At 36.8% G+C, this 60,948-nt stretch overlaps 5 protein-coding genes and 1 long non-coding RNA gene across 8 annotated transcripts in view; 2 read left to right on the top strand and 4 right to left on the bottom strand.

Annotated features, from left to right (window-relative positions):
- Window positions 1–1,857: 1,857 nt before the first annotated feature.
- Window positions 1,858–3,895, top strand: LOC121246914 (actin-depolymerizing factor-like). Its single transcript, XM_041145236.1, has 3 exons — window positions 1,858–2,132; window positions 2,830–3,095; window positions 3,206–3,895. Exons 1-3 carry the CDS (start codon window positions 2,130–2,132, stop codon window positions 3,354–3,356), a joined length of 420 nt encoding a protein of 139 aa, XP_041001170.1. The 5' UTR covers window positions 1,858–2,129; the 3' UTR covers window positions 3,357–3,895.
- A 457-nt stretch (window positions 3,896–4,352) lies between these two features.
- LOC121246912 (tRNA-specific adenosine deaminase TAD1) lies at window positions 4,353–9,014 on the bottom strand. 3 transcript variants are annotated; one of them, XM_041145232.1, is made up of 11 exons: window positions 8,815–9,014; window positions 8,595–8,715; window positions 8,108–8,298; window positions 7,867–8,001; window positions 7,267–7,380; window positions 6,565–6,725; window positions 6,401–6,477; window positions 6,196–6,315; window positions 6,033–6,120; window positions 4,967–5,081; window positions 4,353–4,872 (listed from the first exon to the last, which is right to left on the bottom strand). In XM_041145232.1, the coding sequence occupies exons 1-10, from the start codon at window positions 8,948–8,950 to the stop codon at window positions 4,971–4,973; spliced, it is 1,254 nt and encodes a 417-aa protein (XP_041001166.1). In that variant the 5' UTR covers window positions 8,951–9,014; the 3' UTR covers window positions 4,353–4,872; window positions 4,967–4,970. The 3 variants fall into 3 exon arrangements, with proteins under 3 accessions (XP_041001166.1, XP_041001165.1, XP_041001167.1); XM_041145231.1 differs by having other exon boundaries at window positions 6,556–6,725; window positions 8,815–9,009; XM_041145233.1 differs by having other exon boundaries at window positions 6,556–6,725; window positions 8,219–8,298; window positions 8,815–9,008.
- A 2,023-nt stretch (window positions 9,015–11,037) lies between these two features.
- On the bottom strand, window positions 11,038–14,368 carry LOC121246913 (transcription factor MYB17-like). Its single transcript, XM_041145235.1, is given in 4 exon segments — window positions 11,038–11,956; window positions 11,959–12,062; window positions 12,511–12,640; window positions 13,662–14,368. Coding segments are annotated over 4 exon segments (1,029 nt in total). The 5' UTR covers window positions 13,798–14,368; the 3' UTR covers window positions 11,038–11,297.
- Window positions 14,369–26,422: 12,054 nt separating this feature from the next.
- LOC121246190 (DEAD-box ATP-dependent RNA helicase 8-like) lies at window positions 26,423–38,529 on the bottom strand. Its single transcript, XM_041144241.1, has 10 exons — window positions 37,947–38,529; window positions 31,237–31,297; window positions 30,122–30,356; window positions 29,628–29,866; window positions 28,880–29,131; window positions 28,587–28,767; window positions 28,337–28,425; window positions 28,187–28,260; window positions 27,973–28,084; window positions 26,423–26,957 (listed from the first exon to the last, which is right to left on the bottom strand). The coding sequence occupies exons 1-9, from the start codon at window positions 38,258–38,260 to the stop codon at window positions 28,006–28,008; spliced, it is 1,524 nt and encodes a 507-aa protein (XP_041000175.1). The 5' UTR covers window positions 38,261–38,529; the 3' UTR covers window positions 26,423–26,957; window positions 27,973–28,005.
- Window positions 34,075–46,048, top strand: LOC121246191. The gene is made up of 3 exons (XR_005937075.1): window positions 34,075–34,237; window positions 43,552–43,556; window positions 46,038–46,048. It is a non-coding gene; the product is annotated as an uncharacterized LOC121246191 (long non-coding RNA).
- An 8,497-nt stretch (window positions 46,049–54,545) lies between these two features.
- The window catches only part of LOC121246648 (acetyl-coenzyme A carboxylase carboxyl transferase subunit alpha, chloroplastic-like), a 7,769-nt gene continuing 1,366 nt past the window's right edge, over window positions 54,546–60,948 (bottom strand). Inside the window, 11 exon segments of the mRNA XM_041144868.1 lie at window positions 54,546–55,736; window positions 56,220–56,297; window positions 56,955–57,023; window positions 57,127–57,178; window positions 57,977–58,131; window positions 58,222–58,336; window positions 58,620–58,780; window positions 58,868–58,975; window positions 60,147–60,221; window positions 60,531–60,691; window positions 60,694–60,948. The exon segment at window positions 60,694–60,948 is cut by the window's right edge and continues 100 nt beyond it. Of these exon segments, the coding sequence (XP_041000802.1) occupies window positions 54,729–55,736; window positions 56,220–56,297; window positions 56,955–57,023; window positions 57,127–57,178; window positions 57,977–58,131; window positions 58,222–58,336; window positions 58,620–58,780; window positions 58,868–58,975; window positions 60,147–60,221; window positions 60,531–60,691; window positions 60,694–60,913 (2,202 nt within the window). The 5' untranslated portion in view covers window positions 60,914–60,948 and the 3' untranslated portion in view covers window positions 54,546–54,728.

Raw genomic sequence — 60,948 nt, 5'->3', positions numbered from 1 at the left:
GAAAGAGAATGGTGGAAGAGACGATTCTGGAAAGAAAAGTAAAAAGTTGTATAAAGGCAGTAGAAAGAATGCACCAAGGTCCTCAAATACAGGGCAAGCAAAACAACCAAAAAAAGTCTCAAAGGTACATCTCCCGTTACACAACAAATGATATTTTAAGCAAAACCCTCAAGTTTTTTCACATCTGGCATAGATGATCACGCAATTTCAAATCCGCAGTCATAGGATACCTTCATGCAAAGCAAAATAGACACACATAATAGGGATACCAACATTTCCTTAAAAAAAAAAAAAAACTTAACCTAACTAACTAAGGTTTTTCACCAAAAGGAGCGGCACCTGATCCATACGCACAGGTCAAAGTGCGCACGTGGCCTCCATGCACCACCACACAGAGAGCTCTGCTGCCGCCATGCGTGGCATTTTCTGGGGTCACTCCTAGCATGGCGCGTGTCCTTCAAGCACCTTTACAACATCCTTACTCAGCGTTTTTTCAGCTTTTAGTGTTTTTCAAGTTTTTGTTTTGTTGTATTTCTATTTTTTTGATATTTTTTATGTTTTTCTGTTCTGTTATTTGTGTTAGGTAATAATAAAAAGAAATAGGCTATTGGACTTGTTTGTCCATAGCAGGAGAACCCTCTCCTCCTTTGGAGGAAGGAGGATGGTTTTCCCTCTCCTCCTTTGGAGGATGGGGAGTGGTTTTTCCTTCTCCTCTTTTGGAGAAGGTTTTGTCGTTAGAGAGCTTATAGAAGTTTAGACAATATCTGTCATAAATAAATTTTTGTGCGGGGGAGCCCCAAACAGATGAGTAATTTGACTTGTAATTTAGGTTTTTCCCTATATTTATCAGTCATAATTGTAACTTCGGTTTCATTGAATGAAATGAAGTCAATTTTTTAAAAAAATAAAAGAATAAAACCTAACCCATCATAAAGCTCAAGGGTAAAAATGTAATGTAGTATTAAACACAAATCACTATTCATAGACAGACATACACTTTTATAATAGAGGTAGATATAAAATATGCAACTAAATGGCCATATTTTCATATCCCTAAGTTATCTAATATTAATATAACTCAGGATGGCAGATTAGGATGGAAGCCACCACATCACTACTTTATATTAGGACTGTCATCAAAACCCCCAGAATTCCTTTGCATCTCATGATTGTATCTGAAATCACATGCAAGCAAGTGTTTAATTAGAAATATCTATCATATATATAGAGAGAGTTCACATTCTTTTGAAAACTTAATAAAAATTATGGTCAAATTGTTGTTTCTTTTTTTTTTTTTCCTTTTTTTTTGGCGAAATTTAGTCTTAAAATAGATTTTATAAAAGGAAAATACTTTAGTTACAGAGAGATTAAACAAAAATAAATTTACAAACTGACATGACTTATTGTGATACGTCAGATTGTAAAGTTACTTTTATTGTAAAGTAAATCTAACGGATCTAATGAAACCATATCAGTTTGTGAGTTTACTTTTGTATAATCTCTTTGTGTTTGTAGCAGTTCTCTTTATAAAGTAATTTGATATAAAATATTAGATGGTAAACCACCTTTTTTTTTTTTTAGAAAAAAACAAAACTACAATGGTTTCTGACCAATCCTGATTGGTTGTAACAGCCAACGTACATTATGACTTATGAGAACGGAACTGAATTGCGAAATCCAAGGGAAACCAAGGAAAAACAATGGTCAAAATGCTAACAACTCTGCAAAATCCAAAACAAATTCCACAGCCTAATCACATATCTTGACCAAATTTGGGCAAAAAAACAATTGGAATGCACTCCCATTAATACAAGGTGGCAGCAAGAAAGTCTGTTGTGGAATCAATCAGCCCCATTAAGAAAAGCTAAACAAATCATCATAAGATGCCAACTCTTTAATTAGTTTCCTGATCCACCACAAGAAATCTCTCTCATCCCCAGCCTCTCTTTTATCTCCCCAGCCCTTGACAACAACCCAATTCTCTCGCTCCTCTCAACTCAAAACCAGACTTCTGAGATCATTCTCTCTCTCTCTCTCTCTCTCTCTCTCTCTCTCTCTCTCTCTCTCTCTCTGCAGCTTTCCTTATCTTAATTAGTCCTAAGGGTTGATCCATCATCGGAGGATCTAACATGGTATGCTCATAATCAAAACTCTTTTAACTAAGCATGCATGCATGTTAATTCTATGTGAAAAGTAATGGGGTGAAGCTGATTAACATGCATGAGGATTATTCATATGAAAAGTTATATATGCATGTCACATAGATAGATGTACAGTAGAAATAAGTGTTAATCTTAAACGTGCAATGAAATGCTGCATTACATTGATTATATACATATATTTATTTATAGATATAGTGTTATAACATTCTGTTTTGTCGATTTTTACCTTGAAATGATTATATAACTGTTACCTTATTAATGGCTCTATATATTAATAATATTTTTCCTCTTGCAACTTTCCCATTGCTGATACCAGGATCATTTTGTGTATAATGAGCTTTTCCTAGAAATGGATCCATCGATCTTTTTTTATTATAATAATAATTGTTAAATAATATTTTCTTCTCGATCGAGAAAAGATATATCATTTTTTCATTATCTTATGAAAAATTCTATATACTACATCATCATTTTAGTTTTATCTGACCCACTATGACGAGTTGACATTACTCATTGACTTTCAAATTATTTTTAAAAAAGTACTAATAAATGATTTGATAGTGATGAAAAGTGTCGTATTGACAAAGTGGGATGAAAGTGGAATATGAGTATAATATATAACATTATTATCTTCTTATTCCCTACTATATATAATATGTATGGATAGGCAAATTCTTCGTCAGGAATGGCTGTACATGATGATTGCAAGCTCAGATTCTTGGAACTAAAAGCAAAGAGGAGCCATAGATTCATCGTGTTTAAGATAGAAGAGAAGATACAACAGGTGATAGTAGAGAAGGTTGGGAGTCCTGATGAAACCTACGATGATTTCACTGCCTCCATGCCTCCGAATGAGTGCCGTTATGCCGTCTTTGATTTTGATTTCATTACCATCGATAATTGCCAGAAAAGCAAGATTTTCTTCGTTGCATGGTAATCCTCACTACTTGCTTAATTAGTTCCTTTTCAATTGATTAGCAGCAAAATCTTCTTCATTGCAGCTTTCATCCTCTTATAAATTTCTTACCTCCTTGTCTTTGTAGGTCACCTGACACATCCAGGGTGAGGAGTAAGATGCTTTATGCAAGCTCGAAGGACAGATTTAGGAGAGAATTAGAAGGAGTTCAAGTAGAGTTGCAAGCAACAGATCCAAGCGAGATGAGCTTTGATATAATTAAGGCGCGAGCTCTCTAAATTCTAAAGAAATCACTTTTATCTTCCAAGCAAGCTTTGGTCTTTCTAGGCCTATTGTTGATTGATTTAGAGAGAGATGTATACTTCTCTTCTTATTTTCTTTTTCTTTTCTATTCTTTTTTTTTTCCTCTCCATCTTTCTTTTGACTTGAACATTTTTTATTTGTTTGACTTAAACCTGAAATGGCAATTCATGTTACATTTTTTTGTTGAAGCTTGTCAAATGTAGGGATTTCTTGGATGTAGCATCATCTTGAGAGTTTCCTCTCTCTTTTTATTTTTTTCATTTTTTTTAGCAAAATCTTGTTCACAATGGATTCGAGGAAGAAATAAAGTGTGAAGGAAGATGACAGTTAAAGTTGAATTTAATCATGGTGAGAACCCAAGGGAAATTAGCTCTTCAACTTCTAGCGTGTAATAATTTATGAGAGATGCTATTCTTCACACAAAATAAGCCACATCCAGTCACACCAATTTTTTTTTTTTTTTTTTTTTTTTTTTTTAATGTCAGGAAACCTCTCCAAGGTAGGGTTCGAAGAACCCACCCATGCATAGTAAAACTCGATCCCTTGCACCGCACCCTCGGAAGTTTCTCTACACGGAACTGGTTAAATCGTTGGTTTTTTACCAAGGGGTGTGGCCCCAAAGGATTGTTTGCGCCCGTGAGGTGTTGAACCTTAGACCTTGAAGGGAGTGATACATCAAGACCAAGCCCTTCACCACTTGGGCAAATCCCTTAGAATTTTCCAGTCACACTTGAACAGATGCAATGCATTTTGAACAGCTCTGAATTTGTGTAGTTGATATAAGAAATCATTGAAAATGTGACGCATCAATCAAGTGTGACTTTTTTTTTTTTTTTATAAAGAGTAGCATATGTGTATTGCATAATATAAGGAACCAATTATGTAAAATCCATCGTGAAGTTGATACAGATAGTTTCTTACAACACAAGCTAGTAACCAAACAATGGCTTCTGAGTTCTGTCAAGGAGCAACACTTGCCCTATTCATACCCAGAATGTGCCAAGATCAGATTATATCTGAAAATTAAGAATTGGATTTATAGTAGCACTAATACCAAACGAACCTTATGATTTGTAAACATCTCTAAACTTGGGGTATTTCTATTGACAAACTAATTAATAAAAGATCAAAACGGTTACATTTGGCTGAGCAATCAAAAGTTACCTATACTTTTCCGGCCAACTCTAGGCATGCCAACGACATGGGTTGATGGCACAGCTCAGCTACAATGGAGGAACGTTCACCCCATTCATACTAACCAATGAACTGTAAGAGCTGCAGTGACAGCATAAGCGATGGCGGTTCTCTCGATTGAGCATGCCTTTAAAGGCACTTAAGACGTTGCTTCATTGTTGGACTACTTCCATTCTCTAAATGACCTAAAACTGCTGTTTCATTAACTATTGACTTTCCTCCATGAAAGCTACGTCATGCACTTGCTGTACATCTATTTACCGTCTTTCACTTTGGATGAAGAAATGGGTCATATGCCTACAGATCATTTAGAGCGATTTACAAACTCTTGCTGATGTGATAATCAAAATGAGTAGCCCCTATCTCACCTCACTAGTAGCCCCTATCTCACCTCACTATCTGAAAATGGAGAAGACCTCAGTATCTACTGGTTTCAATAGCCAATTGCTGAAAGGTGGACTTCCTTTAAAAAGTTTTGACATCGTCATATATTCTTGAGCCCTTTGCTGCAAAGGAATTACTATGTCAAGCCCATTAAAAGAAGATAACAAATATTCAGCCATTTTTACCAGTTCACTGAAATCCAATTTTCACCTTTTCATCAGATACAGCTGATCAATACAACTGCTAAACCACCTGCACCTTTTTATTTTTTGTGGGTCAAATCACTAAATACAAGTGCTTGATTGTACATCCCAAATCTGGAGTGCAGTTCATGGTTTCTTCAAAAGGGGTTGCCAGAAAATTATGAAACTGATCACATGCTTCTAGCTTTTGCCTCCCTCCCACTCATACTTGTACGTTTTGCCAGTTGATTTTCATCAATGATAGTTTCTTTGCAAGCTAAACAATAAACATCTTTCTTTGTAATCAGCTAATTAATTCATGAATATTTTATGATTGGTGTTCTCAGCATTCACCCTATGCTAAAACTAGAGTAATTTACCACAATAATGTCTAACTCTTCCGAGAAAGATATGCCCAATGAGAGATAGAAGGGTAAGAAAACTCACTGAAACAAACTCACACTGGTTTCAGGTGAAATTTGAAAATCAACTGCTGTCTACCAATATCCTCAATTGATAAATCTCTTAATATAAGTACCGACTATTCTATCAGGTCATCCTACTCCACTAGCGAGGTCACCAGGAGTCCACTATGAATTTTGTTAAGTTAAAAATTCAATCACTATGAGTATGACCAGAAGATGCTGCCTCAAACAGTAAACCAGATCTTAGACGAAGCTAGTGCATGGTTAACATTCAAAAAATGTGAAAAAAAACATTCAAGTCCACTATGAATCGTAAAATGGTAGTTCATATGATTCAAATGCACAAGTTTTCCAGGAGAACTGAAACCACAACTTTTTTCTTAAGAAGTCCTATAGCAACCATGATTTCTGGACAACATAAAATCCAATCAATAACATTTGCAACATGCAGAAAATTAAATATTACCTTGAGTGCTCGATAAGATATCTTGTTGGCTGGGTATTCAGTTTGGCATTCATGTTCTAGTGACAAGAAAATCTCCAATAATCGCTTTCTGTGCAATAATAATGATGATTGTGATTTATGCCTTCTACAGGTGAAATTAGTTCATGTATATTTGTCAGCTTACTTGCATAGAGATGACTCTGTAGATGGAAAAAGTGCTCCTTTGGCAGAGGTGCCTTGCTTTCTTCCAGTGGTTCCAAGAATGACTTCATGCAAGCCAGACTTATTCCAACATATTGAATACCTGGCAATCACACAGAAACAGGTAACCACCATACAATTGTAGGGTAAGGTAGACAACTAGAACGGATAAAATTCAGTTGAAGTACCCGCATGTTAAGGTACTCAAGGCTGTCTCAGAATGCTGAAACTCCTTTGGTGGTATTGGGGCTGCCCAGAATAGTGGCTGTGAATTGAGTTAAGATTAATATTCTTATAAGCCCTATTGGTCTCCATTTACAGAGATATTGCAGACTTTACAGACCTGGTTCACCTGAAAGGGGCTTGTTATCTCGCTCGACAATGGTTGGATTCTATCATATAAAGCTATTCTCAAGCAATCCTCTAAGCGAAACTCTTTAGGACTGTTTGGGGATCCTCCAACAGTAACAGAGGAAAGGTAAACGGGCAAAAGAAAGTAGGAAAGCAGCGCTCCTGAAATTAGAAAATGAAGGACATGATGCTATCAATACAGCACTAAATAATCTAGAGAGACTCTCACTTAAGTTTTTTTTTTTTTTTTTTTTTTTTTTTTTTTTTTTTTTTTTTTTTTTTTTTTTTTTTTTTTTTTATAACCATGGGTGTTCGGGCCAGCTTGTGTGCACCTTGACTAATCCCATGGGGCCCTGAAGTTAACGACCAGGTAAGCCTCCAGTAGCCCTAAGGGGACTCGAACTGGTGACCATTGGGGAGCAAACCCAAGGCCAGACCAGCAGAGCTACCCCTTAGGGTTGACTCTCACTAAAATTATAAATACCTCCCAAGTGTCTCACCCAAAAAAAAAATCGTGTCAAGTGCATGCAAAAAAAATTTCACACATCAGCCACAAAACCACACAATTTATAGTAATATTGAGTAGTATCAAGTAAATAACCAAAAACCAAAATGCTATCAAGATAAGATTAGTACGTTTAACAAAAATGAATAAGAATCTAGGCTTGGAAATTGAATTACAGTTTGGCATTAAAGGGCAAACCTTGGACTCCCATAACATTCCAACGGGCTATCTTGTCAGAGCAGCTAACTGATGACGTTGTATCACCCCGACCAGGCTTTCTCTGAACTGAACCAATGTGTTGTGAAGCAACACCTGGGAAGGAATCCATGCGATTAGAGTACGTAAAACCAAATGAAACATTCATCCAAACATCACAAAATAGAGTGTAGAATAAAGCTATTGTCAGCAGACAATGTTGCTCACATTTTGGCTTTACCCTATCTACTGATGCATTTTTTTTTTTTCATCAGAAGAAAAAAGAGTATAAATATTACCAATTTACCATAAAGCAGAGGGTCACCACCTATAATCTTAATCTTCACTAAAGAAATATGAAATGTTGTAATTCATGATGAAAATGGCAGTCTTGAGCACGTTCAGAAACACAATGACTGCCATCTAACATGCACCATTAACCCCCAGTAAAATTGACAAAAAGTGAAAGAAGCAGCTGCGAAGAACCAACTAAGACTAGAAATGCAGTAACATGAATAACCCAAACAAGAAAAAGCATCCAAGTAATCTAAGAAAGGGGGAAGAGCCAGGAAGAGGAAGAGGAACTACCAAACTAATAGTTACCATTATTCTTTATCGAAACCTCCCAAGGTTCGCTTATGGAATTGTTGAGGTCGCCCATATATGGTTGTGAATCCCTTTCTCTTGATGGGTTACATTTGGGAGAAAACAACAGACAACTGAGCGAAGCAAACCCACCTACGAGAAACAAGAGAGTGATACTTCAACCCCATTGAAGTTTGTCCAGACCCAAAGGTAATGTCATATCCAAATAGAAAAAAGAAAAAAGCATCATAAGAATTACATGGCGGTTGTGATATGTAAAGATGTAATTGCCAACCCGGCTTCAATGTGTACTTTACTTGGCCAAGACTACCAGTGTCTAATTGAACAGGCAAGTCGTTGATATCACAACCTTGCAACTTGTTGCTTCCATCAATGTAATTCTGCTTGCTATGAAAATGAGCAAGACATTGAATCTGTGCATAGAAAAACCTGGTGCATAGAAAGGAAAACAAGAGGGGAAAAAACCGTAAAACACCAACAAGAATAACTCAAACCCATTAAGAAAACTTCAGCTTTACATGTTATACCTCTAGAATGTAAAAGAACTCAAACCAGAGAAAGCACAAATGACAAAGTTCATTAGACAACAGCGGTGTAGAAGACGCACAATTCTATATCAATCTTCAACTGTAGTTATTCGAAAATTATACAACATATCCAACATATATTACACCAATACATGACATCAAAGAATCAACAAAACCAAGCAAATGCATAGAGAAAACCTCAGTAAAGCTCTCCGTGCGATAATCTCAGCGTGCGAGTCATTAACAACGTCTCCGCGCTGGCTCAGGAGCGAGCGCCCGATGCACTTGGTCCCAGTTCCCAATGCTACGACTTCCAGCTCTGAAATGCCAGCATAAAAAAACAAAAATTGAATAAACCATCGGAAAGCAAACAGAGCACAGCTATCGATAGAAAGTGAAGCCGGGGGGGAGGAGAGACCTTGAGAAGGAGAAGTGAGGAGAAAAGCGGCCAAGACGGTAACTTCACGGCCCTGAGGCTTCCCTTTCTTTGGGAGAGAGTTATAGAGAGAGAACACCTTCTCTGCGACCCTCTCTCCCCAACTCGCCTCTGCCATGTTCACTCCCGACAGCGACAACGTCAGTGGGCCGAAGTTATATTGTCGAGGTACACAGCCGGAGGGCAGCCCATTCTATGTGAGATTTCATAAAATTTTAGATTCAAATTTTATGTGAGAAAATCAGAAAGGCAACCAAATGTAAGAACTCAAAATTGTGTTGAGCATATTCCATTATAAATTGGTTTAATTTTATGAATTCAAGCAGGTTGGTAAATAGATTTTAAATGGATCAGGGTTTCTCGGTATTTATGACGTCAACATTTTATACGACATAGTGGATGAGTAGTGATACATATATCTACAATTGTATTTACAAAACTCATTTTATTAATTTTTTTTTAAATTTAAATTTCATGATTTTCAGCATATTAATAACTGACATGTGAAGAAATAAATTTTTTGTAAATTTTTTTTAAGTATATTTAGATTCTATTTGTATGTTGAGTTGAGTTGAGATCTTTATAAATAATAATGAGTTGAGATAGTGGAGTGGGTTTTGTGAAGCTCATCTAAGATATGTTTAGATGTGTTTGGATATTAAGATGAGTTTAAATGTATTTATGAGAAATTAAAAAAAGTTGCTGGTCTCGCGTGTAAATAGGTATTTAGTTGAAAAAGGTTGTGGATTTTACGTGTAAAGAGGTTTTGAATTGAGATGAATTTAGTGATTCAAGAGTTAAGTGTTTGAATGTTAGATTCAGTTTAAGATTAGACTGAACTAAATTGATCTCAATTCAGTCCAAATTTCAAATGGGATCTAAGTATCTTCTCAATTCAGTACAATTCAAAAAGAAAGAGATAGACACAACATGTAGATCCAACTATATATTTAACATTTTTGTGGGCAAGTTGGTAGTGTAAAAGCAGCTGGGGTTAGCCAAGTGGCAACTTATTTTCATAAACTTTGAACAATGGATGCTAGACGTATGCTCAAGACAGCATATTATTATAAAGTCATGAGCAATTTCCAACAGAAATTTCAAGCGATGTGCGTTGTTTAATCTTTGCTTAAGAAAGTTAGCAGGAATTATTTGTGTTTTATTCAGCTCAAAAACCTTTTTTTTTTTTTTTATCCACACAAATCAAAGCCCCTGGCTAGTAGCTATGTAAGCGTCCTTGCATGCTATTTTTCATTGGAACAGTCATTTTTTTTTTTTTATTGAGGATTTAAATGACTATAAATTGAAAAAGTAGGAGAAAATCTTGAGGTTACACATACCGAAAGAGTTGGAAATTCAACACTTCAAAGGTCAACTATCTGGTTTGAGTAAAGTAGAATGGAAGATGAAACTTGCTATGAGGTGTAAGCTAAAGGAGAATGATATTATGGAAAACAAGTCATGACAGCAACAAAAATAGATTTTGAACAGGTTACAGTGGTGAGAGTATTGGCAATGGTCTAGAGTTTGGCTAGAATCTTAACTTTTGACTATAATATCAACTTTTAACTAGATGAGTCCATATTGGACTAGCCATTATAAAGTTAACATAATAATATAATATAATATTTATTATTATTTTTTTGTAAATACAATTTATATATTTTTTAGATCTTCATACTTTGTAGAAATAATGTGTCTACTCTATCAATTAGTAGAAATAATGTGCATGTCATGCATGTTTTACCATTCAAAGAGAGAGGGAAGTGATGAAATAATTAAATATTACTTTCCATTGTGAATAGTAGTTAGCCATGTTTGGAGAGGACTTAAGATTTACTATTCATCAAATCTTAAGCTTTGGACTATTGACTAGTCTAATGTGGAGGCTTTTTCTCACATCTAGCTAAAGTTTGAATTTACATTGGCATTTGGCTAGTCTATTGCCAATGTTCTGAGAAGGCCAAAGAAAATAGATTCGTTTGTTTTTACAACTTCTCTCAACTCATTTCATCTAATCATTACAACTTTTCTAAATTCCTACATAAAATAAAATAAATAATTTAATTTTTTTAAATCTCAAAATAAAAATAATATTATAAAAATATATTATAATAATATTTTATTTAAGTTTTAATTTGAATCTCAACTCATCTATAAAAACGAACGAAACTATTTACGGCTGCATAGCTCCAATAAAATCATAAAAAAAAATAGTTGTCATTAATTTGCCTGATCCCCATCATGTATCCATCATCCACACAGCCTTAAGTACAAGCTGGTAGACCTAATGTACGTGCTTATCTAGCACTGAAATTTCGAATGAGAGGCCTCCTATATTATACTGAACAAACCAGGTCCCATAAACAAAACCTAGTAAATGGTAAGGTGCCATATCTAACTGCACTCAGCCAAAAAAATCACCGAAGTACTCTTAAATCTGGCTTCAGTAGCTTAATTAAATACTAAGAAGGGAAAAAAAAAAAAGAAAAAGAAAGAAGGTAAAACAACACAAGCCCCAGAGGCAACTTGTTTTTGAAGCATGTTTTAGAGGGGCAGATGAAGGAGTTTTCTGTCAACATGGCAGGAGGCATTGCATACTTATCTATGTCTTCTTCCAAAAAGCTCATGTCATTGTTGATGGGGAAATCAAACAGCAGCTGTATTGTGTTGTCTGAGGAATCCTCTAACTCATCAGAGCTGGACGAATCATACGCGGCTATCATCCCTTCAGTGTAGGATTTGAAGCTCTTGCACTCAATATCTTCATTTCGATTTCTTCCTGTGGCTGAGGAACCGGCTAAAATGGTGCCAATCTCCGTCGTGACAGGAGAAATTGACCCACACTTGGTTGATGAAGATGCCTGAGAAACTGAGTTCTGGCAGACAGTTTTTTCACCCATACTGAACTTTCTAAATGATTCTCCAACTTCCGAGTTCCATATGCGAAGAAAATAGTCAGAATCAGAACCTCCCACAGGAACTGGATTGAAGAGTGATGGCTCCCTTGAAAGCCGAGCTTCAGCTTCAAGCCTTGCACTCTCCCACTGTGCAATGTGGCGAGTGGTAGGAGAAGCAGATGCTTTGATAGTTGTACTGCAAGAGGTAACAGGCTCATGTGTTTGGGGTCAAGGCCCATGCAAATGAGGCGCTTCTTCAGGTGAGTGTTCCACAAATTCTTTATCTCGTTGTCAGTTCTCCCTGGTAATTGACAGGCAATGGCAGCCCACCTGAAAATTACCACAAGAGGATTGAACACTGAACATGGTTTATAAAACAGGTACCAACAAATGAGCCTTGTTAGCTACAAGCGATTTGATGTACTAAATTGCATATCAACGTTGACATGATTTTTTTTATTGAAAAGAAAAATAAAAGAAGAAAAATTTTGAGAGAAAAAAAAGTCTTGTCTCACGAAAAGTATTTCCGTCTTCAATTCGTACATTTTCATTAAATGAATATCTTACATGTCAGCATCCGTATGTGCACGGTTTAATACGCGAACTCGCTTACAAGAAGATTTTTCCTTCAACAAAAATTTAACTTCGAGTTTCATTTATTTGTAATACATATAGATCAACCATAAGCATGCCAATATAGTTGATTAGAATTAGGGGTTCCTAATGACTCTTGAGGGTTTGTAGACCTAATTTTTAAGAAGCAAAATAAATAAAGTACCTGTTTCCAAGAATTCCATGAAGCTGTATGACGAGCTTCTCTTCCTCGGGGGTGAAGGGGCCACGTTTGATGTCTGGTCGAAGATAATTTGTCCACCGAAGCCGGCAACTCTTCCCACAGCGAAGAAGACCTATGCGAAAGAGTAAAATCACAAATCTACAATGTTGCCAAGGACTTGGGAACAGCCAAGGAAAAATTTCACTCTTTTAGATTTGCAAATTCCCTTTCAGAGAGAAGTCATGTTATCCTTGGATGTTAAGAAAACATACAGCAGAATTAGCTGCATACAAAACCATATAAGACAAGCATTTGGAGTTACTTTCATTATAAGTTATAATCTAAGCTGGTTGCGTTTGGGTAGTGAGATCTTCTCAAATACTCCGTAAATAGTAATAAAAAAAATAAAAAAATATTAAAAAGTAGTAAAATGTAATAGTAAAATAATAAATAATAGTGAGGTATTCTTAGAATATTATTCTCAGTACTCAAACTATGCCGCTGTTTTATTTTCTCAACTTATATCATTTTACTTTTGATAATCTATATAAATAGTCTTTGATCCCTCTTTTTACTTGAGAAAAGTTTGCGTGCGCAAAACGTATGCAACTATCCAATAATTACCACATCGAGTCCAATTCCATCTCCCAGAGTCGAAATTCAGTTTTTCAAATACAAGCAATGGATATGCTTCCTAGTTCACTTTTACAAACGTCTAGTCTAATATAATCTAATCATAACATTTGTTTTAAATTTTTATATAAAATATAATAAATCATTCATCTTTTTTAAATATTAAAATAAAAAATAATATTAAGAAAATATATTCTAACAATATTTTATTTAATTTTTAACTTTTATTCCAACTCAACTTATCTCATCTCATCTGTTAAAAAAAACGAAAGCGAAAATAAAAATGGCTTCAAAACACTTTCACTTCCAAAAGAAAGAAAAGCGTTTCTTAAAGTTTTACAGGTGTAACCAACAAATCAAAATTATTCACGAAGTTTTGACTCAAATTTAAGGGTTTCAAGTGAAAGAGTCGTGTGTCTATCTCTCCTTTCACACGAAATCCTTAAATTGGAGTAAAAACTTTAGAAATGGCTCTAATTTATAGCTAACCAATTACTAGCACAAAAAGGAGAGCTTAAAACCTGCAAGATTAGGGAGAGACCTCCAGCTTCCATGCCCACCATTCTTGTTGATATACTCAACAAGAATCTCATCCTCCTCGGGAGTCCATGGCCCCTTTTTCAGACCCCTTTTGTCACTGCAGGGTGATCTCCCCATATATATATATATATATATATATATATATATATCCACCACAAAATACCTACACTAAAACAACTAACAACAGCCAAAACAAGCCCCTTCTACCTATAAGAAACAACAAATGCAAACAAACCCTTCTGATTCAGACACCAATACCTCAAAACACTAACACCAACAGAACCCAAATAAAGCCCCCACCATTTTCAGATACCAGACACCAAAACACTAACACCAGATCAAGATCCAAGACACGCCTTTAGTTCCCTGCACTTTTATAAACTACCACCCACCATGATGACTAAAACCAAGCACGAAAGACAACAGGGGAAAAAAAACAACAACAGTCCAAACAAGAGAAGGTCCAAGGAAAACATTGAAAGCCAAGCATTTTTCAGAGAGAGAAAATGCAGACAGACAGAGAGTAAGTGGCAGTAAATGCTAAATTTTGGTATTTATTAAATTATTATCTTCTAGGGGAACTCGAGAGTGGTAATTATTGTTGTGTGCTTACAAAGGACGATTACCGGCAGGTTTTAAGCTATAAATGTTGGGAACAGACAACATTGAATAATCGAATCATCATTGAGAGAAATAAATAGCACAAAACAATGAAGGAGAATTATTGGAGACCTTTATTTTCTGAGGCTGTCAATTGAGCGGAGATGCTACGAGAGAGAAATGAAACAGCATGCAGTGAATATGATCGTGAAAGCATTAATGGTGGATTCTATCAGAGAGGATAGAAAAGGATTTGAAGTGGGGAGAGATAGACATTAATGTGGCTGACAGTGGCATGCAGATCAGTACGTGCATGCACTCCAGTAAATGACGTTTTTAACATCTGGATCTTTTTGGAAGGCTGACTTGATCTTACCTGCCCAGTAATCGCCCAGTAATCTTATTTGGCTGGTAAGAAAAAGTTTCTTCTAAGCATAAATCTTACGTAAAAATAATTTGCACGTTTCATCCATTAAATCATAAAGTTATTTATATTTTTAATGTAAATCTAAAATATTATATTAAGTGACGTCAACATTAAATTTCCTTATCTAAAATTTGTAAGTAGAGGTCATGTTTAGATAATAAGATGATATACAAAATTTTGTAAGTAATAATGAGATAATTTATAAACAATAGTAAAATGGTTAGAATTAAAATATTTTATTAGGTTTTGAAAAAAGAAAAAAAAAATGAATAAGAATATTATAAAATTAAAAAAATATTATTATTTTTTAATATTATTTTTATTTTGAAATTTGAAAAGAGTTATTATTATTTTGTGTGTTTTGTTTGTAAGTTTGAGAAAATTGTAATAATTAGGTCATAATTAAATAAAAAATTTAAAAATTTAAAATCAAAAAATATTTTATGTTTAAATAATGTCTGTGTAAGGGGATTTTCTCCATTTCACAAAGCCCACTGGGCCACGACCCAATACTCAGCCATAGGGTCGCCAGGATCACGCTTGAAGCAAGATGCCTACCAAGAAAATGGATCAAGTGACTGACAGGAAAGATCAACCTGACGTCATTCCAAATGTAGGGAAATGCGGAGAAGCCCCGATCCGTTAACATGGGAACTTCTACGGCTCACAAAGGATAAAAGTAATGTCAAGGAACTACGCCGCATTAATGACACTACTACCGAGATACACGTCGTATTGATGGTGTCGTCGTAGAGCCATGTCGTTAAAGAACTCTGACAGTAGGAACAATATGAGGGGCACGAACTCCGTAGAGAGAGACACGATCTATTCCCCCTAAACTCATGGTATAAATAGCAAGCTCCGAGTAAGAGAAATGCTCTATAATCCCTAGACTCTCTTACTTATTTATAAACTTTCAAGAGAATTTACTAACTTTGGCATCGGAGACTCTCCAGCCCTAAGGTCGCCCTCTCCTAGTTGCTTATTTTCTCATCTTTTGTAGGCTCAAGTTCTGAAGACCTAAGTTGCAGGAACCTAGCCTAAAGGCGTGTGAAACACGACGTTAACAATGGCACCGTCTGTGAGATTCTTTTAAGATCTTATGTGTACTTCGTAAGCTGGAGGCAACTCGTTCCAGCCAACTTGGAAGCTTGCCAGTAGTGTCGGTGACATGGAAGTTGACCAGCGAAAGTACCGAGTCCTTGGGATTGAAGACTAAACCACATAAGAAAGATGGGCACACATCTGCAAAGATAGGCCTACAAATGGCAGGGTAAGTGTGGTGTGCCCTGTTGTGGGTGATTGCACCTTGCCTCTACATCTCGACTGTGCGCAGGCATAAAGCAAGGTCCAAGACCAGTAGAGGCTCAAAAAGGCGAAACCAAATGAGCCATTGGAGCTTGTCCCACTCAACCCGGATCGACCGCGAAGATTGGCAGCGAAATGACATCTAAAGCCCGAGGCACCATGCAACAACTTCTCGCTGAGCACCAAGACATATTTGCTTGGAGCCATGAAGATATGTCTAGAATAGCCCCCAAAATCATACAACATAGCCTTAGCGTGGACCCAAAGGCCAAAGCAGTGAGGCAGAAGCGCCGAAGCATTAGTGCAGAAAAGAACGTCGCCATAGCTGAGGAAGTGGGCCACATGCTAACCGCTATATTCATTGGGTCTTTTGCAAGCCCAAGTTTTGAAGACTTGAGTTGTCGAAACCTGACCCAAAGGCTTGCGAAACACAACGACCTCACTGGCCAATGGCTTTCCTGTTCATGCTGCTTTTGTCTGTCTTTGTTGTGTAGTCGTTCTCTTGAGGCCTTAGTGACTTTGTTTGACAAGGCCAACGTTTCTCCGCATTCTCCTTGTGCTGACTTCCTCTTTTTGTTGTCCGCCGTCTGGTTGGGTTTTATCCGCCCAATTTTTTTATCCTTTCACTTTGCGTCGCCATGCTTTACTTGGGCGTGTAGTCATCTCTGTGCCTTTCCCGTGTAGTTGGGTGAGTAGGCCGGGCTGCTCTTGGTTGTGATGATGGCAAAGATCTATTCTTCGAGTTGTGAGGCTGATCCTGTTCTCTGCAGCGGGGAGACAAGGAGCCTTGGGCTCAGCTTGCCTCATTGGTCCGTGGGAGGTAAACTGTTCAGGCAATTTGGAACTGTAACCATCTTCCTCCATTAGCATAGATCTATTTTTCAGGTAGTTATGGGGCTGATCCCGCTCTCCGCCACGGGGAGACAAGGTGGCCTCGGGCTCGGCTTGCCTCCTTAATCCGCAAGGAGGTAAGTTGTCCAGGAAGTTTGGAACTATACCCATCTTCCTCCCACTTCCTTGCATCGACCTGATTGTCAACTCCACGACGGGTCACTGTATACTCAGTTTCATGGATGCCTACTCTGGGTATAATCAAATTTGTATGAACCCCGTAGATGAAGAGAAGACTTCATTCATCACTGATCGAGCCTTGTATTGTTACATGACGATGTCTTTTGGGCTTATGAATGCGGGTGCCACCTACTAGCATCTGGTTAATCGCATGTTCAAAAATCAAATAGGAATAAACATGGAGGTCTCTGTGAACGACCTGTTGGTTAAGAGTGGGACCCTGGAACAACACCTAGACGACTTGAGGGAGACTTTCGCAATACTAAGGCAGTACCAAATGAAGTTGAACCCGACAAAATGTGCCTTCGGTGTCGAATCTGGAAAGTTCTTGGGATTCATGATGTCAGAAAGCGGAATCAAAACCAACCCCGAAAAAGTGGAGGCCATCTTTAACATGGGCCCACTCTGAAACATAAATGAGGTGCAAAGGCTGGCTGGGCGAGTGGCAGTTCTAAACAGGTTCGTGTCAAGACCCACTGACAAGTGTTTGCCTTTCTTCAAGGTCTTACGGAAGGCAGAAGTATGGGATTCGAACCCATGCGAGTGCGACCTGTTTGAAGCTCTCAAGATACCTCACGAGCCCATCGCTCCTTAGCCAACCCCGGTGTGGGGAGACGCTGGCCCTATATTTGGCAGTCTCCTCCCAGGCCGTCTCCTCGGCGTTGGTGAGCAAAAATAATGGAGTCCAGAGGCCCGTCTACTACACCAACCGTGCGAATCGAGAGGCTGATGCTAGATACCCCCGCATAGAATAGTTGGCCTTTGCTCTGGTAGTAACCACGTGCAAGCTGTGCCCATACTTCCAAGCTCACCCAGTAAAGGTTCTCACGGAAATCCCCCTAAAAAAGGTACTACAACGACCAAACACCTCAAGCAGACTCATGAACTGGGCAGTGGAGTTAAGCAAATTCGACATTGACTATACACCGTGGAACACATCAAAGGGCAAGTGCTAGTAGACTTTGTTGCTGAGTTTATCGATTTCCCAGCAGAGAACGATAATGCACCTCCAGTGAAGTCCTAGCAAGTATTCGTTGATGGCTCATCTTGCTAGGCTAGAGGGGAGTTGGAGTGCACATCGTTACATCTGAGGGAGAGGAGTACAATTACGCCATCAAATTGACGTTCAAAACGACAAACAACGAGGTGGAGTATGAAGTAATGCTTTCAGGGCTAATGGTGGCCAGGTCTATAGGCACCTCCGAAATCGAGATACAGGCTGACTCTCAAGTAGTGGTTAATCAAGCGTGAGGGGAGTTTGTAGTAACAAGTAAAAAATTGAAAAAATACTTAGCATTAGTAGAAGTCGAGTGCCCTCATTTCAAGTATTTCTAGATTCAGTAAGTGCCAAGGGCAAAAAATCAAAAAGTGGACAAGTTGGCGCCTGCGACGTTCGGACATGAGGACTCCCCCTGCCAGAACAGATAGTGATCTGAACTGTGGAAGTGCCTGCTGTAGGGATCGAGGTAATGGAAATACTGCCTGGAGCCCCATGTTGGGCAAAGGACATACTCATGTATTTGGAAACCAATGAGATACTAGAGGACAGACACAAGGCCAAGAAGATTAGAAATAAAGCAGTGCGCTACACTTAGGAGGAAAGGCGTTGGCCGGGAAAGTAATGAGGGCTGGGTATTACTGGCCCTGGGCCCTGCAGGACGCCGAGGAATATGGATGGAAATGTTAGAAGTGCCAAGAATATGCCAAGGTGCCCCATTGCCCACCGGAATAATTGACGTCAATCACGTCGTCTTGGCCTTTCGCCCAGTGGGGAATTGACATGGTCGGCCCACTTCCCCTAGCAAAGGAGGAGTAAAGTTTGTGATGGTGGTTGTGGACTATTTCACCAAATAGGTCGAGGCCAAGGACTTAGCAACATCACGGTGAACAACATCATACAGTTCCTATGGAAGACGGTGGTTTGTAGGTTTGGCATCTTGCGTACTATCATATCGAATAACGAGAGACAATTTGATTATGATCACTACCGTAATTGGTGCTACTCATTCCCATGACACCTCCAGTCTAACGGGCAAGTTGAGGTGACCAACAAAACACTAATGGGAATGCTCAAGAAGCGGCTTGACTACAGAAAAGGGGCGTGGGTAGAAGAACTCCCAGCCGTCTTGTGGGTCTACTGGGTCACAGTGAAAACGTTGAATGGGGAAACCCCTTTTGCCCTCACTTACGACCACGAGGTGATGCCTCTGGTAGAGATCGAAATCCTCACCTACAGAGTTCAGCACTTCGAGCAAGAATCCAATGATAAACGGCTAGAGGAACAAATTGATTTGTTAGAAGAAGTCAGACTGGAAGCCAAAATAAGAACCGCGACCAACAAAAGAAGGGCCGAGAGATGCTTCAACAAGCGAGTGCGCCCGGGAACGTTCAAGGTCGAGGATATCGTACTCAAAGAGATAGGAATAGCTAGGGTTGTGCAAACTTCCAAAAATTTCGACTCCGTCCGACTTCCGCTCCGATGGAGTCGGAGTGGTTGGAAATCAGAGTCGGAATCGGAGTAGCTCCAAATAAGTAATTGGAGTCGGAGTCGAAGTTCGGAACTCCAACTCTGATTTTTTTTTTTTAAATATAGATCTAAAACGATGTCGTTTTACATCTAGATTTTAAAAAAAATATTGAACGAACGTCGTTCCACGTAATGTGGAACGATGTCGTTTCATCACACGGGGGTCCAAAACGTAGGACCCCCTTCCTTTCTTCCTTATTCTTCTCCTTTTTCTCTAAACCTCTCAGTCCCTCAGATCTCTGCGTCTCGCCGGCTCATTTCCTTGATGTTACCGTCGTTGCCTCTTTGCGCCTCCGTAGTGCACAACACTCCGTTCCCCTTCACTTCTCAGGCCAGCCTTCGTTCACTTCGACTTCTAGTAAGTTGTCCAATTCCGAGCCCTAAAATTAAATCAAGGAAATTTAATTTTAAGTTTTTTTTTCCATGTTGTTGGGTTGTCTAGAATTAGTTGTTTTGGGATTAATTGTTGTGATTCTTGTGAAGTTGTGTTGTAGTAAGGTAATATAGCAAAAGTTGAATATGGTTGATGGCAACAGACTGTGCAAACTAGTATGCATGTAATGTGTTTGATAAAAAGTGTATGAGATGTTACTGCTTCAAAAATTAAAACCACATGACCCAACCAATTCATTACGTGTTTTGATCTTTTTAATAACAGTACCAATACAGATTTCATTAGAATATATTTATAATTTTGTAATTCCAATCCATTTTTACATTTTTCAATGATCATTCATGTAGATTTCTTTTTTCCCTGCTTAATTGATTGCTTAAGCATTGTAATCATCAACATGTGTTGTATGCTATGTCTTTACAAAAAGGGAAAAGACTATAGGAGGTGGGTCCCATAATTGGCATGTGGGATATATATGCATGTTGGAGCCTAATATTAGTCATGGCTGACTGTGGAACATGTTGATTTTAATGAAGCTATGGCTAAGAATGTTGCTTCAAGAATAAGAAAATAGAAAATTAAGGAATATTAGAAAATAGTAAGTCAATGACAAAAAGGGAATTGATCAAAAGGGAGAATGAATGGGAGATCCAAGAAGTAGTAGGAAATTTTGTGCATGATCCTATAACTCTGTGTCCAACCCAAATTTTAGTACTACATATTTATTTATTGGGTAGAGAGAGAGTATTAGATAATTGCATGTTCAGACCCACTTCTGAAAGTTTCTAAACTATGTTAAGCCACAATTTCTCATTCTATCACAGTATACGGTGATGCGAGATTGTATAAAGACGCATGCGAAGGACAAGGCGGAGATGAGAAATATGTTTATTACCACTGACCAGAGAGTGTCATTACGACTGACACATTAACATCTATACAGAAAGTCTGTTATATGTATATCACAGCACACTACATTGATAGTAAGTGGATTTTGAATAAAAGAATTATTGGCTTCAAAGAAATTACGGATCATAAAGGTGCATCTATTAGGGCGAATATGGATGATTGTATAAAGGATTGAGGAATTCGAAAAGTGCTTTGTATTACAGTTGACAATGTCAGTGCCAATGAAACAGGAATTGATTGGCTCAAGCGGAACACAACGGTGAAAGATGATGTCATTGGGGCCCATGAGTTTATTCATATTCAATGTTGTGCTCATATCATCAACCTCATAGTTATTGAGGGGTTAAAAGAGGTTGATGATTCCATTACCTGAGTCTGCAACATTGTGCAATATGTGAGGGGTTCCCCCCAAAGGCTTGTCAAGTTTAAGGCATTAGCAGAAGATCTTCAGATTAAATGTTCTAGTATGTTGTACTTGGACGTTTTGACTCAATAAAACTCTACATACATGATGTTGGATGTGACACAGAAGTACCAAAGAGTGTTTGAGCGGATGGAGGTCGAGGATGTGGGCCTAAGGTAGGCTTTGTTGGAGCCAGCAGGAGAGGAGCTCGGTACGCCGAATGCACATGATTGGACTAGTGTGAGGTACTTTGTTCACTTTTTGAAAATGTTTTATGACATAACCATGTGGATATCTGGATCCAAATATACGACTGCGAACTTGTACTTCAACGAGCTCTCGAGGCTTCACTTTTACTTGCAAAATAGTTGTGTTGACTCTAGGGTATTGTTATCTGCTATGGCTACTAGGATGAAGACCAAATATGATAAATATTGGGAGAATATTGAGAAGATAAATAGATTACTATTTGTGTGATCCTTGACCCTCGATATGAGTTCGTCGTTCTAGCAATGGACCATTGAGATTTGAGTGAAATCCATGTTTAATATTTATGTAGTTATCTTTGAAGGCTAAGTCAATGTTGTTATAAATGGAACTGTTATAACTTATGGCTACATCATACATGTTATTTAGTTTTTAAACTATTGTATTTAAGTTTTTTTTTTTTTTTAAATCTTTTCACTATTTTTTTTATAGGTTCAAACTTGGGCTTTAGTGAGTCCAAAGTCGAAAAATGGCATTTATTTAGCCAAATAAACGGTTAGGAGTAGGAGTAAAAATTTTGCTCCGACTCCGACGACCCTAGGAACAACAACGCGGGATGAAGGAAAGCTAGGTCCCTGATGGGAGGGCCCCTACGTGGTCATTGCCACAAACCACCCAAGCTCCTACCGATTTCGAGACTCTTAAGGAATGAGTTGCTGCATCCCTGGAATGCTAAACATCTACTGAAATTTTATTGCTAAGCTAATTCATTGTCGTAAATTTATATATTTCCATGCACACGTTACAGGCCCTAATAAAATACGTGTTGTATTTCAATGGCAAATTTTAGGAACATAACATAACCCACCAATGAACTCTCCACCAACAAAATCAACTTAGTCTCCATCAACAAAGTCAACTCCATCAATGTGATCTACATCAATAAAATTAATGAAATTTCCATCAACAACTTACCTCCCCACGAGGCGAAATGGGCGAGTGTAATGCCTAAGGCTGCTTTACCCCCCTCGCGGAGGAGTGCTTGGCCACCCAAAGATAAAAACTTACATTTCTCATAAGCATCTATAGGTGGGAGCGGGTCCAGTAACAGATTGCTTGAACGGCTTACCTCTTTGCAGGATACCATAGGGAAAGGCAGGCCTAAAGGTTGTCTTGTTCCTCCTGCAACGGAGAGAGAGATTAGTCCCACTTCTATCCTAATAACTTACCCTGACCTCCACGACGACAAAGTGTAGGATCAGTGCCAGTCTAACCCAAACTTACCCTTCCCTGCAATGACAACGGGCGGGAACGGGTTTTTTCCCAAACTGTCTGAACAACTTACCTTCCCATGAAAGATGATAAGTGAGAAGGCGGCTTAACCTCCTCGTCCGGGAGAGCGGGACTAGCCCCCCGGCGACCCGAATAACTTATCCCGACTCCCATCACGGCGAAGGAGCATATCAGCCATTTCGCTGTCTGAACTACAAGGGAAAGGGATCAAGTGACTGACATGACAGATCAACCTAACATCATTCGGCTGCGTTCTGGACTTGGGAACTTGAACGAAACGTAGCGAGAAGTGCGGAGAACTCTTGATCCGCTGACATGGGAACATCTATGATTCACAAAGGATAAAAGCAAGGCAAGGAATCTCGTCGCATTAATGGCACTACTACTGAGCTACAGCCACATTGATAGTGCCGTAGCAAAGCCACATCGCGTTAAAGGACTTTGACATCAGGAATAGTATGAAGGGCACGAACTTCGTAGAGACAGACACAATCTGTCCCCCCAGACTCATGATATAAATAGTAAGCTCCAGCTACGAGAAATGCTCTCTGATCCCTAGACTCTCTTAATTATTTACAAACATACAAGAGAATTTACTAATTTTGATATTGGAGACTCCCCGGCTCTAAGGTCGCCCTCTCCTAATTATCTCTTTTTCCATCTTTTGCAGGCTCAAGTTCTAGAGACCTGAGTTACCGGAACCTAACCCAAAGACGTGTGAAACACGACATTATAAACAGTATGGAAAAGAAATTACAAGAAGTGATATGAGTTGACAAAACTCACTTCTCAAACATGCCCTTAATATTTATCTTTTCTAAGAGAGAAGCCAGGGTGTTGGCTATTAATAGTGAAGATATTCCCCCGTGTACTATTGAATGATTTTACCCCTGATTTGTAGAATATGTACATTAAGAAAAATTTGGAAAATATTTAAGATTTTTTTTAAATGTATTATTTATGTATTATTTATTGGGTGATAGTAATTTTATATATTTTTTTAGAAAAAGAGCTACGTAGTAGAATTTATAAAAGTAGATAGATAGAATTAGAAAAAATTGTTTGCATTTTTTTATTCTGCCATTAAATTCAAAGAGTTGTCAACAATGGCGTTCCAAAATTTTTAGGAAAAAAAACACGACTTCAATCAGCATTAAATTAAATTTTTAAAAATAAAAATAAAAAAAAAAGGGAGGAAGTTTCATTGCTCATTGTCTTTTTTCATTATAAATATAAATAACTCCTTAACATCTTATTTGTGTCAGTTAAACCTGAGCAACTAATGACGAGTAATGATGGATATAAATCTCAAATAGATAAATTTCATACGAATTTTTTGTAAAAGGTGAGTCCCACTAATAAAAATTAGTTTGTTTTATACCTTTTTAAAGTGAAGTCTAATTTTTTACAAGAACTTATAAAAAACTTGTCTATTTAGAATTTGTACAAATCATTCCTTAATATATAAATCTCTGCCACCAAATCTCACTTTTTGTTCAATTAGATAGTCTGAATATTTCTATAATCTCAAGGTTTTATCATGAGTGGTTTCTGTTTTCATTTATTTTCTATTTATTTTTTGAGTTTGTGGTAATTTATCTTAGGCAGTAGAACTACAAATTCTGCTCACTTGCTTAAAAAAACTCCAAAGGCCATGAAAAATCATTCTCGTGTGACTTAAACATGGTCTACTTGCATCCATGCCTCTCCTCTTCTGAGCTTTTTCTCTTCAGCCCCTTATGCTTTTCAAAACAAGTAATGATAAATTTTGTATGAATCAGTTTTAAATAGAGTGCAATTATGAAGAATTTGAAATTCAAATATTTAAAAAAAAAAAAAAAAGATAAAAGTGTTTATTACTACTTCCTTTATTTTATTTTATTTTTTTTAATTTTTAATTTTTAATTAATGATTAAAAAATGACTATTAATAAAGTTGTATATTTTTTTAATTTTCTTAATGATTAAGGATTTTAAAAAATAAAAAAAATAAAAAATTTTAAATATACTATAGAATAATAAAAAAATGATAAAGAAGATTATAATTCTATCATTATCCGTTTGAAAAAGTGGAAGCAAGCAAGCAATTAATGCAGTGGAATGAAACTGCAGTGGAATGAGTTTCAGTGTGGATAAGGTTTTCTGCACGGAAAATACTATTCTTACAGAAACTTTCTATCGAAAATTTTTACCGAATTGCATTTTATTTTATTTTTTTAAAATTTTATTTTTACTTAATGATTAAAAAAATATTTTTAAATTAATTTATGATTTTTTATATTTTTAAAAATATTTAAAAGAGTTCAAAAAATATTGAAAAAAAAAAAAAAAAAAAACAGTTTGCCTTTCGCTGAGATTCTCTGTGATCATCAGTGGCTGTAGCAGGTTCCTTTCTTCACTTATGTTGTCCCCTCGCTCCTACTGTCCTACATATCATCAATACACATTTCATTTCACTACTGGGCCCTGGCCCACCACATAACTCACTTCTCCTTGTCAAGTGGGACTGGCGACTGGCCATACTTAAAAAAAACTTAAATGCAAATAAATCATTTATTAAAAAAATAATAGTCTGCATCTAATAAAAGGAAATTATATTTTTCATAAAATCTACTTTTTAATCAAAATTTGTACTCATTTATTCCCTGCATAAATGATGTACCACTCTGGCTTTCTTACGAAAAAAAATTGTAAGCGCTTTGCTACGGCAGGATAGCATCATCATTAGGCCACTTAAAAATAAATAAGTTATTTTTTTATTACACTTTCAAGATTATTTTTAAGTTCTCTGGTTTCTACGGTATGGTTTTATAAAAGAACTCTCCGACGGTCGCCACTCCATTAAAAAAAAACTATAATTTCATGCGTAATAAAAAAATAACAAAGAAAAGTAAAAAAAATAAATAATTAAGGAAAAAAAGAACTCACCCCCTTCTCCCACGGAGAGGAATGTTGGAGGATACTCTCGACCCCTAAATTGGGGCGACCACCCCTTCAACCCTTCAATAAGGCGGTTGGTTCAATCCATCCTTCAACCAGTAATTTCACCACGCTAGAAGTGAGATTTTGTGTTTGGGTCTAAATGACTTTTAAGTCGATTTAGAATGAGTTTGATTCCTAAATTCAACTGAATTCAATTAAGTTTAATCTAATTTTAAACTGAGTCTAATATCCAAACACTCAACTCTCAAATCACTAAACTCATCTCAACTCAAAACCTTCTTATACATAAAACCCACAATCTTTCAAACTTAAAACATTTTATATGTGAGACCCACAATCTTTTTAATTTTTATAAAAAGTATTAAATTCATCTATTTTAATAAATGTTAAATTCATCTTAATATCTAAACACATTTTAAACTCAATTTAGATGAACTCTACATAACTCCCTTTACTACTTAACTTGTTACTATTTATAAAGAACTCAACTCAACTCAACATACAAACGCTGCCTTAGATTTGATTGCCAGGCTCAAAAATTTCATGCATATTGGACTTGGGGGGGGGGGGGGGGGAGGATCCTATACTTTCATCTTGCTTCTTACTTCTATCCACTATGCTGACTCGACATTATTCATCAACCCTTGAATTTATTTACTTTAGAAAACCATGAGATAATCTAATGATTGATCAAAATGCCACATCTACATAGCGTGTTAAAAGGGTAAAATGGGATAGTATAAAAGCATAACTCTTTCCCCATAACATCTCTGCACAGCAGTGTAATTTGCTAACTTGCAAGCATGGAATACGAGAACAGATGGCACGCACCAAAACAACACTTGGAGAGAGAGAGGGAGAGAGAGGATTTCTTGAACAAGGTACGCAGCCTGTCAACAGTAATGAAACTAGAACAAGAGCATATACCAAGAAACCAGGCTGATAAAACAAAATCTAAAGCCAGCGAGCGGTGGACACGACCCAGTAGCATCTATCTGGGATTTTATAAGCCAATCTAAAAAACTCCATTATGGTCCTGTGAAAGCCTCAGGCTACGAATATCCGGTACTAATAAAAGCAATCCAAGGGAATCTCGCCTTCCACTTCAACAAAAGGATATTTTTACCCACAAATACATAACTTACTACGGAATGCGTCCTACATACCTTCTTGACTGAGTGGACAGCATCATTCACCTTTATAAGAGAGGAAAAATACATTATCAATTTCCAGTTCAGTTCAACAATTGCCACAACCTATGCAATGCATGGTACTCTCACAAAAATAATAGTTACACTATTGGGAATGAAAGAGAGAGAAATCAGAAAATAATAGTCAAGAACATCATCTTGCATCTAAAGGAAAATTGATTATTGAAAAGCATCCATTCCCTTTCCCATAATCTAAATCAAACATGAATTCAAAGAATTTCATTGTCTTGCATATATATTGGCAGCACACATGATAAAGGGTAGGCTATCATAGAGGGAGATACTAAAGCAATCATTCGTTTTAATAATTCGCCTTTTGGGCTTTGATGATTTGAATATCATGGGTTGTAGTACCTGATTGTGAAACTAATTAAAAATAAATTAAAATTTGGAAATTATAAATTAGTTTCTTTTTAGTTTTAAATGTGCTGTGGCACAGGGAGGCTTGGGAAATGGCCTAGGTTTCTAAGGAGCACGTGAGGTTTAATTTGGTAACTGCTCTTTTTGTTTTTCCATTCATTTTCCCCAACTAAATTGCACATATTCTAGAGTTCAAAGCGTGCAAGAAAAAAGAAGGGATATCTCATAATAAGAACAGTTAAAAGACCAAAAAAGGTAACACGACTCTATACTGCATGACAAAATTCGGTGAAGAGTTTAAGCTTTTTTGTTACATATACACTGCAAGATTCACATTGACCCAAGCTTTAAGCATTAAGACACGAGTGGCATATATTAGTGCACTTTTCTGCCCAGATACAACGAATGATATCATCATTATCTGTTTGTTGTCAGATAGAAGAGAGCGGAGAAGATGCGAGCTTATGTCGACATTTGGTATTATCATTACTTTCTTTTGAATAGATGATAAAGAAGAGTGTCACACCACATTCAATAAATGAATTAGAATAGAAAACAAGCATGCTCAACTGCTCAGTTAGACTGAAGCACTGAATGGATAATTAGGATGCATCAGTAGCACACCAAATGCTTTACTCACCATCATGGACCAGACAGTAAGATATACAACCAGTCACCGACAGTAAATTGCCTGATCAATATGTGGTGGAATTTGCTTTATCTCAGTCCCGAGTTCTTGCTCAATCCTATACCTATTGGGAAGAACAAATGGACATAAATAAATCATGAACCCACCAATGAATAGCAGTAGATAGCTTTGCAATTAAATGTTATATAGAGAAAGATATACATACAAGTTAAAGCGGTCCTCATAGGTGATCAAATTCACGGCTAAACCAAGGTGCCCAAACCTTCCAGATCGTCCAACCTGCATGTAAAACGAATCAGTATGCATAGAGTGCACAGATGGAGAAATCTGCATTCAAAAACTGTATCTTACATACCCTGTGCAGATATGTTTCTGAGTTCTTGGGAAAATCAAAGTTAATAACGACATTGACTGCTTGAATGTCGATTCCCCTTGTAAATAGATCTGCAATTCACCCCACCAAGGGGAAATTAGAAGTACTAAATGGTAAGATCCATCTTTCAAAAAACGAAGCTTGGATAAGATGTAGAAAAACAGGGAATCTAAAGGGTGGTTTGCAAGAATAACCATATCAGACTCATGATCAATTCATCGAAGTAACATACCAGTGCAAACAAGATTCCTGCATGCACCATTGCGGAAGTCATGAAATACTCTGTTACGATGGTCTTGCAGCATCTTTGCGTGAATGTAAAAACAAGAATAACCAAGTTCTGTAATTTTCTTCGCCAACAGCTCAACCCGATTCACAGAATTGCAGAATATAATTGATTGGTTTATTTGCAGCTAGTAGAAGCACAACCATATCATTATCATTTTTTTTTATAAGTGAACCATATCATCATCATAAAAGAAGAAAACAAATAATACATGCATAAATAATTCAGATTAAACGAACCTTGGAGAAAAGAGTATTTAGACAGTGGACTTTCTGTCTTTCTTCAACGAAAGCATAGAATTGTGTGATACCCTTGAGCGTAAGCTCATCCATAAGGTTAATAATATATGGCCTTTGAAGATATCTTTCTTTGAAGTCCTTGACTGTAACAGGAAATGTTGCTGAAAACATCAAAATTTGACGGTTTGCAGGCATAAATCGAATTAGCTGCTCTATTGATGGTTGAAATTCCGGAGAAAGAAGCTTATCGGCCTAAAAGACAATAATAAGCATGCCTTAGATTTTTGCAGTTTATGATATTTAAACCAACCCAATTACATGTAAAAGAAGAATCATATAAGCAGACATGAGAAAAATTCAACTAGAATAGACTCAAGAGGTCCTGAACATAATCAGTGATCAAAAGATTTAACAATTGACCTCCCAATCATATGCATAAATATGTCCACCACCATGACAGTAAATTTAAGTGAAAATCAAATATTTGGTGGAATCTGAGCCCATTTGAAATATTCTGAACAGTGAAATCATAATAAGCAAAACAGCTACTTGATCAGAACTTTACAACGGCACTATTAACATTCATAATTATTTGGATATTTTTACATGACAAGAGAATGAAAAATTAAAAAAAGAAAAGAAAATAAAAAGAAAGTTCGAACACTGGAGAAATTGCCACCATCTCACAATCCTAGAATACGAACATAAAAATACCAATCATTTCCAACACTTATTATTAAGCATTTACCTCATCCATAACAAGCACAGAACAATCTTTCAAAATGCAAACACCTTTTTTTGCAAGATCTAGGATTCTTCCAGGAGTTCCAACCAGTAAATGAACTGGTTGATATAACCGCATGATATCATCCTTTAAGCTGGTACCACCTGTTGTTACCATAACTTGGATATTCAAATGCTTCCCAAGTTCTTTACAAACTTGTGATGTTTGAAGAGCCAACTCTCGAGTTGGAACAAGTATAACAACTGCATAAAAAAGAATATTTGAAAGTAAATATAAAAAATGAGGACAAAAACAAGCATCAACGGAACTTTCAAGTCTAATAGCCATGAAAACCTCAATCATGGATCAGAGCGACCACATTATCATCGTTTCTTTTTCTTTTCTTTTCTTTTTTTTTTACAGGAGACCACATTATATTCTTTAAAAAATTAGCAGACACATTTGAGCAAAGACTACAAATCCTATGGAAGCATGTATTCAGATACTGGGGAACAAACCTTGAATGGCATTGTTATCCTGATCAATTTTTTCCAATGCAGGAATGCAAAATGCAGCCGTTTTCCCAGTTCCATTTTTTGCTCTAGCAAGAATATCACTCCCTGTTAAAGCAATTGGGATACTTTCTTCCTGAATGGGAGATGGTCTTTCAAACCCCTTTTCATATATTCCCATGAGCAACTCACGCTTCAGAAAGTAGTCCTCAAATTCATTTCCCTTAGTTGCTGTCACATCCTACATGGAAACATTAATAACCATATCAGAGCTAATTTAAAGATTAGAGACCAAGGCACCATCTCATCTCAACATCCAAACACCATTCAAACACAAACATTTTTTAATTTCAAATTTTCAAATTTTTCAAACTTTCAAACAAAACACAAAATAATTCAACTTTTTCAAATCCAAAAAAAAAAATAATAATATTCAAAAATTCCATTCTAACCCTCTTTTAACCTTATAATTTTTTTATTCAACTTTTTCTCTCCTTTCCCAAAATCCCATAAAAATCTTAACTCAAACCATTTCACTACTATTCACAAATTATCTCATTACTATTCACAAATTTCTCATCTCATCTCATCCGTGTAACCAAACGAGACCTAAGTCTACATCTCCAATCACAAGTATAACAAACACGTCATACTCCAAAAGAAAAACACGTCCAACACAATAAATAGTACCATTCATAATATTGACAACAAGAAGAAGCAGATCAAAATAAAATTCAATAAAAAACAAACTTCTTGTTGTCCCATAGACTAACAGTTATCTAAGAGTAGATAAAAAAACACAAAATAGAGACGTCTGGAGGAGTTCATACCCTTGAAGGGTGTTTGATGCCTTTTATAGAGAAATTACAACACCAACATAATCTGAATTGAATTGCCAATTTACATAAGGTGACAACTCTCCTCCCTAGAAATATTTTCCCACTACCATTTGCCAATGATAAACAAAACATTCCCCCTAAATAAAGAGGATAAAATAATCAACATGAAGGGAAGAAAATGAGAAAACAATGCAATTATGCACCTTGAAAAGTTGTCTAGGAAAGCAGTTGCAACTATATAACAAATTAGATCATTCATGGCAAGAGTGTTTACAATCATACCTCAGTTCTATAGCGTGTATCAGATGGCGGTATCTTTAGCCTTGCCTTCCAATCTTGCGAACTAGAGATGAAAAATAGATGAAAAAATTCATTTAGAACTTGTCTTATGTAACTACATGGTTTATAGCATACACAATTTGCAGAAAATAAACCACTAATTATTTAGCAAACATGTTGAAAACGAAACCAAAAGGACTTGGAAAAGATATTGATAATCAACAAGAAAAATGTCTATTCGGAACCAAAGCAAGAAATCTGTTGCAAACTTGCAATCACTACTTAACTTCAGTACAACAAATTCAAATTCAGTTCTTTTCTTTGCACAATTATTTTGATTAGTTAAGAACAATGTGAATGATATGCAAATAGAGAAATATCCTAGGACCCGATGATATGAACAACTTCCGCATCCTCAATAAGAAGCACAATATCCAATCAACTCTTCTATAGCAACAAAGCCATTGTGATCCTAGTCCCAAATCGGTTCAAGGATACTATAAATAGAACAGACACCAGAACGGTGGGAATTTTTTTTTTATGGTGGGGGAACCACCCCACGACAAAGCCCTTAGGACTCACCCATGGAACCTAACCCCCGGGAGACTAGCACAGCTAGGACATGTACATTTAACCCAAAAACCCGACCTGACATTTCTGAAATTTCTGACCCGGATTGAAATAATCGGAAACGGAAGTCTTCCGTTTTACTTCCGAAACACTGCGGTTAGGGTCATTTATACCCAATAACCGAAAGAAAAATATTGCTCATTTGCAGTCTGCCTCCCTCTCTCTTGCTTACCGTTTACAAAGGCCATTGCTCAGCCTCCCTCTCTCGTTTTATTCCTTCCACAGAGAAGCTCCATTAGTCCCTTGCAGTCATTGGGGACAATAACACCAATTAAAGCAGGAAAAAACTTCTGGACATGGTTTAACAGAACCTGAAAATCTCGCGTTGAAGGAAAGTTTTGATCCAGAAAAAAAGAAACCATTTTGAGGGTCAAAATTTTCTCCCGTGAGGAAGGCGAGAAAACCCGGTTGAAGAAAAAAAACAGAGAAAGAAAAGGTTTTGAAGGTGATGAAAGCAGGCATAGAAACTAGAGTCTAGAGCAAGCATGATCACATGAGTAGCACAGAGAGAAAAGAAAGAAAAGGAAAAACAAGGACAGTACCTAGGGGACTATTCATGACTTCCTGATGGTTTTACATTGGGAAGCTTCCTGATGGTCTGAATTAATTAATATCTAGAATTGAACAAAATAGGAAAACGATGAAGACATGATCATTACTCTTTTCACAATATTACATCTATGGGGTGTCTATGGGAAAACAGAGAAACAAAAGAGAATGAATTGGGGAAGAGAGGAGTGTCTACTGGGGACGGGGTTTTATTTATAAAAAAAAAAAAAGAGGGTCTGGTTGTAATGCCCGTTTCTTCCGAAAAATTGTCGGGTCGAATCAGAATGGGGTTTTCGGGCCGGGTAGGGCCAGGTGAACAGTCCTAAGCACAGCAACCCACCGCCATGGCCTCCCACTTAAATCGCAATTTTTTTTTATAAGTAAAAAAGAATTTATTAAAAACACCAACTGTCAATTACAAAGATAGAAAAGCCCTAATTATGTAGGGACATTAGCAACTAAAAAGTCATGAAGGTCCATGCCATTAAAATCCACAGCAATGGCCCAAGTACAAAGAGTCCTAAAAAATAACAGTTTTAGCTCCGCCATGGTTCTCTCTGTCTTCAAAAGTCCTCCCATTGCGCTCTTGCCATAAACACCACATAATACAGATAGAGATCATCTTCCAAACCGCTCTAATCTGTCTCACCCCTCTAATTGAGGTCCAGCAAGCCAATACATCCAACACATTTTCCGGCATAACCCATGCTAAGTCCATTCTTTTGAACACCTCATCCCACATATTCCTGGCTACCTCACAATGTAGGAGTAAATGATTCACTGACACACCCCTGCTTTTACACATACAGCACCAATCGGTAATGATTATCCTCCTTTTTCTCAGATTATCCGTGGTGAGAATCTTATCCAAAGACGCTGTCCACACAAAAAAAGCAGCTTTGGGAGGAGCCTTATGACGCCACAGCCTTCTCCATGGAAACTGTATTTCAGGAACTTTTGAGAGAACCTTATAGAAAGAACGAACAGTGAACACGCCCTTCCCTGCAAGACTCCACCACAAAGCATCTTCATTCTGGATATTTGGATGGCAAGAGTACAAGAGACTATAAAAATCTTCAAAACTCCCCATCTCCCAATCATGTGCCGCTCGATTGAAATTGATGTTCCAGTGAATGCTCCTACCTGAGACTTCCATAACCTCCGCCACTGTGGCACCTTTGGCACTTGCAATCAGGAAAAGAGTAGGAAACAGATCTTGTAGAACACTGCTACTACACCAAGCATCCTTCCAAAATTTGATCTTGGAACCTGTTCCCAATTGCAATCTAGTGTGTCGATGGAAAACCTCCCACCCTCTTCTAATATGCTTTCATAGCCCCATTCCAGAGGCCCCTCTAACTTCTCTGGTACACCATCCCTCTCCTAAATTACCATATTTGTTCTCTATCACAGTCTTCCATAAAGCATCGGGTTCCTTGGTATATCGCCACAACCATTTGCCAAGTAACGCCCGATTGAACAACCTCAGGTTTCTAATACCCAAACCACCATTAGAGATAGGACAGCACACCATCTCCCACTTGACTAAATGGAATTTCAACTCATCTCCCAGACCCCCCCCACAGAAAGTCTCTCTGTAACTTCTCAAGTCGACCTGCCACACTTCCATGGGATCGCAATTTGATCCCATAGAAAATCAAATATAACGTCCCAATGGAAGACCCAAGCTACAAGGCCTATATTCTAAAAGGACTAGCCAATGATACAATTGAAGCTCCATTAGAACCTTATAAAGAGCAAGAACTTCTCCTTCCAAGCAATGTGGGATCCAATATACCACCTACCTTTATCCATATCATATGGGGTATCACATCAAACCTGTGGCATGGCGCTCATGCACACAAGTTTGCCCTTACCACTTGGGCTACCCACGAGTGAGTCAGAACAGTGGAAAAATTATTCAATAAACACCGACTTTACAAGAAAAAATAAATATTTCCTGATAAGTAGAAAGAATAAATATTAACTTACTAATGATAGTTGAATCATACAAGTGGTTCATTTCCATTAACAAATGGTGTCATATATTTATCTCAATTGGCTACTATGTCATTAGGAAAAACGAAACGCTGTAAAAGTCCCCTTCAATATAGTCAAAATTAATGAGGAGAAAACAAAAATTCTTTCAGGGACATTTCTTTCCAAATAAGGGTGGTGCTCATACAAGTTGCACCAACTCCTTCATCCAACTAGTCCAAAGCAAGGTTCCTTCACATGTCAGATAACATATTAGCAATCAAAGTTGGTGCATATAATAGTAAAACGTGCTCAGGTGCGACAAGAAATCATTTGTATTAGATGAAAATGGAATGTGACTGGTATCAAAACATTATTTCGCAACCTAGGAAAACAGTTACTAATACAATAGCTACAGTCACAAGCAAGTCTATCTACCATAATTACCCTCCCTTTACATAGGATTCCTATTTCTTATAAAAAAAAGGTTCCTATTGCAAAAAAATCTTATATCATTTGCTTTATACTTTTGATGTATACTTAATCAACAAGACAAGACCCGAGAAGTTCATGGGGTGATTCGAAAAGGAAATCACTGGAAGTATTAGAAGTATTAGACAGCAGTGACAAACCTTTTTTTATATGTAATCAAGACACATTAAAACCGAAGGGTGCACCAAATAAACAAGAAGTATACAAGAGAGCCACCCAAGTAGAAAAAAAGACAACAAAAACAAAACTCGCAAAACTCCCCCAAGGGCCACACTATTAATCCACACTTCTAACGCACAAAAGCAAAACCATCGCAAGCCCCTCGAAAAACACCAATCAAACTGTTCTTGCATCAAGACCAATCCACATAAAACCAACCCAACAAACCAAAAATACATGGAATTATATTTAATAGCACATGCCAATCTTTTTAGCTACTTATTGCCTCTATTGACTAGTTTGGAATCAGAAAGTGAATTCTCATGGAAATGACTTGCTTTGATGGCTATCATCTTTACCAAACTACTGCTCGTAACCCTTACAGGCAACCCTTGCCATTTGATGCATGTCCTTTACAATGTTCAAAACAAAATCTGAAGACTCCCATCCCTAAGCAAATAGAGCTCCCAAACACAATGGTGGGGAGTAGGATCCAAGAAGTGAGGCTTCCTCCCAATTGTAATGATCCACTTCTAAGCATAATGTCGATTCACCCCCAAGGTGACTGGCCCCTCTAGCCAACCAAACTCCATCTTAACCAAACAGGTGAACTTAACCTGAGCCTTGGCATGTGCCCACACTGAGGCCCATCACAACCTTTTTTTTTTTTTTTTGGTAAGTAATAAGTTAATTCATTGATAGAAAGATAGGCATAGCCCAAGTACACTAGGAGTATATAGAGGCATACATCTATTTAGGAACTAGAAACAGTTACAAGGAAATCATGGAAGCTGAGACCATTGAAATCTAAAGCAATGGCCCACAAAAACAAAATCTTCCAGAAAAAACTACGAAACTCTTCCAAGGAACGTTCATGATCCTCAAAAATTTGCTCATTTCGTTCACTCCAAATACACCAAAAAATACAAATAGGGGCCATCTTCCATAAGGCTGCAATCTGTGGTGTCCCAATGATCCCTCTCCAACATGCTCTCTAGCAAACTCACAATGTAAAAATAGATGGTCCGCCGTTTCGCCGCTATTTCTACACAAACAGCACCAATTCGTGATGATTAAACCACGTCTTCTAAGATTATCAATGGTCAAAATCTTCCCTAAAACTGTTGTCCAGACAAAGAATGCGGCCTTGGTGGGTGCTTTACTCTTCCATATGTTCTTCCAAGGGAAACAATGCCTTTGTTGCATGGTAATAGTCATAAAAAGAACGTACCGTGAATTTCCCTCTCCTAGAGAGTCTCCATACCATCGCATCTTTAGTTGTGGCCACAATAGCAGTATTATACAGCAAGTTGAAAAATTCCACCAGGGTATTCACTTCCCAATCATGAGCCTCCCAAGTAAGATTAATGAAGTACCTGCAGATCGGCCACCATGGCTTCCTTATCCCTTGCAATGCTAAAAATTGTTGGATAAGCATCCTTCAAAGCCGTGTCCCCCACCCACATATCCTTCCAAAAGTTGATCCTACTACCATCCCCCAAGCACAACCGAGTATTACTAGCAAAAGAGCACCAACCTTTCCGTATGTACTTCCATAGCCCCACTCCATCACAGCCTTAACTATCAATCCACAAAAGGTGGGCCTAAAATGATCGCTTCAATTGGGGCATTAGAAGGATCAACAACCATTGAGCTCATCTCCAATAGTCATCTCTAAGGCCCCCCAACATGCTCTAGTCCAAGCCTATTCTCAAATCTCCAACTATATTTGGCCCCAAGACCTCCCATCAATCCTTTCTAAACAACGAGCCACATCTAAATATATTTAAACAAATGTATCATTGCGGGTGCAATTATCAAAGGGAAAAGGAAACTCCCTTGAGCCAACACGACCATTGAAAATTTAGGGATCATTCCCATCCTCAAATGCAAACGTAATAGGCATAGACCTAGTTCATGCAGTAGCATCTGAAGTCCTCAAAACACCCTTTACCATCGTGAACACAGCTGGGAATCTTCTCAAACCCAGAAATAACTCTGCAAAAGACCTACTCTCAACCTTTGCCTTCATTAAACTGGCTACTACCCACACCCAACAGCAAGCATACACCATCATGATCCCCAGCTAACACGCCAGTATGTGGCAAACAAAGAGATTGCATTATAAACAGCCAATCCATAGCAAAAGGCCTCCATCTTTGCCTCCCCCCTTCATCCAGCTTCGTCAAATCGAGAAACTGTGCATGTTTGTTGGAGCTTTGTTGGGCAAGGAAAAATGGGATTCCTATGCTATAGAATCCCCTAAAACTTCCTTGATCTTACCTCTACAATCAGCTCCCCTGTGGGATAATAGCAAAAGGGGATGGCTTTTACCCAAAAAATGAATTGGGGTCATCACCCGTACATCTTTTTAATACTCATAACATAGGACGCCTAACCTCTACTGCCAACTCAAAAGATTTGGACTTTAGCATACCACCTTCAAATCCCCATTACAATAAAGTTTGCTATGAGGATAATGAATCATGTCCAGACATAATTTTGAAAGAAATGAGAAATCTTGTAGAAAGTAAATTCTAGGGTTCAAAATGAGAACGGAGGCAAGGCCAAGCCAAAATATGCAAATTAACAATTACCATTGAAGAAGTGGAGATTTCTGACAGACCATACCAATAACTAGCGCCTCTCACACATTCCAATAAACTCTACAATCAGCTCGAAGAAAACCAACCAATGGAAAACCCCAAAACAGCAAGCAAAAACAAGTCAAACGAGCATATTCACACTCCCAGACAAACTTGCATACACATAGAGCTAACGTATCAAAAGGAAAAAGCACCTATCTTGGTGAATGGTTCGCGAGTGGAAACTCACACCTGATACTACAACAATATACATACAAACTTGCATACACATACAGCTTACGTATCAAAAGGAAAAAGCACCTTGAGTCGGCGGCCTCGGACTGCACAGTCTTCTCAACCTCGTCGACGATTGAATCGGAACCACCCAACTGGGCCCTCCTAAGCCACTGTTGCTGTTGTTGTTGCTGCTGCTGCTGCTGCTGATGATGATGATACTGCTGTTGGTGCTGTTGGTGCTGTTGTTGGTGGTGATGGTTCTGCTGCTGCATAAAGCCTCTCTGTACGTACTGTTGTTGCGGGACCCTCGACTGGAAGGCCGGGTTTAGATTCATGCCTCCGCCTCCACCACGGCCTGCGCCGATCCCTGGCGGATACCTCCCTCTATTGTTGTTCATCCCACCGGTTCAAACCCCACCCAAAAGGTCGAAAACTAGGGTTTGTTGGTCGGGAAACTACGACGCTAGGGTTTCCTGGTGTATTAAAATTCTTACGATTGATGGAGATTCCTTCCAAAAATCAAATAAACCTAACTTGACAAAAATTTCTAAATCCTAGGGTTTCTCGAGGTGGCAATACCGCAAATTCGAAACGGAACCAAGAGTAAGTCCCGCAAAGGACTAATACTGAAAAATTCTTGACAAATCTAGGGTTTCTTGGTGGCAGGACTAATACTGAAAAATTCTTGACCAATCTAGGGTTTCTTGGTGGCAGGATCGTAAATCAGAGGAAATTCCCGAAACAGTCAGAAATCTGTCGAAATTCGAAAGCAATAAGAAACAAGCACTGAAAGAAAAATAGGGTTTAATTGGGAAGCAAAAGTGAGAAAATAAAGGAAAATAAAGATTGAAAACCGCGGGACGTCTGTTTCTGTACAGATCTAGGAGATCGGAAATGAGAGGAATGAATTTAGTTGGATGGCGAAGCCAGAGATATGGAAGCGGTTTTGGCTTTAGGATTCGATGAATTAGAGGGATTTTCGAGGGCTAGTTGGGTTTGAAGGTTGCGGAAAGTAACTGACAGTCCCGAGCGAGCAGATTAGCAAGCGTCCTAGGGCATCGTCAGAAAAGGCCGAAAGGGTGCAAAGTAAAGGCTGAAGCTCTTTTTTTACTTTTGGAAAAACGTTTTAGATGTATATTATATTTGATTTTGTGAGATATTTTTTAGATTTCTTTTTAATTATTTTTTTTAAATTGATAAATTAAATTCGAATTTAATTTATTTATTAAATAAGTCAAACTTAAATATAAAATTATAATCAATTATTAAATAATAGAATTTGAAAAAAGCTCAACTGATTCTTACAAGCTTGTATAAATTTGAATAATTTTATACTTACTATTTTTTTGATATCATCTTTATATTTATAATAAAGATATTTTAAATATTGATAGAAATCGAGTTTTAAAGGCATAAGAGTCTTCTCTCTTATGCTCCTCGATGAGTGGATAGAGGAGGAGCTTTCAATCCTTCCCCTTCGGTGGAGATGAGGGAAATAGTCCCTCATAACTTCGGTGATTGTAGAGGAAGAGCATGGAGGAACTATAAGAGTTATTTTTTATTGGCACTAAGTGTCCAAGAATTGCGTCTCAACCAATGTCAGAGGTGCATAGGCTCTTAGTAAGGGGTTTTCAGCAAGTGCATATCGAGTAATTCAATGGAAAAACCTCCCAGTTCGATGACTCCTAGAGATTATTTGCATCCAGTAGGATTCGAATCTTAGACCTTAGAGAGAACATACTACCAAGACCAAGGTATTTACCACTTAAGTCAACTCCTAGGGGTTAGAAGGAACTAGAAGGGATTTGGGAACGCCTTAATTTGAATGAAGAAGAACATTCGTCCATTGAACGCAATATTTGGTGACACGAAAAAGGAGAGGAGAACAAAGTCTGGTAGGCAAGCTATGCTCAGATCACACAATTGGGAAGGAAGTAGTCTGAGCAACTATGGCACAAATCTGGAGATTGGGCAAACGATGACTTTCCAGTAAATTCACAGAAACACTTTTATCATTACCTTTGCTATCCAAAGGGGTAAACGTTGCATGCTAGGGGGCTACCCATGGCTTTTCGACAATACTCTCTTCATCCTAAAACCATTTGATGGAATGACTCATCCATGTTTGTTAACCTTTGATCATGCCTCTTTCAGGGTCCAAATGCATAATCTTTTTTTGGCATGCATGAACCGTCAAACTAGAAACTTGATTGGTAGTTCTAGAGGTGGATGTTCAGCATAACAGTGTGGGTTGGGAAGTAGTTTGTGAGTGAAGATTGAATTTGATCTGATGAAAGTGATTGCAAGTGGCAGGATAGTAACCTTACAAGGGCAAAATATGTGGGCGCCCCTTACATACACGAAATTGCCAAGGACATGCTTCTAATATGGACGTATAATACATGATAATCAAGTTTATACGCTTGGTTCTAGAACAAACCAGAGTAGTAAGATGGGGAACAAATTTGGCCCATGGCTAATGGCCGTGCCGAGTACTCGCAGAAAACCAACAGGGGCTCAAAGGGGTTTGTAGAGGACTCCGATAGTAAAGATGATCATGGTTCATAGAAGGCCAATCAAACTGATGACAGCCAGTCAATTCACCATGAATGACAGTGGAAGGCAGTGGTGCATCTTGGAAAGCCATTTTAGGAAGGTCAATGGATGTTGGCGAGATTTTGGACGACCATAAGGGTGATAATGAGTTTACAGATGGACATGCGTGGATGGAGGGATCAATAGGATTCGAAGATCTTCAGCCTACCTTAGAAGGAAAGAAGGAGCACATTTTGGGCCTTATGGGTCTATTGTGGTTCATGGGCTAGGTATGTTAGAATCCCCAAATAAATTCAACCCAGTTTGTAGCGACATTGAAGGGCAGACAACTCCTTGTGAGAGAATTGTCAATGGTACTAGAAACAAGCCTTTAACGAGGGGTAGCTGGAAAATAAAAGCTCGGAACCAAAATGTTGTAGAGGTGAGTATGGTCAATCTCTATTCTAACAAATGCACACTAGACTCTCAGGAAGAGGATATTTATTTGGTTGGAAGGGGTAAAAAACTCAAAAGTGAGAAAGAGGAGGGAGTAGATGTGTTTAACAAGTTATAGGCGATGACTGCTAAGCAGCCCAACCAATCCCAATGATGCTCCTAAGTTGGAACTACCAAGTGCTTGGGAACTATTGGACAGTTTAGGACATTTGCCTTATGGTAAGAGAAAAGCAGCCAAAGGTAGTGTTTCTAATAGAAACTCTACTTATCTCGAGGAAGATTGAAGCTCTAAAAAGAAGATTGGGGTTTGAAAATTGTTTTGTGGTCAAACCAATAGGGATAAGAGGTGGTTTGACATTGTTATGAAAGTGTGAAGTGAATCTGGAAGTTTAGAGTTGCTCTCAGTGGCGTCTTAATGCATGGATCATAGAAGAAAACACAAGAGTCAAGTGGCTTCTCATTGGATTTTATGGCCATCCCGAGATCGGGAAAAGATAAGCATCTTGGGACCTTATGGTAAGATTGAAACCACCTGACCAAATTGCTTGGTGTGTGATTGGTGATTTCAATGGAATCCTTTATCAATCTTAGAAACACGGGGGTAGACAGAGAGGGAAAAATTAAATAGTTAATTTTAGAGGTAATTTGGAAGACTACAACTTATTTGATTTGGGATGCAAAGGGAACAAATTTACTTGGAGTAATCAGCACTCAGAATATAGTTTCACCAAAGAGAGGATGGACGAGGCTATAGCAAATAATCCATGAAGGGATTGTTTTAAGGAAGCTTGGGTTGAAGGTTTAATGGCTAGAAGCTTAGACCGCAAGCCAATTTTGTTATCCATGTATATAGTACAACCTAGACACAGAAAGAGGAAGAAGTTAATCAGATTTGAAGTTAGTTGGACAAAAGATGAAGAATGTGATAAGGTAATAATGTAGGAATGGCTAGAGAGACCTTCACTTCAAACACTTTGGTGAGGGTCCAAAATTCACTCAGAGCTTGCAGTGAGGCTCTTACTGGATGGAGCAAAAATACGATTAGAGAAATGAGGAAGATATTAGATGCAAAACTGACAGACTCATAATCTTGCAAGAAGTAGAAAGCTCTTACAATGTAAAGGAAATAAAAAAGTTGCAAGGTAAAGTCGGAACCTTACTATAGCAATAAGACCTTAAGTGGAAGAAAAGGTCAAAGAGGAACTGGTTTCAACAAGGGGATCGTAATACTAAATTCTTTCATGCTTGTGCCTCTCAAAGGAAGAAAAAGAACGAGATCAAGCAAGTTACTGACTCACATACCAGAGTTATGAAGGAGCAAGCTGACATTGAAGGGGCTCTCAAGATGCATTATGAAAAAGCCTTCAAATCCATTGCACCTTCAATAGAAATGATTGAAGCACGCTTACAATCCTTAAAAGCTCAGGTGACAGTAGAGATGAATGAGAGTTTGCAACAGGATTTCACAAGATCAAAAGTTGAGGCAATAGTGCAGCAGATGGGCCCTCTTAAATCACCAGGGGCAGATGGGTCCGGGACTTTTTTTTTTCCAAACATATTGGAGTACAGTAGGTGATGAGGTATGTAAGGTTGTCCTTAATTTCTTACGAGAAGGTGGCATGGATCAATCTCTAAATTTTATTTATATGGCTTTAATTCCAAAAGTTAAGACCCTTGAAACTGTTTGTGAGTATAGACCTATTAATCTTTGTAATATTCTTTATAAAATCATTACAAAAGCTCTAGCAAACAGACTCAAAACAGTACTCCCTACTATTATTTCAAGTCACCAGAGTACTTTTATTTTTGGTAGACTTAACTCATAAAATATCTTGGTGGCTTATGAGGCGTTAAACTCTATGAAAACAAGACAAATAGACAATATAGGCAGTATGACCATCAAACTGGACATATTAAAAGCTTATGATCAAGTGGAATGGTCTTACCTAGATGCAATAATGAGGAAGCTCAGATTGGTTCAAGGTGTATCGCTTTAATAATAGAATGTGTCTACACAATCACATATTCAGTTATGGCTAATGGAATCTCTGGTGACAAGATTTTTCTTTCTAGAGGATTAAGACAAGGATACCATTTGTCCCCATTCTAGAGTATGGTAGAGAATTAATAACTGTACGAATTAGTTTCTCTCAATTTGGCAAGGAAATTCTTTTGAAGGTAGTTATTCAAGCAATCTCAACCTTTCACATGAGTGTCTTCAAGTTACCAAGGAAAATGTGTAAGGAAATTTTAGCTCCGATGACAAGATTTTGATGAGGATATAAGCAAAATGATACAAAAGATCCAATGGAAGTGCTGGTGCAAGATGAGGGGAACCAAAAGTAACTGGAGGAATGGGGTTTCGAGACCTAGAGAGTTTCAATAAGGCTATGCTTGCAAAACAATGTTGGAGATTATTGACCAACATTCCTTAGGTCCAAAAATTCTAAAAGAAAAATATTTTAAACATAATGATCTTATGAAGGAAATAGGTTATAACCCTTCTTTGATTTGGAGGAGCTTGTGGGGCTCATTGGATCTGCTCAAAGAGGGACTTGTTTGGAGCGTGAAGAATGGATAGGATATCACCATTTGGGATGATAAGTGGGTTCCAAAACCCTCAACTTTTCGTATACAATCTCCAGTAAAGATCTTAAATATGGATTCTAAAGTGAGGGAGTTTATAGATGTAGAAAAGGGTATGTGGAAGGAAGATGTTATAAAAGAAATTTTGGTTAATGAAGAAGCAGATATGATGTGTAGCATACCTTTCAACATAGTAGGTCTCCAAGACAAAGAAATAGGGGATTTTCAAAATCAAAAATTTTTCTACAAGTGTTTATCACCTGGACATGTGCATAAGAAGAAAGATGAAAGGTGAATCTTCTAGGCTTACCTGTGACAATGCTGCTTGGAAAGAGATTTGAAAAATGCATGTCTTGGGAGTGGTTAAGAATTTTGTTTGGAAAGTTGTTAATGATATCTTACCTACCAAGAAAATTTTGGCTCTATGGAAGCTCATTGAGAACCCTTTATGCCCTATACGCGAAAGAGAGGAGGAAACAACTTGTCATTCATTGTAGAGTTGTGTTGCCTCCACTAATGTCTGGGTAGATTCTTCCAGCCCTACTCAAAAGTGGCCTAGTAGTGAAGGTGATCTCTTGACAACATGAGAGGTGATGGTTAAGAACCTGCAGTAGAAGAAGCTGGAACTGGTTGCATCCATCATGAGAAGCATCTGGCTGAGAAGGATTAAATTCATATTTGAGCAGAAGTTTATCAGCCCAAAGGGATATGGCTATGAATCACAAGTCTAAAGGAGTTACTAGAGGTGAGGCAAGATGGAAGAAACTGATGCAATGTGCTAAAAGTCAATTGGGATGCATCCTATGATTCCAAGAACAAGAAGATCGGTGCAGGGATTATCATCAGAGATTGGGAGGGGGAGAGTCTAGTCTCTTTATGTATGAATAAGCTAAATGTAAGCCATCCTATTATAGATGAGATCAACACACTGCGAAGGGCTATGGAACTATATACAAATTTGGATGTTTCAAGAGTGCTCTTTGAAGGGGATGCACATGTTGTCATACAAGCTATCAACAGCAAAGGAGATAATTCGACGTGATATGGGCAACTGGTAGAAGATGCTAAAAAAGTTTTTCAAGGTAGACTGGATTGGAGGATCCAACATACATACCGAGAATGTAATAAAGTGGCTTATCAGCTTGCAAAACTTGTCACTGCTTACAATGAGGAACTTGTTTGGATTGAAGATGGTCCATCAGAACTCTTTAGACTTGTTTCAAGAACTCTATATTGGTTAATTTGTGGCAATGAAATTTACCTTTATTTAAAAAAAAAAGTTTCTAATATTAAAAGCCTTACTTAAATAATATAAATATAATTATTTACATATTTATATATAAATGTTTTAAAGATATTAGCAAAAAGTCAATATTTTTTTGTTCATAAGATTATAAATATGATATAAATAATCTATTATATTTAAATGAAGCAGCTTGTGAACAAGTTCAAACTTGCTTGAATATTAAACAAGATTTGACCACTCACCACTCATTCGAACTCACCCTTTTACAACCCTATTCTTGTATGCTTGGGTTGCGCCAATCTATCAAGATTTTTTACTCATATGAATACTATATAGATAATATTTTGGGTTAAATATAAAAATAGTACGAGGGATACAATGTTCAGTTTTTGGCACATTGATCCTTTCTTTTAATTTTAAACTTTTTACTTTATGTATTTTAGATTGAGTAATGCTACTTTGTCACCCCAGTTATACCGCTCACTTTATCTCATTGAAGTGGAACCACCATGTAGTGGTGCCAGGTGGTTTATTAAAAAATAAATAAAAAATAAGAAATATATATTCAAAACAAATTACGTCTAAAAACACACAAAAATTAAAACTGAAACCCTAGATTCCTACTAATCCTTTTATATTTATGTTTTTATTTTTTTAATTTTAATAAACCACAGGGGCACCACACGCCAATGAGACAAAGTGAACGGTATAACTGGAGCCGTATAAAAGCATTTCTCTTTTAAATTATGACCATTCCATTGATAAAGTCATTACTAGTTTATTAATTATACATCAAGTATCAAAACCAATAATTGAGTATATTGATGAAAATTTTGAAAAAATAATTGAAACGCTAGGTTGCCCAATCATAGCAAGGCATGTGTTGCGCACGACCAGCTTCATTTGGGTCACAAAAGCTTAAGAGCTTGTTTGGGATTGTGAGGAATTTTAAAAAATGTTTAAATAGTTTTAAAAGTTTTTTAATGATAAAATTAGTTTGTTTGGTTGTTATATATTAAAATAATTTTTAATCTAAAAAAATTGAAAAAGTACATTTAAGAAAAAATATCATTTTAATGCTTTCGTCAAACATATTTTTCCTAATAGTGCATTGTGTAGTTACAATTTCATAGAAGACTGTCAATAGGTACAACATTCATATAGGAAAAGGAAAATCTATGAAGACTTGGCCGGCATCTCCTATCCCAGTCCGACATATCCTCTCCTAGTCCAATATTCTCTCCCAATCCAGCTATCTCCTCCATTGACTACTCTCCCATTTGTTTGATTTTATTGTATCCTTCTCATATTTGATTTCTACAACATTACGATAATCTAGTTTCATTTTCAAGCACAATCTTCCTACTGAAAAGAAAAAATTGCAATAAAAAAAATACCAATAGTATACTGTATCATTGAGAGTGATAGTATTAGTATACTAATACTAATTATTAGCATTACTATATCATTATTTCATATATAATTATTTAGTAATTTATATATAGACTTAAAAGTATATTACTAATAGTAATATAGTATTAGACTATTAGTATTAGGCCATAAAATGTAAATTGTAATTAATATAAATTATATACTAATGTGTATTAGTATTATTAATTTACTAATATACTTATAAAAAAAAATATATTGAGAATTTATTAGTCCATAAAATATTATTGATATATATATATATTTTATATTTAAAGCATATGATCAAATAAATGTTCATATTTAAGATTAAAATTTTATGTTATAAATTATAATAACATTATCTTATATATAATTATAATTTATATTATTATTATATATAAATTATATATAATATAAAAAAATTAATTAAAAATATATAATATATCGAACCGGTTTGGTCCGGTCCGGTTCTAAAAAGCATAGAACCAGTACTGGATCGGTACCGACCGGTTTTGAAACTAAGGGAACGGGTCCCGGACCAGTTCCGGGCTGATTTTCTGGTTTCCCAATTTATTTGTACACCCCTAACTTTTCTTTGAAGCTAGCTACCAATCATCAAGTCTTGGTTTCTTTTCAATTCATATGGATTAGAAACATAATTCATTTCATACTTTTTAAGTACTAGTTGTGCTTTGTGAAAGGAAGCTGGAAAAAGAAAAAATAATCACAATATTTAACATCATGCATGCATGGATTTCCTAGAGTATACCGTATAAAACAATGTAGAAAAATTTAGTTCATTTATAGAACTTATCGGTATACCAAGCTAAAGGATCATATATAACTTCAAGGAGAACAATCTTTTATGTCAATTACCAATTCTCTGACACTAATCTACCACCAAGCCTTCATATTAAATACACTCCCATTTGACCCCACTAGGGAACTCAAGTAACAAGCCGATGCGAATAAACCCTAGTTCTTGTTAAGAATATTATTTTTACCCATTGGAAGTTTAGCCTTATAATATATGCCATGTTTGTGCACTTCATTTCTAAGCTCCTTTGTGATTGAGCACATGATCATTTACATGGCACGAATTCAAATCTTCCTAGTCACTTGAATGAAGCCTTCAAATAGTGAAATAATTCTTACCTCGAGGCCTAATAATTTTCGCTACAACTTGCTCTTCTTTTTTCTAGGAACTGCAACAATAATAATATATAGAAACAAAAAAAGACATTAGATAACGATAACGTTTGGTTGGCAGTTTTTAATTGTTCTTTTTTATCAACATCATCATGACTCTAATTTCTTTGCTTTTATTTCATTTTTTCAGCACAAAGAAGTTTATGGATATGGATGTTACACCTAGCGGGAGTCCACTAGGAGATCCGGATGGCACAGTTCCTAGTCCTACACCGACATCTAGACCCACTTCTAGAGCAGCTACTTCTTTTGCATGTAATCGATTCCCACTCCCAATAAACATATAAGATAAGGATGCTGTTAATGAGGACGAGGAGATGGGTATTGGGGACGATCTACATCTATCACCTGCATCTGCGATACCACAAGTACCACGACCTACTAAAAAAAGGTCGTGGACATGAAAAAATTTTACTAAAATTCTTGGTGATCGTAGAGCCCATATGCGAGATGCCACCACTATGAGCAACTTTGTGGATGTCATTCGAAGAAGCAAGGCATCTCTGTACTGATAACACATCTTGATGGTTGTCAGTGATATAGGATACACAAGGGATTGGAGGCCACTGATCAAACCAAGCTTAGTTACGAAACTTCTACGGCCACTGATGGTACACATGTTAAGAAATTGGCCATCCCTCAATACAATGAGAAGATTTTGAGGGAAATGCTTACAAAAATGATAATTATTGATGAGATGTCTTTTACCACAATCGACAAAATAGGCTTCTGAAAGTTTCTACAAACTATTGAGCCACGATTTCTCATTCATCACGGTATACAGTAATGTGAGATTGTATGAAAAGGCATGCAAAGGAGAAGACAAAGATGAAGGAGATGTTTATTACCACTAGCCAGAGAGTGTCATTTACAACTGACACATGGATGTCCATACATAACGTTTGTTACATGTGTATCACAACATTCAAGTGGATGGAGGTCGAGGATGGGGCCTGAGGTATGCTTTGTTGGAGCCAGTAGGACAGGGGCTTGGTGCACCGGACGCACATGATTGGACTAGTGTGAGGTATTTTGTTCAATTTTTGAAAATCTTTTATGACATAATTATGCAGATATCAGGATCCAAATATACGACTGCAAACTTGTACTTTAACGAACTCTCGGAGCATCACTTCCACTTGAAAAATAGTTGTGCTAACTCTAAGAGATTGTTATCTGCTATGGCTACAAGGATGAAGACCAAATATGATAAATATTGGGAGAATATTGAGAAGATAAATAGATTATTATTTTTTGCTGTGATCCTTGACCCATGATATAAGTTGGACGTTATAGAATTTTGGGTAAATTCTGTCCTTAGGGCAGTGAAGGCTGCACAGTATATTAGAGTACTAAAAAGTGATATTGATGATTTATACAGTCACTACAGCAATAGTGGTTAGCCTTCATTCGCAGCTGATAGTTCCTCACACTTGAGGCTGACAGGGTTAACATCTTCCTTAGATGATCATGACCCATCTGGGGAGGGTACATGCCATCTTATTATGCAGTAGTATCATCAACTCATTGCAACGAGGAATATTATGCAATGTACGTCTGGGGTTGAACGATATTTTATGGAAGTTGTCGAGGCACCTAGTGGTGTTTCCAGTTATTAACTTGGGAAATGTTAATTCCGCCAAGTATTCAGTCATTTTTCGTATAACTTGAGATGTGCTAGCCATTCATGTCACTACAGTTGCTTCGGAGTCGACGTTTAGCACTAGAGGTCGCGTGTTGGATGCTTATCGGAGTTCATTGTCACATCAACCGTAAAGGCCCTCGTTTGCACACAGAACTGGATAAATGAAACGCCCATTGGACTAGATTCTGTTGGTGTTGATGTTGAGAGCAATATGCTTGAATCGGGTAACTTAATACTCTTTTAAACGATTATTTAATTATTTTTAATGTTGCATTTACTTAACTTCTAATTTTTATGATTTTATATACCTAATTGTGAACCCTAACATGATTTTCGATGACTGAGAATCTGAGATGGATGCCCCTTGAGAGTTGGGATGGAGTTGAGGGACCATGGACAATGGATAACCTCCTTTATTGGTGAGAATCAAATTCTACTTTTACCGTATTCAATTTTTTATTATCAGTTTTTTCCTTGTATTGATTGTGACTTTCTATCTTCATTTCAGCTATGACCATTGAGTGAAATCCTTGGTGCACAAGTGCACATGTTGTTAACTATTTATCATGTTTATGTAGTTATCTCTAAGTCAGTGTTAAGTGTTGTAATAAATGAGATTGTTATAACTTATGGCTACATGTTATTTAGTTTTTGAACTATTATATTTAAGTTTTTTTTTTTAATTTTTTTTCAGTATTTTTTTTATAGGTTCGAAATTGGGCTTTGGCGAGCCTAGAAGTCAAAAAAGGGCCTTGAGTTAGCTCAATAAACAGTTGGAGCTCTAACCTGCGTTACGAGTTCCAATCAGACGGAGTTGGAGTGACAATTTTCCTCCAACTCCTATTAGAGCCGGAGGTCGGAAACAACTACTCTAACCCCGTCGGAGTTGGAGCTCAGTCCTACTCATAAGAGTTACAAATTTTCATTAAGAGCATTTTCTTAAAAACGCATCCTCTCAATCATTACAGGATGAATGCACTTACACCATAGGAATGGAAAAAAATTTCAATTAAAGTAAATTGTGCATTTATTACGACCATCAAATGATTCGTTCTTCCCATTGAACTCAGTTCTTAGGATCTCTGATCTCTGGATTGGGTATCCTCATGTGTGGTTTATGATTGTATGAACTTTAATCTCATTCCTCTCGATGTAATCCAGACTCCTTCTCTTGTCAAGATCTTGGTCAGTAGATCTGCAAGATTATCACATGATTTAGCATAATCTACGTTAATGACACCATTACTCAATAGGATCTCACAGTACTGTGTCTTCTTCTTATTGGTCTAGATTTATTATTGTAACAACGATTTTTTATCCTACCAATAGTAGTAGTGCTATCACAATATATTAATATGGATGGAATTGATTTTCCACAATGGAATCTCGTGTAGTAGATCTCTAAAACCAGTTTGCTGCCTCACTTGCTGAAGTCAAGCTTATGAAACCAAAGCTATAAGCTCGGCTTCCATAGTTGAGTTAGCAATGATAGTTAGTTGTTTAAACTTCCAACATACAGCACCACCACCCAAGATAAAAATATAACCAGTAATTGAAATGGAATCACATAATAAGGTATTCCAATCAGCATCACCGAAGCCTTCGAGTACATCAGGATATTTTCTATAAAAAAATCATAATATTTTGTATCAGATAAATATTTCATTATCCAATCCATTGCATATCAATGGTCTCTTTTTGACTTGGTAGTAAATCTACTAAGTACTTTTACTGCATAAGCAATGTTAGGTCTAGTACAATCAGTCGCATAACGTAAACTATCAATCATGCTAGCATATTCCTTTTGATTAATCACATCATCATCATTTTCAATAGAAAATAAATGAACACCAAGATCAAAATGAGTAACAACATGCTTGCATCCAACATAATTAAATTTCTTTAATAATTTTTCTACGTAATGTGATTGATCAAGAAAAATACAATCATATGTTTTGAAGATTTTCATACCAAAAATAAAATTAGCATCACCAAGATCTTTCATATCAAAATGATTACTAAGCATGTTTTTTGTTTCATCTATAATATGTAAATTAGTACAAAATATCAATAAATCATCCACATATAGGCTAATAATAGTATGAAAATTATCTCAAGATTTATAATAAATACATTTATCACTCTCGTTTGACTTATAGCCATTCTCGATCATGCAAGAGTCAAATTTTTCATGCTACTGTTTAGTGGCATGTTTTAAGCCATATAGAGATTTCATCAACTTACACACTTTGCTTTCTTGGCTAGGCTCTACAAATCCTTCGAGTTGATCCATATAAATTTCTTCATCTAGGTCTCCATTCAAAAAAGTTATTTTAACATTCATTTGATGAATTTTTAAATTATAGATTGTTGTAACGACAATTAATAATTTAATGGATAATATCCTTGTAACCGAAGAAAATGTGTCAAAAAAATCAAGTTCAGCTTTTTGTTTAAAACTTTTTGTGACGAGCCTAGCCTTGAATTTCTCAACGGTTCCACCCGGTCTAAACTTTTTTCTAAGGACTCATTTACACCCTATGGTTTTGCAACCCTGTGGTAACTCAACTAATTTTCAAGTTTTATTAAAAAATTAGTGAATCAATCTCATCATTCACAACCTCTTTCCAAAACACATAATCAGGTGTTGCTAAAACTTCTTATAGAATATTTAGGTTTTCCTCAATATTATAAATATAATAGTCGGGACCAAAATTTTTTTCAATTCTAACTCTCTTAATCCTTCTTAATTCAAAAATTTCTTCATTTTCTGGAGGAGAAGAAGAACTAGCTTCAGAAAAATATTTTGTTTAAATTCTTGACTTCCACTATTTTTGGATTTGAAAGGAAATTTTTCTTTATAAAAAATTGCATCGCCTGATTCAAAAATCACTTTATTTTCAATATCAAAAAATCTATAGGCGGTGCTATTTTTTGCATATCCAAGAAAGACTTAAGTGGTAGTTCTAACATCTAATTTGGACCTTTTAGGATCTGTTAGCTTTACAAATGCCAAACAACCCTAAACTTTAAAATATCCCAAACTTGGCTTACCCTCTCCATAATTCAAAAAGTGTAGTTTTTGAATTTTTATAAAGCACCCTATTTAAAACATGACAAACAGTCAAAATTGTTTCACCCCAAAAATTTGAGGGAGCTCCAAAAATTGCATGACATTTGTCAATTCAACCAACGTTCTATTTTTCCTTTCAGGCACACCATTAGAAGCATGTGAGTATGGTGAAGTAGTTTCATGAATAATTTCTAATGACTGAACAAAATAATTAAATTCATTTGAATCGTACTCTTAGCCTTTATCACTTCTAAATCCTTTAATCTTTCTACCAAATTGATTTTCAACTTCATGGAGGAATTATTTGAATTTTTCAAAAGCATCATTTTTATTTTTTAATAAATAAACATACGTGTATTTTGAGAAATCATCAATAAAAGTAATAAAATATTTATTTTCTCCACAAGTTAAAATTCTTTCAAATCACAAAGATCGGTGTGAATTAGATCTAACAATTTGGTATTTTTTTCAGTACTTTTATGAGGTCCTTTTGTAATTTTTGCTTGGCTACATACTTCACATTGTTGAAAATCTTTTTTCAATTTGGGAATTAATCCTAAACTACTCATGATTGCAACATATTTACTATTAATATGACATAAACGTGCATGCCAAAAATTTAAAGAAGAAAGCATATAAACAAAAATATTGGATGCTTTATTATCAATGTTCAATTTGAACATTCCATTACAAATATAGCCCTTGCCTACAAAAACTCCATTTCTAGTAATAACATAGTGATCAGATTCTATAGTTTGCTTGAAGCTAGCTTTATTGAGTAGAAAGCTTGATATCAAATTCTTCCTCATAGACGGTGTATAGAGCACATTTTTGAGCATCAATATACGTTCAGAGGTGAATTTCAACTCGACCTCACCACTTCTAAGGACCTTGGTTTTGCTTGAATCAAAGCATAATAGATTTCTCTTCTTCAAAGAGAGTATACTTTTTTAACCAATTTTTATTATAGTAGACATGCCTATTGGTATTAGAATCTGCCCACTACTCTTCAACAAATTGAACCATGTTAATATCTGTAATCATTGCTACAAATTGTGTCTCAGTTACGTTGACTTGAGGATTATTTCCTTACTTTCAAAATTTACAAATTCGAGCAAAGTGCTCATTTTTGCCACAGACAAAACAAATTGATTTTGTCAAGAGGGTCAGTGGTTCTTGTCCTTTTGATTGGAAAAACCTTTTTTGTGAGATTTACTAAATTTTTTAAAATTTTTTCTACGCGGCTTCAAATGACTATCTTTTGAAATTTGACCTTTGGGCAAACCACCATTTTCAAAAATTAAATTTACCTTAGTCATGGAAGTCTTATTTCCATGTTGAACCATCAAAGCATTTTGGCCTCTAGCTTCTTCTTCCACCCAAATATGCGTAATTAAGGTCTCCAAGAGTGTCTCATTTTGTTTGTGGTGCATCGACTTTTAAAACTCCCTCCATGAAGATGGTAGCTTATCAATGATGCCACAAACAATTGGATTGTCTCCAATCTTGATGCCTTCAAACCGAACTTCTGCTACAATCTTTTAAAAATCTTGTGCTTGTTCTGTGACGGACTTTTTATCTACCATTTGATATCGAAAGAAGCAACTTGCCTCATATTTCTTTGCTCCATCTTCTTCCGTATCATATTTATTCTGTAAAGCTTTCCAAATTTCTTTGCAGATGAGTAAGTAGTATTGTAGAAATCATAAAATTGATCCACAAGAAAATTTAAAAGGTAACATCGACAGTTATACTCATCTTTTGTATATTTTTTAATATTTTATTCATGAGTTTTGACTTGTGCTTCAGTCATGTTCTCGATAGTGATATTGTTTGGATTCTTTGTAGTGAGAACATAGGAGATGTTGAGAAGGTTTAAATAGAAGAGCACCTTGCACTTCCTTTTCTTGAAATGGGCTCCCTTGAAACGGACTTTACAATAAAAAGAACTTTACAACTTGATTGATTGTATTAAATCATGTTAGCGTGTAAACTATTTTGTGTAAAATTTATGTGTAGACCAAACATTCTTTTTAAAAAAGTTTTCACTATGGTGATTTACCATTATTCATAAAAACTCGGAACATCCATCATTCCCCAAGTTCACAAAAGTAAATATAAAAAGGGTTTTAATCGTTGGAAAATCCCATCTAATGCATCTGCTAGCACAATCAATGAAAATAAAATTCCAAATAGATGACCAGATGTCAAGCCAGTCAGTCTCAAAACCCCCAAAAAGAATGAATGGTGGTAGAAGTGAAACCTAAATTGTGCTTTATCCAAGAAGGTTGGACTTGTATGGGGGTTGGAGTGATTGACAACCTTGGTTTAACTTTGTTTAATAAGGTAGAAACAAGCAGTGATTGCATTATGCCTAGTCATTGATGAAATGAGAGTGCACAATGCCAACACTGGAAATATATTGTAAGAGTAATTCTACATACAACCGTAAAATACGAAAACGCCGTGTAATCGCTTTGAAAAAGAGTGGGATCCACTATTATTAAATTAATTTTTTTTTCTATGTGGATCTCATGTTTTATTCACTTTTTTCAAAACAATTACGACCTCATCTTTTCGACTTGAAGGTAGTAACCAACAGGATGGCATAGTTATTGAATACAAGAAACGCTAGATAGCATCCTATGACCTCAAGCAGCTGTGTTATCATATGCTGTAATTCTCTCTGTGGGAAAGTAAATTCTTTCACCATCTGCCATTTTCGGCACCAACCTTACCTTCAGTAACACTTCCTGTTGAGGATGAAAACTCCTTTCTGAGAGTGTCAACCTTTTCCTTTAATGCCGTGACATCCAAAGCAGCAAGAATCCCCTCCTTTATCTCTGCTTTCAGTTTTTCTACATCTTTTGCACTTGAGCCTTTTGCTATCTCCACCTTCAACTCCCTAAGTTTGCAACCAAGTCCTCCTTCATTTATTACTCTCTCAATCTCCTGGCCAATCTCTTCGTTCAAATCTCCTATCTTCTTTCTTAAATCTGCAGATGAAGTGGCAACCTTTCTCTTTGTCACCCCAACAATATTCAAGTTAGCTGACCTGAGAACCTCCTCTAGATCTTTCTTTGCTCTCTCCACTTCATCTATCAAATCTTTGTTCATGGAATCCCCTCTTACCAATTTTTCCCGAGCATTCTTCAGAAGGTCCATTTTTTCTTTGATCTCAGGATGAACTTTCTGATTAATCTCTGCCATCAGTTTCTCACCCTTTTCTTTAATCTCAATGAGCCTGCTAACCAATTTTAACTTCCCAAGCTTGTACTTCAACCCAAGATAGGCCCCCGGTCGTGACAAGTTCTTTTTGAATTCCTGCATGATCTCATCTATGTCCTCCTTTAAGTTTCCATTAGGGGGATGATCATGCAGATTAGGGGCTTTGGATAACTCTGACTTAATCAATGCAAGCTTTTCTTGCAAGCCCATCGAAATAAATACTCTGTTAATCTCCAGGTTTACATCTTGCTTGAGTTTCTCAATTGCTTGGATGGTAGCCGGATTTGAAGGTCCATCTTCAATAACCTTCTTTAAACTCTCAAGCTCTGACTCAATATCTGCAGTCTTTGGCATGTTGTTGTCTGATGGCTTCATGTTGCGTCTCTTCTCTGGGTCCACTGGAATGCCTTCTTGGAAGCCTCCAATTGACCTGTATTTGAGCCTGCGGTGGTTGAGCAACTCTTTTTTATCCATACTCGCCAATTCCTATGTACAATTTAGTGTTATAAGTGAAATGCAGGATGACTAGGAAATCAACACAAACCAACGGTGAAAGGTCAAAGTGGCAAAACTAAATTTGAACATACAAATAGCAGTAAAGGAAGTTTTCTTTTATCTATTGTTTCACAGAAGAGATTTAACTACCATTTCACAAATTAAACTACATTAATATAAACCTTGTTGAGCGAAAAGTCACATGGTGACATAATTATTATGTATAAGAACAGATTGAAGAAACAAGTTTTTCTGTTGCTCTCTCTCTCTCTCTCTCTCTCTCTCTCTCTCTGCTGTGAAGAAGTAACTACTGCTCACCTTTAAAAATGATCAGAAAAAAACGAAGACAAGAAAAGTTGTAATTACAAACTATTGTTGTTTCTTTCCAAAATTATCCCACAAAAGTAAAATAAACAGGACGTGTATATTTAGTTTATTTCCTATCTTTGTGTGTAGAATGTTAACAGCACTTACCTGCATGGCCTTGGTGATTGCAAGCTTAATTTGTTGGGAGGTCCACAAAGGATCATTATGTGCACCGCCAAGAGGCTCCTGTATATAAAAGCATTAGAATCAATAATGAAAAAACCAATATCTGCCAAGTCAATCATCAATCAGTAAAAAACAAATACAAAAACTTTTTGTTGATTATCATGTCATATATGAAACAAGTCAACAACCTGTTAAATTCAGTTAATCAGATTTGGTCATGGTTTTATTTTATTTTTCTTTTACGAAAATAAGATACATTGCACATGATGAAGTACAGATTATGAGTAAAAACACAGATCTTTGTCTGCTCAGGGGGAAAAAATATATAGATCTTTCTCTATGGATTAGCATACATTTGACATTATAGGCAACTTCTGCATGTTAGCGTTAATTTGTACCATATTAGAGAACCCATTCAGCCCATCACTGACTACCTTAGTGGATTGAAAATTTTGCATAGAGCCACAAATATTTCATACTCAAAATGTCCTATGAGATTAACATCTATAGATTTCTCATCCTACTAAAAAGAAGGTGAGACTTTGTTGTATAACTGGTAGAAGGAATAACCAATGCTCATTTTGCTTGCAAAGATGAATGCCAACCAGAAAAAAAGAATCTCGAATCTTTTAACTGTCATTTCCGGTCCAAGTGTGGTGGTACCTGAAAACTGTAGGAATATAAATGAAAAACATATTAAAGGGCCAAAGTGCTTACAGGAATTATACCATCCGCAATTTTAAGCCTGTAATGTTCTTGAGCTGTTATCCTGAGTCTTTCTGCTGCCTGCATAAGTTTGAAACTACACCTAATCAATTAAAGCGACCCAATTCTTTTTTTTTAAGCAACCCAATTCCAATTAATTGCAACTAACATATCATTCAACTACCTTAGGAGCAGCTTGGGAAGATTTCCACAATATTGCAGCACATGCTTCAGGACTGGTCCAAGAAATGTAGCCACAAGAAACATTAGAAAGACAGAGACCATGAGAAACACTAAAGAGCTATAACCATAAGAGGTGAACCTGTGAAATTAATCGTGGCATTAAGACCTGTAAGAGCTATACCTAGAAAATGCTTGTTTGGCCAAGTTGGAGGCACAGGAGTGTCACAGGATTACTACCAGTGGAATGAGCTTCCACACGAGGCACAAGGAGCCTTGGCAGTTAACAGATCAAGAGTACCTCATACGTTGTAGTGTGTTTTGAAATTGTATGGAATAGAGAGGTTACAGGTTCTGCACACCTTGGTTTTGGGCTTTGATCATAGTTTGTATCCCCCAAGGTGATTTGGTGTAACCACAGTTTTCTTCCGCCATAAGTGAGGGTTTTTCAATAAAATTATGGGCTACGATTCTCTTCTAAAAAAAATACCAAGGAAATAATAGTTTTCATGAAAGGGAGCTGATGTCGGGGTCTCTGTGTAAGAGGAATAAAGAAGTTGATGGGTTCAGTATAATCAATAAATTTTCATTTATTGATGAGATGCATTCAATTCAACCATGAAAGCAAGCAATAAACTACCAAATTGGGTTCAATACAAGCGATGGCATATCAATGTAACCTCCATAGGTTGCATCATCCAGGCAACTAAAGGGGATTAAGGATTCAATTTCAGTTAACAAATTAATATGTGGACCACTTACATAATTTAAAGACTTCAACTGTCTTAATGTGGTTTCTTTTGTTAGCGTGTGGGATAATACTTGAACAGAAAGAAGAATACTGATATTATCACCTTGCAACATAGAATGCAGAGTTCTCTAGCATAAACAATTTATTGGCACAAGCAATGGCAAGAGCTCCTCCTGAACCACCTTCACCAGTTACAACTGTTACTATGGGAACCTCGAGGCCAAACATTGTCCTCAAGTTATGGGCTATTGCTTCACCCTGCGCAAAGAACCACCAGTTCATCTTTAATTAGCCACAACAGAAGCGTATCACAGAGAGTACTGAACGTGAGAAGAATTGCATACGCACTTGACCAAGTTCCTCAGATTTAAGATCAGCAAAGGCCCCAGGTGTGTCAACAAATGTTATAATAGGAAAACCATGATGATCAGCGTATTTCATCATACGCAAAGCTTTTCGATAACTGTTTTCAGACAAATTTTTCAGTGAACTCGGCCAGTATTTATTGAAAATAAACAGGATACCTATTAGAAAACATCACTGCCACATCTATTGTGCTCATTTTTTTGCTGCAGAATATACTCTGAAAAAGGCTAAAAAAAGCCAAAATCTCAAAGAAATGAAGAATTTAAGCCAGAATAACAATATAAATTTTCAGCTATATTTTTTAAAACTAATTAAAATGTCGGAGTCTTGTGCACTTGAAAGATCCTAATAAACAATCTGATTAAGAGCTTGAAACCTACCCATGAGGAGTTGGCATTGCAAAGTTGCGTGCAATGTTCTCCTTTGTGTTCCTACCTTTCTGATGGCCTATAAACATGTAGGTCTTATCATCCATGCTGCCAACACCCGTTACAATAGCGGGGTCATCATAGCCAGCACGATCTCCATGAAGTTCCACCCACTGTAAGATAGAAGATTTTATGTAAGAAATTAAACTTTTTAGAACTGAAGAATGATAGATAAAAGTGGAATGCAAATCACAGGCTACCTTATCTGTGATAGCCAATATATAGTCAAGAACTGTTGGTCTGTTAGGATGTCGGGCGATAGTTAGGCGTTGGATGGGAGTCAAATGTGTATATAACTCTCTGAGAGCCTGAACAAGAAACAGAGAAGTATTTAGAATGACAGCTACATGAATCTTAAAAAAAAATAGTAAAATAACAATAGACTTGCAAATTTACCTAGAATAAGTGAAGGAATAACTAAATATCTGTCAGGAAAGAAGTTAGCAACTGGCCTAGGCTCTTGTTATCATATTCAACTGATAAACGAGGCCTTGAAGGATGGTTCATTTTATGAAGATGTCTATTGTCTGTTCCTTATGTGATAACCACTGATCTAATACCTGATAGGTTTTTGCTCCTTTCTGTATTAATATGATAGGTAGGAGAGATGCTCGTTTACATTCTCTAGATATCCGTTCCATTGTTTGCCTGTTCCTCCTCTAGAATGTCTGTCCATCTTCTCATTTATTTGTTTTCTGAGAACTGTCCATCTTCGTGTGCTCTCATGGAACTACCAATAACAACAGTTTTCATGCATAAATCGCAGCATCTTTTGGGTCAAGTTTTAACCACACAAGCCAACTAGAGAAGCTTTTCACCATGTCATGGCATGCATAGTAAGTTTATTTCATAATATACTGTACTAACAAGGGAGAGCTCATCAACAGAATATGAGATTGTCTTTATAATAGCCTTGTGCTTATATTGACACAGCCAATGCCACCAAATTCAGTAAAGCTCATCCTAGTCCACGTATTGGTACAAGAAACCAAGATTTTACCATCCATGTCCATTTCTATTGTTAAGTTAAAGCCAAACATGCCTCATTTCCACTTTCTTCAACCACATCCTTCTGACTATTCTGCTCATCCTCACGACACTTTGAAATTGAATCTTTCTTCCCTACTGCTCCAAACACTGGTTTCAAGAGATGCCATTACTTCATCATTTGAAATTTGTTCATGGGCAACATAGCATTCAACCTTTCGCATGTACAGTTTACCCTACGACGATTACTGGCTACGCATTATCACACCATATATTAAGGTTAAGAAGGATGTAGGAGAGCTCACATTGTCTGAGAGGAAAATGTTCTTATCATTTATAATGATTTCAAGTAAGCTACAATTAAGACATTGACTAGTCATTTTAGAGCATAACCCTAAATGTGGCTTGGGATTTTCCTTGGATTGTTACAAATGGCAATAACTAGAAGCAATTCTTTGGCATAAGGGCAACTGAAGAACTTTTGAAATTCACCTGTTCGTACTTTCTTTCCAAAGCACCAATTTGATCACTAAAATCTAGACCAGTTTCATCAGCCATCCTACGTACCTGCCAAAGAGAGAAGTAATTAAACATCAATTACATGAAGGGTATGCAAGATTTGAGGTAAGTGCCTTGTTAAGGCCTCACAAGTCCAGGTGCAAGCAGCAAGACATTATGCCTTTATATAGGCAACCGCAGAATAAAACATGATATTTCACAGCAACACTTAGAAGACATGGCTTACTGAATGCCTCTTCATGAATACATAATCAGCAAGTTGTCTAAGTTCTAACGCCAGTTGCCATTTTAAGAAAACTTGTTTACCAGAAACATAGCAACTTATTAAACATGAAATTCTTTAGATGAGAAACTCACCTCAGTAATCTTTTTCTCTAGATCAACCAGAGGCTTTTCAAAAGGAAGCGTGACTGGTTTTGGTTTCTCAGTTAGAGGCTTGAAGTAAGAAAGGAAAGTCAAGTGACCGGTGGTGATATTTGGATCGATATCATCTGGCCACGGATAATCATGCTTCTTCCCTTTCTGACTTTTGCAGTTACATCAAACCTGTTTCTGCTACTAATCATAGAACCTTCCAAAGCCTTGGACAAACTTCTGTTTTCTGCTCTAAATGAAGTTCCAAATAAACAGCTAGCAGAAAAGTCCTTGCAATAATATAGAGATGAGGTGGATTCAAAGCCATGATCTGTGCCTTCTCTTAGACTTCCACACTTTCCAGTTAATATTGATAAGGTAGCCATCTCAACATTGAAATCTCTGTGCAGAAACTCAAAGT

This window comes from Juglans microcarpa x Juglans regia, chromosome 1S, assembly GCF_004785595.1.
Source record: "Juglans microcarpa x Juglans regia isolate MS1-56 chromosome 1S, Jm3101_v1.0, whole genome shotgun sequence".
Classification (NCBI taxonomy): domain Eukaryota; kingdom Viridiplantae; phylum Streptophyta; class Magnoliopsida; order Fagales; family Juglandaceae; genus Juglans; species Juglans microcarpa x Juglans regia.
This window is presented reverse-complemented; position numbering and strand designations above follow the sequence as displayed.

Coding starts and splice junctions, on each gene's coding strand:
- LOC121246190 (XM_041144241.1), bottom strand. CDS start 38,260: ATGAACAACAATAGAGGGAGGTATCCGCCAGGGATCGGCGCAGGCCGT. Junction 29,132..29,627: donor CTGTGCTTGTTATGGATGAG/GTAAATGCTTAA, acceptor ATTGTCTTTTAG/GCCGATAAGCTTCTTTCTCC. Junction 28,426..28,586: donor CAGGAATCTTGTTTGCACTG/GTATGTTACTTC, acceptor GGTGAATTGCAG/ATCTATTTACAAGGGGAATC.
- LOC121246914 (XM_041145236.1), top strand. Junction 3,096..3,205: donor AAGATTTTCTTCGTTGCATG/GTAATCCTCACT, acceptor TTGTCTTTGTAG/GTCACCTGACACATCCAGGG.
- LOC121246912 (XM_041145231.1), bottom strand. CDS start 8,950: ATGGCAGAGGCGAGTTGGGGAGAGAGGGTCGCAGAGAAGGTGTTCTCT. Junction 8,716..8,814: donor CCTCACTTCTCCTTCTCAAG/GTCTCTCCTCCC, acceptor CTGGCATTTCAG/AGCTGGAAGTCGTAGCATTG. Junction 6,121..6,195: donor ACAGAGTCATCTCTATGCAA/GTAAGCTGACAA, acceptor ATTATTGCACAG/AAAGCGATTATTGGAGATTT.